Source organism: Nicotiana tabacum, chromosome 3 (assembly GCF_000715075.1).
Source record: "Nicotiana tabacum cultivar K326 chromosome 3, ASM71507v2, whole genome shotgun sequence".
NCBI classification, from domain to species: domain Eukaryota; kingdom Viridiplantae; phylum Streptophyta; class Magnoliopsida; order Solanales; family Solanaceae; genus Nicotiana; species Nicotiana tabacum.
The window spans coordinates 44,583,717-44,655,805 of NC_134082.1; the positions used below are offsets into that span (position 1 = coordinate 44,583,717).

General features: G+C 37.0%; 2 protein-coding genes across 6 annotated transcripts; one reads left to right on the forward strand and one right to left on the reverse strand.

Annotated features, from left to right (window-relative positions):
* Positions 1 to 14,577: 14,577 nt before the first annotated feature.
* On the forward strand, positions 14,578 to 38,034 carry LOC107788286 (vacuolar protein sorting-associated protein 54, chloroplastic). Of its 4 annotated transcripts, none has more exons than XR_012707494.1 (20): positions 14,578 to 15,697; positions 21,792 to 21,854; positions 22,166 to 22,245; positions 22,729 to 22,846; positions 23,284 to 23,358; positions 24,286 to 24,442; positions 24,666 to 24,754; positions 25,800 to 26,056; positions 29,142 to 29,313; positions 29,404 to 29,487; positions 29,568 to 29,837; positions 29,912 to 29,997; positions 30,431 to 30,584; positions 32,435 to 32,516; positions 33,773 to 33,852; positions 34,489 to 34,650; positions 35,886 to 35,953; positions 36,519 to 36,599; positions 36,784 to 37,023; positions 37,701 to 38,034. XR_012707494.1 is itself a non-coding variant. In XM_075249377.1 (19 exons), the coding sequence occupies exons 1-19, from the start codon at positions 14,936 to 14,938 to the stop codon at positions 36,914 to 36,916; spliced, it is 2,973 nt and encodes a 990-aa protein (XP_075105478.1). In that variant the 5' UTR covers positions 14,578 to 14,935; the 3' UTR covers positions 36,917 to 37,270. The 4 variants fall into 4 exon arrangements, 1 of the variants encoding a protein (XP_075105478.1); XR_012707495.1 differs by having other exon boundaries at positions 14,620 to 15,697; positions 35,890 to 35,953; XM_075249377.1 differs by lacking the exon at positions 37,701 to 38,034 and having other exon boundaries at positions 36,784 to 37,270.
* A 4,922-nt stretch (positions 38,035 to 42,956) lies between these two features.
* LOC107799147 (subtilisin-like protease SBT2.2) lies at positions 42,957 to 53,759 on the reverse strand. 2 transcript variants are annotated; one of them, XM_075249378.1, is made up of 10 exons: positions 53,267 to 53,759; positions 52,125 to 52,278; positions 51,597 to 51,994; positions 50,590 to 50,685; positions 49,711 to 49,787; positions 49,021 to 49,299; positions 46,772 to 47,091; positions 46,357 to 46,627; positions 45,945 to 46,226; positions 42,957 to 43,614 (listed from the first exon to the last, which is right to left on the reverse strand). In XM_075249378.1, exons 1-10 carry the CDS (start codon positions 53,491 to 53,493, stop codon positions 43,193 to 43,195), a joined length of 2,526 nt encoding a protein of 841 aa, XP_075105479.1. In that variant the 5' UTR covers positions 53,494 to 53,759; the 3' UTR covers positions 42,957 to 43,192. The 2 variants fall into 2 exon arrangements, with proteins under 2 accessions (XP_075105479.1, XP_075105480.1); XM_075249379.1 differs by having other exon boundaries at positions 49,021 to 49,303; positions 49,715 to 49,787; positions 53,267 to 53,745.
* Between the last annotated feature and the right edge of the window lie 18,330 nt (positions 53,760 to 72,089).

Consider the following 72,089-nt stretch of genomic DNA (forward strand, 5'->3'; position numbering starts at 1 on the left):
TGCAGTCATTTGTTGATTGCTTCACTGGATATCATCAGATCTGGATGGACGAAGAAGATAAACGTCGTGGGGGATGTACTGCTACAAGATGATGCCATTCGGGTTAAAGAATGTAGGGGCCACCTACATGAGGGTCATGACTACTATCTTCCATGATATGATACACAAGGAGATTGAGGTGTATGTAGATGATGTCATCATAAAGTCCAAGAAAGCCACTGACCACATGGAAGATTTGAGGAAGTTCTTCAACATACTGAGAAGATACAACCTGAAACTGAATCCCGCAAAATGTGCATTTGGGGTTCCTGCCGGAAAACTACTTGGGTTCATTGTGAGTCACCGCGGGATAGAACTGGATCCATCTAAGGTCAAAGCTATTCAAGAACTACTACCGCCAAAGAACAAGAAGGACGTAATGAGCTTCCTGGGAAGACTTAACTACATCAACTGGTTCATAGCATAATCTACGGTCATCTGTGAGCCGATCTTTAAGATGTTAAAGAAGGACACCGCTACCACATAGACTGTTGATTGCCAAAAAGTTTTTGACAGAATCAAGGAGTACCTATCAACACCACCAGTCTTAGTTCCGCCTGAGCCAGGTAGACCTCTACTACTCTACCTTGCAATATTGGATGGAGCGTTCGATTGTGTTCTGGGGCAGCATGATGAAATAGGGAGGAAGGAGCAGGCCATCTATTACCTCAGTAAGAAGTTCACCCCATAAGAGGCTCGGTATTCTCTGTTAGGGCGCACTTGTTGTGCTTTGACTTGGGTAGCTCAAAAGTTGAGGCACTACTTCTGTGCATATACTACATATCTCATATCAAGAATGGATCCCATGAAGTATATCTTTCAGAAGCTCATGCCCACTAGAAAGCTAGCCAAGTGGCAAATCCTGTTGAGTGAATTTGATATTGTCTACGTTACTCAAAAGGCAATCAAGGGACAGGCACTAGCAGATCACCTTGCTGAAAATCCCGTAGACAGAGAATACGAACCCCTGAAAATGTATTTTTCTGACAAAGAGATATCATTCATAGGAGAAGACATTGCATAATTATATGACGGTTAGAGAATGTTTTTCGATGGAGCAGCAAATTTCAAAGGAGCTGGCATAGGAGCAGTCCTAGTATCAGAAACCGGTCAACATTATCCGGTATCTGTCAAGCTCAGGTTCCCATGCACTAACAACATGATCGAGTACGAAGCTTGCATCTTAGGGCTCAAGATGGCCATTGACATGAACATCCAAGAGTTTCTAATAATTGGGGATTCAGACTTGTTTATACATCAGATCCGAGAAGAATGTGCGACCAAGAACTCCAAGATACTCCCTTATCTGCATCATGTACAGGAGTTGAGAAAGAGGTTCACAAAGACAGAATTCCAGCATGTTCCCAGGGTCCAGAATGAATTTGCTGATGCACTGGCTACCCTATCATCCATGATACGGCATCCAGACAAGAATTTCATTGATCCCATTTCGGTAAAGATCCATAATCAGCCAGCTTACTATGCTCATATCGAAGAAGAAGCAGACGGAAAGCCTTAGTTTTATGATATCAAGGAATACTTGGCAAAAGGAGAATACCCAGAGCTCGCAAACGCTATTCAGAAGTGCATGCTTCGGAGGTTATCCAACAATTTCTTTCACAACGGAGGAATCCTATACAGGAGGACTCCTGATTTGGGATTATTAAGGTGTGTCGACACAAAGGAAGCATCCAGGATATTAGAGGAAATGCAGGTACCTGTGGTCCACATATGAATGGCTTTGTTTTAGCAAACAAAATACTCCGAGCTGGTTACTTTTGGATGACTATGGAAACAGACTGCATCTAGTATGTCCAAAAGTGCCACTGCTGCCAGATACATGCAGACATGATAAAAGTACCTCCAAATGAGCTTAATGCAACAAGCTCGTTGTGGTCGTTCGCCGCCTCGGGAATGGATGTTATCGGACCAATCGAACCTACCGCATCAAACGGGCACAGGTTTATCCTAGTAGCAATTAATTATTTCACCAAACGGGTTGAAGCAGCATCTTACAGAGCAGTGACAAAGAAAGTCGTGGCAGATTTCGTCCGCGACCGTATCGTTTGCCGGTTCAGGATCCCGGAGTCAATTGTCATTGATAATGGTTCCAACCTCAACAGTGACCTGATAAAAGCCATGTGTGAAACCTTCAAGATCAAACACAAGAATTATATAGCCTACAGACCTAAGATAAACGGAGCCATAGAAGCCGCCAATAAGAATATCAAGAAGATATTGAGGAAAATGATAGAGAAGCATAAACAGTGGCACGAGAAGTTATCATTTGCTTTATTGGGGTACCGCACCACAATCTGCACATCAACTGGGGCAATCCCCTATATGCTGGTTTACGGTACAGAGGTAGTCATTCCCGTCGAGGTGGAAATTTCTTCCGTGATGATTATACAGGAAGCAGAGCTCGATGACGCAAAATGGGTGAAAAGTCGTTACGAGCAGCTAGCTCTTATAGACAGAAAGAAAATGAATGCAGTTTGCCACGATCAGCTCTATCAGAACAGAATGTCCAGAGCCTTCAACAAAAAAGTCAAGCCGAGACAGTTCACACCGGGGCAGCTGATGTTAAAGAAAATCTTTCCACATCAAGATGAAGCCAAAGGGAAATTCTCTCCCAACTGGCAGGGTTCGTACATAGTTCATCGGGTTCTAACAAGAGGAGCCCTCATACTTGTAGAAATGGACGGATAAGTCTAGCCAAAGTCGATCAATTCAAATACAGTCAAGCGATACTATGTGTAACCTTTATGTTTTCTTTTATGATGTAATTTGAACTACGCCTGACCTGATTCCCGTTTAAGAGGGGATACGTAGGCAGCCCTATGGGTTCAGTCACAATTCAATAAAATTTCCATTTCCCCCGTTATTGGAAACTGGGGCAGAATTTTGAGGAGGACCCTCAAAATTCCGAAGTCGATTCCAGCCATTTATCATTAACAGCCATCAGGAGCAGCAGCCCAGTAAACTGGGGCAGAATTTTGAGGGTGTCCTCCTCAAAATTCCGGAGCAAGCAAAGTTGCAATGTCTTGAACCACGTCGCAGTCGCCGGTTCATCTAAAGAAAATTATTCTTAATTATGCAATTATGTTATGCTTTTAGATCACGCATGTTTATTACTAAAATTGCCTTGTTTAGCAACGCTACCCCAGTGATACGTACAATATCACCAGATCAAAGCCGAGCAGGTTAAGCAAGGCCAGTGGGGATACGAACTAACTTTTTCCCCTTTACAAACTCACGATTTTTCTTTGGATGCAGGCACTTGAGTTGCAAAATCATCAAATATACTATACGCTCACTCACAAAGTTCAGGAATACAACTCTCCGAGCCGCTGCACATGCTCGCAACTGCTATCCACACAACAGTGTCCCTAGTAGGCACAATATCCCCAACAATCACGATACCCGCAATCCACTATCAGCTAAGAAAACTCTATTGCCATTTGCCATTTTTACTTCCTGCATAAGGCTACCATTCTGCCTTCCGAGGTTAAGCTCTACCTCCATCTGCATTCTCTACATTGCATAAGGCTACTATTCTGCCTTTCGAGGTTAAGCTCTACCTCCATCTGCATTCTTTGCATTGCGTAAGGCTACCATTCTACCCTCCGAAGTTAAGCTCTACCTCCATATGCATTCTCTGCATTGCATAAGGCTACCATTCTGCCTTCCGAGGTTAAGATCTACCTCCATCTGCATTCTCTGTATTGCATAAGGCTACCATTCTGCCTTTCGAGGTTAAGCTCTACCTCCATCTGCATTCTCTGCATTGCATAAGGCTACCATTCTGCCTTCCGAGACTAAGCTTTGTCTCCATTTGCATTCTCTACATTGCATAGGACTACCATTCTACCTTCCGAGGCTAAGCTCTACCTCTATCTTGCATGGCTGAAAGATCGTCACTTCATTTACGTCTTGCATGGCTGAAAGATCGACACTTTATTTACATTTTGCATCGGCTGAAAGATCGCCACTTTATTTACATCTTGCATCGGCTAAAAGATTGCCACTTTATTTACATCTTGCATGGCTGAAAGATCGCCACTTCATTTACATCTTGCATGGCTGAAAGATCTCCACTTCATTTACATCTTGCATCGGCTGAAAGATCGCCACTTCATTTACATCTTGCATGGCTGAAAGATCGCCACTTCATTTACATCTTGCATGGCTGAAAGATCGCCACTTCATTTACATCTTGCATCGGTTGAAAGATCGCCACTTTATTTACATTTTGCATTGGCTGAAAGATCGCCACTTCATTTACATCTTGCATGGGCTGAAAGATCGCCAAATCATCTGAAGGCGTCATTGTTCGGAGACACCATTTTCATAGCCCGAGAACGCCATGCCATGGCCTGAGGACCCCTTTTATCTTTTGCATATCATTATTCAAATGCGTCATAATTCGGAGGCATCATTCTCATAGCCCGAGAGCACCATTTCATGGCCTGCAAATACTTATTATACGCTTCATGTCCCAAGACGTCATGGTCTGAGGATGTCATCCTAACCGTCCAAAGACAACATTTCATGGTCTGACGGGAACTTGCATCATGTTTAAATTTCCGCACAACATATGGTTCATTTGCAGGTAAACCGATAAGCAACGACCATCTCAGCAGGAGCAATCCCGCTCTAGTTCCCCCAGCCCTATTAGACTTTAACCATCCATCCTAACCCAAATATCGCGTCCGTCTTAGAAAATCTCCATCGGCATATTCCACTGACGGATCCTGGACTACATATGGCCTGATTCCTGTAAGACCAGGGATACGTAGGTAGCTTAGGAACCAGAGCTCAGTCAAATTCTTCAAACCATTCCGTTCGGTCAAAATTGCCCATCATATCTTTACACGATAACTCTTTCATCCTTTCCGGATAAAGAGGGGCAGCTGTTGATACCCAATTTTTTCCTGTATATTTTTATATGCAAAATACTTTCAAAATAGCAGGTATATGCATATATAAGTATGTCCCAAGGTTTTACTATTTTTCTCTTAATTTTTATAGATTCTTAAATCTATTTATTGCCCTATTTTATCAAGAAAAACCCAATAATTATCCCAAAATTATTATTTTAGGTGATTCACTTATTGGATTATTATATTTATATTAAAATATAGTTGGCATAATTTTTCATATTTTTACAAATTTGTTTAGTATTTGTAAAGCTAAATTGCGTATAATTGCGATATTAGCCTATTTTAAGATTTAATTGTTTTCATAATTATAAAATTGACTCCAGTATTTTTTATTTGATAATTACGTATTATTAATCATTTTAGTACCTTTAATTTATTTCCAGAAATTATTTTACTATTTTTTATAAAATAAATAAGGGAAAATGTCTATTTAAATGTTAGCCCCGTTTATTTCAATTTTAGCCTTATTTGAACCTCCAATTGAACCCAATTATCTTGACCCAATCCCTGTTTGAACCGATCCAAACCCAACCCTATTAAACCGCCCCACCTACTCAATTAATCCAGGCCGTTGATCAAAATGATCAACGGCCACCAAATACTCTTTCCTATTTAATCCCGACCTACCCCCTAACCCTAACCATTTCACAACCCCAGCCGCCTCTGAAACCTGCACTCTCTCAAACTCTCTTGAGTTTTCTCAGAACCCTAGCCGCCTCTCACCGCTTCCACCCTGAAATCCACCGGAATACATTGCTTCTAGGGCTATGGGAGTCTTATACCTACCTCATGTTGCTCTTACACACTTGATCTCTAAAGATTCAAGGCCTGGCCTCGAAGGTTTGCACCCAGACCTCTGCCGATTCAAGGTTCTAGAGTCATCGTCGGCCTTGCTCCGGTGTACCATGGTGTTTTGAGCCTGGTTCTGACCTCTCTGACTCAGATTGATGACCTTTTCAAAGCCTTTCTCATTTCTAGGGTTTTTCTAAAACCCTAACCCTTTAAGGTTTTCTCCGATCTCTTTAGATCTGTTGTGTATTTGTGCTCTCTTTGAGTTTTCAAACGATCTCCCTATCTTTTCTTTCGAAAATTACTTTTCAAAGTCTTTCTTTTACGATTTAAGGTTTTCTAAAAATGCTTAAGTGTTTATCTGACTTTCTTTTCCTTTTCTTTTGTGTGTATTTTCCTCTACTGTGTTCTATGTTTTCTTTCAATCATGTATGTTCTTCTACTGTGCTTTCTATGTTCTGTTCTTGTATGTTCTTCTACTGTGTTTTCTATACTATGCTCGGGTATGCTTTTCTACTACCTCCTGCTATTTTCTTCTACTATGTTCTAATATGTTTCGCCTACTGTATTCTTCTGACGTGTTCTTAAGTGCTCTTACTATTTTTCTTGTATTTAACTTTGTTTAAGTTTCTTTTAAAAGGATCTTCTTAAGCATGCTCTCTTCTACTGTTCTTATCAGTCTTTTCTCATCATGTTTCGAATTAGTTTCTTTACTCTATTTCCCTTGAACCCCTCTACTGTATTTACAAGCTATTCATGAGTTCTGTTGCTGGAAGAAGCATGTTAGAAGTTTCAGTTCTTTTCTGAAACCTCTAAACATGTTTCGATCTGACTACTTGCCTCCTCATCTCTGTACTTGATTCAAGGTGGAAACCCTAGAATTTTGGGGTTATGCCGAGGTTTGATTGAACTAGGGTTTTATTTTAGAACCCTTAACTCTTTCATACTAACTTTGAGTCTCTAAACTGAGTTTGGACATCTTTGTTTTCATACAATGCTGAACTTTTTGCTAAACCCTTCTACACTGGATTTTTTCTACTGATTTACATGACATTCTTCTTTCATGCTCACATGCTCCTTATATATGATGAATTTTCCTCTAAATGGTTTTCAAATTTGCAATTAGTGCAAACTTCCTTCTGAATATGGCTTGATTGATTTCTTTCCATTGTTTGTTGATTCTCCCTGTTACTCGGCCTAAGTTAAAACCATTCTTCATCTTTTCTGACTCGGTTCATTCATGCAAAATCTTAGACTCTTTTGATTTACTATTTGTTAATTGATTTGCTTACCTTATTTGCACAAACCGTGTATTTCAAAACCTTGTCCTTAAATAACTTTTTATGTATTTGCCCCTGATTGCATGTTGTGCACAAAGTGCTTACTCAATTTCTTTCCATAAATGGTTTTCACCCGTTTGAATCTGAATCCCTTAATTAAGGGAAGCCTTATGTAATTGATTGACAATCAGTTCCTTAACTGTTTTTCTTGCCTTATTTCTGCCTGATTTTTACACTATAAAAGGCACAACCCTCTTCACATGCTACAACATCATAATCCTTCTGAACTCACACTCTCTCATAATAATATTCTCCTATTGACTGCGTTGTGGGCTATTTTACAAGACTTACTGCTTTCCCTGAAAACTGGTATGTCCTGATTTAATTCTTAGCACCACAACAATCTGTAATCACTGCTTTTGTATCTATGTCCGTATGATATTTCTGTATATCTCAGCACTTAAATTAGCATGCTGATTTCCTTATATGTGTTTTGTTATGAACCCCCATTCCTCTATCACCCCTATGTGTTTTGAGTGGTGACTTAAGGCATGGCAATGCAAGTTGTTGTCCATGAATTAAGTTTGAACCACTGGGGTCTTGACCTCTAAGCAAACAGGCCAGAGGGTGTGCCCGCAACTCCCATTGCTGGGTATGCCCTTCAGCCCGCTTTTCTGTTGCCTCTTGCAACTTCCCATTCCCCTATACCCTTATGTATAATGATGTGAGCTGCTTCCCTTTTCCCTTTTCCCCTTTTAGAATCCTACTTCTGCACTTGCACTCTCTCTTAGTCCCTAAGTTCTGCCCCCCTCTTGTGAGCCTTGCCTTGGGACCTCGAGCTCCCTCTGAACTTGGACACCTGAGGGTTGGCCCTTCCACACTGCACTATGGCTCAATCCGTGATACATTTGGGTGTAAGCACTGCCCGGAGTTCATATTAGACTCTTAGGGAACTCTGACACACCCCAAATAGGAGAAAGGCTTTGAAATATGATCTCTTGGAGTTGATTTACTTCATACTTTAGACAGGAAGTCTGAATCATGCTCTCCTTAGTTGTAATTTTTAATTTCTGATATATTTTTCCTTTACTTTACTTTTTCTAGGTTGTAATAATTTTGTAATAAAACTTTTGGGGGAGGTAAGTAAAGAGGGAGGGTAACTATGTATGCAAAAGGGGTAGATAACCTGCATATAGGAGTTATGAATTTCTGCATTCTCATATAGACACCATATCTATAGGAATCTTGCATTCGCGTCTAGATACCATGTCTATAAGAATTTCTGCATAGATACCATGTTTGTAGGAATCTTGCATTCTCATATAGCTACCATGCCTATAGTTTATTTTTGAACTTCTGCATAGCATATAGATATCCTGCCTATAGGAATTTCTAAATTTCTGCACATCATGTAGATACCCTGCCTATAGGTTCTTTCTGAATCTTGCATATGCATTCCGCATCAGGCAAACATGTTCATAGGTCTTAAATAATCAACTACAATTAGATATCATGTTCATAGGCTTTAAACAAAATTCAGCATCTAGATGTCATGCCTATAAGGTTTCTGCATTTTTTACTACGTTTATAAGAGTGTCCAAAATCGACAACACATAGAAAGCATGCCTATAGGAGCCTTAATCGAATTTGAATCGTTTCACTCGCTTATAGGTCTAAAACCAGTAACAATGACGCATGCTCTTTTGTTAAAACTTGCCTTTCTTTAATAACAGACGATTTTCTCAAATTAGTATGTATTCATGTTTATTTCATTGTTTTTGGAATCAGTAGATATCATGCCTATAGAGGTCTTCGTCTAACACTTAGGCAAGCCATAGGGTGAAAGTTTATAAATTGAATCAGACTTTTTATCAGCTACAACCAGCAGACAGGCCTGATTCGGGCTTCTTATCTGAACTATGTAATAAATTAATCTGCCTCTACCGTTTAAGTTTTAATCAGACCCTAAACAATACATGCAAGTCATGCTACATTATGTGCTTTCTTTGGTTTAAAAGAGGTATGTTTGAGCCCTTTTATTTGTTTATATGCTTTCCCAAACTTGTTATGTGTTTTTTTTTTGTCGCCTTAGTATTTTACCTTTTGAAACCACAAATAATCCCAATACCTCCTCCCTCTAGGATTAGTAGTCCCAAGTGCCTCCGGGACTGATAGGATTGGGGCGGGTAATAACATGCAATAAGTAAATGAGACCATTCTGCGCTTTAATACCTTAACGGGGTGGAAAAGGGTAGACATAGATATGATGACCACGCGATAACATCACGTGTAGCCCCTCACTGAGGAGTGATTACCGGATGTTGTGTGGGGTGATCCATATTATTAATAAACCTAGGACCCCCCTTCCCTTTGTTTTCTTTGTTTCTTTTAAATCTTTTTAAACCATATCTTTTACGAAAATCAACTCTTTTTAGTTCCTTTTTCTTACTTTTGTTTATTTGTAACCATTACATGAAAATCCCTTCTTATTTGAAGCCTTTATTTGCCTATGTGTTATTTGCACTTAAGTCACAACTATAGCTTGGCCGGGAACCACACTAGTGGATCCTGAGGGGTGCCTAACACCTTCCCCTTGGGATAATTTCAAGCCCTTACCCAATCTCTGGTTACTCAAAACAAACCCCTCCTAGTGTCCTAATGCACTTTAATCATTAGGTGGCGTCTCTTCAATTCAAAACCCAATTCTCGAAAGGGAATGAGTTGTTTCCCAAATGTCACAAACATGATTTTTGCGAGAAAAAAAGGGGCGCGATAGGCCCGTCTTTTGAGTTAACTTTTTGACTTTTGGTTTTAAGCTTAGCATTTTCTTATGGGATAAATTCATTTAGCCCCTGTTGATTGTATAGAATTGTTTATGGCTAGATTCGGCGCATCCAGAGTTCGATTTGAGGGGCAAAGGCATCGCGAAGTAGGATTTTGGCTTGGTCGAGATAAGTAACGATTGTAAATCTAGACCTGAGGGTATGAAACCCCAGAATTTCGTACTGTTTTTATAAATGAGGTGACACACATGCTAGGTGACAGGCGTATGAGCATGCACCGATAGGGATTATGACTTGGTCCGTCCTGTGACAACTGTAGAGTTGCATATTTTGATAAACCCTATTTGAAATCTCTGTGTTTAGAAATAATTTTGTTAACTTGGGCTAAATGCCATGTTTGGGGCCTTGTGTCGTACTGTTTGAACCCTCAAGGGTATTTTACTACAATCCTCTCGTTGTTTTGATTTGAAAGTATATCTTCAGTCATGATTTTTACTTGTTTATTGTTTGATTCAGTTTAATTACTCTACTTTTAAATATATGAAAACTATTTGGGCTGAGTTCCCTGATTTTTCACTGAAATGCCCGAGTGACTGTGAGGTTGATGACTGAGAAAGGCCAAGGGCCTGATGGTAAGGATTATATATTTATGGATCGGGGTGCACACCGCAGCTATATATATATATATATATATATATATATATATATATATATATATATATATATATATATATATCTCATAATAATAACTGTCTGCACACCCCCAGTGAGCGCAGTCGACTATATATATTTACTAATCGGGCTGCACGCCGCAACAATTATTATTATGAGATATCTATTGAGTGGTACCTATTGAGTGTGAGCGCTGATTGATGAAAGTTGAGTCATGAGTGACTGAGATGCTTGCCCGAAGGGCTAAATATATGAGTGATACTTTGCCCGAGGGACTTCTTTAATGAAATTATGGTTTTCACTCTTTTTTCATACCGAGCCTTTATTGAAAAATGCTAAAAAAAAATTAAATAACTTTCATCGAAATTGGAGTTTTTATGAGATGTTCGGAAATTGAATTACTGATTTGACTTTGTTATTTTCATTGAGATTCTATGTTATGAAATGTATATGATTTTAAATGCTCGGCACTACACTCATCCTTTATTTATAATGGTTACTTACTGAGTTGGCGTACTTACCTTACTCCCTGCACCTTGTGTGCGGATCCAGGTGCCAGAGCATCCGAGTGAGAGATGTTCCTTATCTTCAGAGCATTCCGGAGTTAGCAAGGTAGTTGTTCAACGTCCGCCGCCTTGCTTTTCTCCTTCTATCTTTTAGTATTTGTATCTATCAGACTCATCTTGTATTGAGTAGACAGTATCCGATTGTATTTTAGTAGCTCATAACTAGTGATACCGGGATCGACCAGTGGTTTATGTTTTGCAAAATTGTTCCGCTTGTTTTGAAATGTCTAAACAAAAGATTTATGATAATATATGATTAGTAAATGAAATAAGGAAAAGACATGTTTATGTTATAAATGTCGAATCGGCTTGCCTAGTACTGCGATAGGCACCATTACAGCCGGGGTGATTTAGGGTCGTGACAAAAAAAACCTTTGTTACATAAATTAGGAATCATAGTGAAGAAGAAAAGCACCATAGCTAGAAGTAACTTTCAGTTATTAACTGCTTTGTACATGACATGTAGAGAAGTATACTAATAATAATCAATAAACATTTGGACTGAAATATGTTTGCTTAAAATTCTTTCCTTTCCCATTTCATATTTTTAATATTTCAAATAAGGACTTACATTAGGTAAAAACTTTTATCATCTTTATCGATAGTGAGGAAGAGGCGTGGACCTGGGTCGGACAGTGATGGTGAGAAAGAGGAGTGGATCTGGGTCGGGTCGGGTCGGTTTTTAATTAGAAAATGGGATGGGTTTTTATATTGAATCAGGTCTTGCCACATGGATTTTTAAAAGTTCAAAAGAAGTATTTAAAGGGTGGGTGAAAAATATGGTCCAAAAGTATGATGGTAAGGATAATTATACTTAATTTCATTAAGATGTTATCATCCATATTCATTATTAACTGTTGCCTACTATTATCAACTATCACCATATCGCCACCATCATCCTCAATCATAGTCATCGCCATTATCTACTACACCACCCATCATCCTCACCACTCTTACCACCATCATTCTCAACCACAACCAACACTCATTCACCTTAACTAACCACCCGATCACCGTCAACAACCATAGTCGACACTGCTCATCATTATAAACTACCACCACCTTCCTCAATCGCAACTACCACCACCACTTGCCATTATTAACTATCACCATCCACCACCACTATCCTCAATCACACCATCACTACTAATCACCACTAGCTACTATCCTGAACCACCACTATTGACCAAAATTACCACCAACCACTGTCTCTAGTCGGCATTCACAAGCACCATTGTTAGCCATTACTATCAACAAATACCATATTTTAAAAAAAATTATATATTTTATTGATAGAATATTAGATTAATTAGTATTTCATTTGAATTTTATGTTTATTAATTTCATATAAAAATAATTTTATACATTCAGATGTTAAAAATCAAACATTCTTAATCATTTAGTATTCAGATCTTAATACACATTTTAATATTCAGATGTGTATTCAGATTTCAGACGTCTTACTCTTAAAAAAACAAATGAGGCCTTGAAGTTTCTGTTGTAGATCTTAATCATACATGCCTATTCAGACCCATTAAGTGATTGTATAGTAAAAAAAAATAAACACACTTAAAGATTAAGATATGAATAAATAAGATTTGGACTTCAAAAATAAATGCGCTTAATATATGAGATTTGAATGATTAAGATTTAGACCTCCGTTAAGTGCAAATAAATGAGACCTAATTTCATTAAGATGTGGATGTTGAGTACAAGGTGAATATTAGCTAAGCTTCCTCTATCATCCATATTCATTATTAGTTGTCGCCTACCTTTATCAACTACCACTATGCCAACACCACTACCACCATCCCCACCGTTCTCACCATCATCATTCTCAACCACAACCAACACTTATTCACCTTAACTACCACAACTAACTACTCCATCACCATCAACAACCATAAACGACACTGCCCATCATTATAAACTATCACTACCCACCACCACCTTCCTCAATCACAACTACCACCACCACATGCCATTATTATCTATCACCATTCACCGCCACTATCATCAATCATAATCGCCACCAATACTAATCACCACTAGCTATACCTTGAATCACCACATTAATCAAAACTACCAACAACCACTGCCTCTAGTCGGCATTCACAAGCACCACTGTTAGCCATAACCACTAGCAAGTGCCATATTTAAAAAAAAATATATTTTATTAATAGAATATTAGATTAATTAATATTTCATTTGAATTTTATGTTTATTATTTTTATATAAAGATAATTTTATATATTCAGATGTTAAAAATCAAACAGTCTTAATCATTTAGTATTAAGATCTTAATACACATCTTAATATTCAATTGTATATTCAGATTCATATGTCTGAGTCTTAATACATATCTTGATATTCAGATGTGTATTTAGATTCATACGTCTTAATTTTAAATAAAACAAATGAGGTGGGCCTTATTTGTTTGTACTTAATGGAGATCTAAATCTTAATCATTCAGATCTCTGATATTAAGTGCGTTTGTTTTTAAGGTCCAAATCATTACCGTTTAGATCTTAATCATTAAGTATGTTTGTTTTTATACTTTAGAACCACTTAATGAGTCTGGATAGATATGTATGATTAAGATCTATAACAAAGCCTTAATTTTATTAAGATGCTATCATCCCCATTCATTACATGTTGCCGCCACCGCCTACCATTATCAACTACTACCACCGCCACCGCCACTGCCACCGCCATCTTCAATCATAGCCGCCGCCACTACCACCATCCACCACCCCCACCACCATCATCCTTAACAATAACTACATACCCACCCACCTTAACTACCACAACCAACTACCCCATCACCATCAATCACCATAGCTAGCATTGTCCACCATTATAAACTTCCGCCACCTATCATCACCTTCCTCAATCACAACCACAAACACCACCCACCATTATTAACTATCACCATCCACCACCATCCTCAATCATAATCGCTATCGCTACCAATCACCACTAGCTACTACCTAGAACAACCATCATTAGATTAATTAGTATTTTATTTAAACTTTATATTTATTAATTTTTAAATAAATATAAATTTCATATATTCAGATGTTAAAAAACAAACGGTCTTAATCATTTAGTATTCAAACCTTAATACACAGCTTAATATTTAGATGTGTATTCAGATTCAGATGTCTTAATCTTAATACACATCTTCACATTCAGATATGTATTCAGATTCAGACGTCTTAATCTTAAGAAAACAAATGAGACCTAAGTCTTTGTTATAGATCTTAATCATACATGCCTATTCAGACCTATTAAGTGGTTGTAAAGTAAAAAAAACACTTAAAAGATTAAGATCTCAATAAGTAAGATTCAGACTTTAGAAAATACACTTAATATTTGAGATCAGAATGATTTAGACATTCATTAAATGCAAACCAATGAGACCTAACAAATTAAATCAAAGGGTAACTACAGCTTATTTTTCATAGTAGAGGAATAAATATGACTTTCCGTAAAATCAATCCGTGTGTCAAAACCATCTATAGTAAAGTTATTTTCTTACTTGTAGTCTTGTATTTGCAATGCAACTCTTCCTTGTTACAATGGAATAGAGTCTTGAACTGGCGGGTCCAAAATCAAACCAGCCAGGTCCCGTTTGCCACCAACGTTTTCCCAAATACATCACTCCTCCTTACCCGCCTACTGGGTGGCGCTCTCCTTCTCACTCCTCCTTTCCTATGCAGAGCGCAGATCCACCTCACCATTCAGCTCCCTCTCTCCATTCGTTTGATCCAAAACCGGTAACGACAATTCTTCATAATCCACACTGCTTATCAGAATTTCAGATCTGCTCACATTCTTGAATTAGATCACATACAAAAAAAATGGATTTAAGGCCTTCCCCATCATCGGGAAGGTACGAAAGTAGTAGCAGTACCAAAAAACCATATTTATCCAAATCAGTATCCGATGCCAATAGCCACAACCAAAGTTTAGCATCCATTCTTAACAATCCACACGCCGGTAAATCAGATGGATGGTGGTGGCCCACTTCCTCATCCCTTCCCGTCGTTCCTGAATTCGCACCACTAAACCCACTTCCTAAACCCGGATCTGATTTAACCCGAACCGATTTCACCCCTTACATTGCCTCCTTTTCCGACCCTTTTACCCGTTTTCACGATATCCAAACCCACACTAAATCCACCCTCCTCCTGGACGATCAAAATGGCGAAAATGCTCTCGTAGCGTGCCTTCGCGAAGTGCCCTCTTTGTACTTCAAGGAAGATTTCCAGTTAGAGGATGGCGCCACGTTTAAATCCGTGACGGCCGAGAATTTGGTTGTGCAAGAGAAGTTGTCGCAGTATTTGGATGTAGTGGAATTGCACTTGGTCAGGGAGATTTCGTTGCGTTCGAGCTCATTTTTTGAGGCGCAGGGGCAACTGGAGGATCTGAATTCAAAGATCGTTGAAGGGTGTAAGAGAATCAGGGAATTGAAAGAGACAATAAGGCTGCTGGATACTAATTTGGTGGGGCCTGCTAGAAAGTTGCAGGAGTTGAATTTAAAGAGGAGTGATTTGGTTGCTCTTCAGAACAAGCTCAACCTCATTATATACGTTAATCAAGCTTTATCAACTCTCAATTTGGTATGTTTGATTTCAAAGAACATTTATATCCGTTTCCTAATTCTGCGAACAATCTGCGTTTGTGCTTACGTCTAAGTACTATTATTGATAATGGCACTAATTGGAAGAATGATAGTAGAGAAACGTTTATTTATGATCTTCTTTGGTAGAGGAAAGAAGTTGCACTTATGTATCTCCTCGTTTATAACACAAGCCACGGTTTGTTGAAGGTTTTGGAGGACACCCTCTTTTGTGATGCTGCTGGAATAATGTTAGTGAAATGTACTCTCTAGTTGACAGTATTAATAGCATTAATATTTATGAGAAAAAACATGAATATATTAGGATTCAAAATTTCTTATTAGGTGTAGCTTGAGGATACATTATAAGATTATGATAATAAGACTCTTAGCTTTTAGGAATCTTGGGATTTTTTGTTAACTTGAATCTGAGTGGTTTATTTGGTATGCTGTGGTAGTTAAACTTGAGGTTAGATATAAAAGAGTGAGTAGAGGTCTTCTGTGGAAGAGTTACCGTAAAAAAGGTTAATAAAAGAAAATTTCCTACAAATACAATCTTGCACTTAGAAATTGACCCGATGATGCACTAAAGTAAAGTGACCAAAGATACGTAGAACTTTGTTGGTGTCTTGAAAACATTGACTTCAGTAATAGAAAAGCTTTTGGAGCTTTTGGTGGAGATGCTAAACAATTCTCCCTCAGTTTCAATTTATATGACGTAGTTTGACTCGGCACGAAGTTTAAGAAAAAAGAAGACTTTTGAAACCTCTAGTCTTAAACATGCCATAATATTACTATAAGATGTTTGAAACTTATGGTTTTAAGCATTTATAACATTTGTGTAGCTATATAAGCTTCTCATTAATGGTAAATGGAAAGTTTAAAGTTGAATTATTTTCATATATAAAGATGTCATTCTTTTGGAATAGATTAATATGGAAAATGTGTCACATAAACTGGAGCGGAGGGAGTATACGATTATAATTTTTTTGATATCGGATAAATCCCCTAGTGACTTTTAGCCCGAGTCCAATTGGCGTAACGGCTCAAAATTTCAAGGAGTATATACTCGCCACTCTACCCTCCTCCCAACTCAAAAACCAACTTTGTTCACAGTAGTCCTCGAATTCGTGAGTGCACCTAATCCACATATTCACGTGCTGCATCTTTATTATTGAACCAAAGCCCGGGGGAGGGGGAGGGGGGGCAAGGGACCCTGGATTATAACTAGGGGACTAAATTGTAACTCGATTCTTACTTTGGGGTGGAGGTCTTCCATGGAAGAGAGGTAAAAATGAAAAGTCTCAGGTATCCCTATATTGCTTGTACCAAAAGTTAGGGACGCAAGAGGGAAATCAAAAGTGTATAGCAGAATGATTGAGAGAGAAGATGGGTAAAGACTTAAATCAGGTCAAGTGTAAGACTACCACTAACAAGTCTTTCATAGGAGTTAGAGAGATCAGAGACAGACAAAAATGCTATTATTGAGCTTTAATCATGAAGAAAACATACCAATATCTTTGTACATATGCACAAGAGAGAAATTTCAGCTATATTCTTAAAATTAGGTTTACAGGAGTAAAGAAATCATGAAAATATAAGGTTTAGAAAAGCATGCGTCCAAATAGTATTCCCTATAGAGGTCTGGAAGTGCCTTAAGGCTTAGAGAAATTGGAGTAATACGTCTTACAGAAGCTATTCGTTGATAAATGAAGGAGAGGAAAGATACCAAATGAGTGTCAAAGAGTACCTTGATTTCGATATATATGAGCAAAGGATATAAGTAGAGTTGTACAAGCTATATGTGTAGAAGATTGTCTTTCCTAGAAAACCATATCTTTTTGTAAGGTTATTCTACCTTTTAGTATACTTCTTGTATACGAGCACGTTTTGCTCTTCTTTTAATGAAATTTGTTACTTTATCAGAAGAAAATAGAGTTGTACCAACGATAGACACTAATTGTATGATTCATAGAAGAAACTTTGAAAAGAGTAATAGAGCACAGACTATAAGGGTGAAAGAATTAGTTTTATGCATCATACATCTACAAATAGAGACTATATTTTTCCTAAGAAGATTGATGAAAATGTAGAGAGACAGAATGATCTAGACAAGATATTCCTTGACGTAGATAAAGCATAAGATAAAATTGCATAAGACAAAATTTCAATAAAAGTCCTCTGGTTAGTGTTGGAGAAGACATGTATACCCAAATATACAAATTCCACAAGAATACGTGCAAACTAACCATTACAAGTATGAGAATCATGGTACGATATGCAAGGGAGTTTCCAATAACTGCGGATCTACACTAGGGGTCGTACTTGTTTATCTTAGTATAATGAGCTAACTTATAGTATAAATGATGATGTTAATGATGTATGCTATTTGAAGATGTATTCTGTTAATTGATGAAATTATCGAGGGAGTCAACCAAAAGCTTGATGAGAAGCAATTTAGTGAGGGTTTCAGTAGAAGTAAAACAAAATATATGCACGACAAGTATAACTATAATAAGAATGAAGATGAGATGAGATTGGACGGGATTACAGTATCTAAATACAAATAACTCAAATATGAGCTCATTGTTTTAGGGAATGGTATGATGGGTGAATTTGTAACGCAAAAAATTAGAAAAAAGTGACTGAAATAGAGAAGTTCTATAGGAGTTATATGCAATAGCAATATATTTACCAAAGTGAAAGACAAGTTATATAGAACGGTGGTACGATCAGCAATGTTATATGGTAATAAATATTGGGTATTCAAGCTAATATATCCTCAAGTTGACGAATGTCAAAAATGCATGACGGTCATTTAAGATTAGACAAGATCTAAAATGACCATATCAATATTAATAGTACACAGGATAAAATAAGAGATACTTTGGTCATGTCCAAGTTAGACTTTCAAATGCAGCGGTCCATAAGTTTGACATTGTTATGATTGAAGAAATGTGTTCAATGGGTTAGACATAAAATTACATGGATATAGGTCGTCTATCTTTAATATCCGTGCAAACTTAGAATATAATAGATGAAAAGATCTATATAGGTGATACCAACTAGTTGGGATTAGAACTTGATCATGTTTGATAAACTTACATTAGATCTAGTGATTGTTAGAATATTTTTTAGTTTGTTTAGAGATAGTGTACATTGGGAGAAATTTAGAGAACCTCTAGTCTTATTACACTATCTTATTGGGTATTGGACTGGAACAAGTCCAAATGGAGCGAAATGAATATTTGAGGATTCTTATATCAAACACAACTAGCTCGGAATGAGGCGTAATTATAGTATGCAATTTGACCTAGTTGAGATATAGAATGGTTATTGAACTCTAATAGTCAAAAGTAAGAAATGATATGGTACCCTTATGTTATTGACTTTTAAAAAAAAACAAAAGACGCTCTTATATTATTTCACTTGAAGAGTGTAACAACTTTACCTTTTTATTTCTTTTCCTTGATTAAGTGAAAAGTTGTATTGGTGTGATGGGGAGATATCCTGCAATCCTACAAGTATGAATGGTCCTCTACAAATAAGATCAGACTATCAAACTTACCCTCAGGCCATTGGTCTAGTGGTAAAAGCGTAGCTATTGATGTGTGATTAGACGTATGTGACGATATTAAATCATGCGGTAGACTAAAGCCTGATATTTAAGTGGAGAAGACTCGAGGGCGGGCCTAATCCGCATATCACGTGCTACGCTTTTACCAAAAAAAGAGGGGTGAGCCCATTACCCACCGAGTTTTGAACTGTGTGCCACTAGCTCTTAGGGATTTCAGAATTATAAAGAAGGTCTTCGGTCTAGTGGTAAAAGTGTTGCACGTGATATGTGGGTTAGGCGTGCCACGAGTTTGAAGTTTGAACCCTACCTTAGACAAAACCTTGGTGTTTAAATAGAGAAGAGTAGAGGAGTGAGCCCAATACTCGCCGAGTTTCGAACCCTATGCCACTAGCTCTCGGAGATTTCTCGATTATAAAAAAAGAGATCCGACTGTCAAAGTCACTAAAATTTAAACTCCAAAACTTAACAAAAAATAAGAAAGTTCCACTTATGGCACACAAACATCTTCAACTTCCTCGAATGCTCTTTTGTTTCTTTCTTTATGTGTTGTCCAAAAGAGCACCCAAGTGACTGAAGTGCACCGAAATGATTGGAAGTGTATGGCGTCGCTAAAGAATGTGATGACCATTTAATGTAGTTGATCATGAAAGTTTCGACGTTTAAAGAGCGGGTGCGGGATTAATGTACTACTTCCTACGTTCCATTTTTGTATGATACTCTTAGGGGTCGTTTGGTAGGATGCACTAGATAAGCTAATGCATGCATTGACTTTGTGTATTAATAATACATTGTTTGGTAGACATTTTGAGCATATGCATTAGTTATACATCCTATTTGGTATTATCCTATGCATAACTAATGCATAGAAAACAATGGTATTAGCAATGCAATGGATTTTAATGCATGCATTAGCTTAGTTAAAGACAAAATTGTCCTTCAAAATTTATGCTTGATTAAAATATGCTAGTTAGTAGATTAATGCAAGTTCAAAATAATCCAAATAGTGAGAAATAGAATTATATCCCTAATAAATAAATAAATACTTAGCATATTTCCTTTTTTATAAATAAATATTTAATTTTATTTTACAATATAGGTAGACAAATAAAATAATTTTTTTTAAACTTTTTCATATAAAAACATTTCTCAACATATGTTTCTTTTAAAAAATTAGAGTGTGGACTAGTTTTGAGGGCATTTTTGTAAACAAACAATTCTTTTAGAAATTCTGCAATACTTTAATACATCAAACCAAACAATGGATAAGAAATATGTCAGCATAACTAATACCAGCATAACTAATGCAAGCATAACTAATACCAGCATTACTAATACACCCTATTCAGCATTATTCTTATGCACCCTACCAAACGACCCCTTAGTGTTATGGTTCGTTCCAAAAGATTGGCAACTTTTTATATTTGAAAACTCTTTAGTTTTAACTTTCCCATTTTTCTCGTAATGACAAAATAGGAACAATATGATATGTTAAACACCACAAGTTTTTAAAAGTGCTTTTGGTATGTTAGAAATACCTAGTTTATGAGTCTAAGTTTTTCCTGAAACGCAGTGTCCTGTCACACTGTCATAAGGAATAAAATGAGAGAGCACACGTTTATCCTGCGTAAAGAAAAGATATCACATGAAAGATATCTTTGTAATTGTTCCCTCTTTTCACTTTTTGGTTAGGGCAATTTGCAGAGGTAAGAAAGAACGTGAGAAGGAAAAATGAAATACGGTAGTACAGTAATACTAACCATTCAGCCATAGATGCTTAGCGGGGATCCTCGTACATATACTCAGAGCATTACTTTTAGGTACATCTTATCAGAAGAATGAGAAACCATGGTCTGAGAAAGGGAGAAGGATGTTCACTGGGATATGGAAACATTCAGTTATTCAAAAGATTATATTGTATTCAAATTGGAAAAAAACTGGTTGTCACCTTTTGTTTCTCGAGTGGTCAACTGAGGAGGTTCTGCTTGTGAACTAAATGTCTGTGTTTTGGGTCTTGAATAATAAGTAAAAAGAACTCAGGAGACTTGAAGGAAGAGGAGGTCTTGGAGCAGGGGAATTATCTTATTATGGAACTGAAGAAGAGGGTTTTTTTTCTAAGCCAACTGAACATTCACTAAGGGTATTCCATTTGGATGGCGTAATGCGAGGTTGAAAATTTTCTCTTCATTTCTCGCCCTATATCATTCTGTTCTACAATATTTTCCCTTCTCTTTTCATGCTTGCATGGTCAAACAGTCATCAATCTTTACATGTCACTGTTTGACAGCCTTTTGAATTTCGCTTGAGTAGTTTTAATGGCTTTCAGCATGAGAAAGTCTGGGATGCTACTCCATTTGTCTATTGACAGCATGCCAGAATGATTACTACTTAGTATTCTTCCATTTTGATTTGCCTTTTCATTAAGCAGAGTCAGTTTTTCATCTGTGTTCAGACTTTATCCTTCATCTATTGAAAAACAATATTTTACTGCATGTATTAGTCTAACCGCTATTTTATACAGCTTGTTGCATCTGCAGATTGTGCTGGAGCTTTAGATGTCACAGATGATTTGCAACATTTATTGGTACGTTACAGCTCATGTAATTTTGTGTTCATTTCCATTCCTAGCCTTTCCTGTTTTTTGACTATCGCACTAGTTTCTTCTCGGATTTTGTTGCAGCTGCAACCTCTTCTCTATCACTATCTTATTCTACAATTCGATGTAGAAATACGTCAAACTTTTTGAATTTCAGTTGGGTTATATAATGCTTGAGTTTTATTCTTGGCTTAAAATGCTAAATTAAACTAAAAGTTCTTTGTTGTTGTGGATTTTGGACATTGCAAATGTTTATGATGGAAAATGTTCTATTTGTCAAATGATTTACTGCTTGATAGGATGGAGATGAACTGGCTGGTCTACATTGCTTTCGACACCTTCGTGATGAATTGGCCACTTCAATTGATTCTATCAACAGGTTAGTCTATTCGAGTTAGCTTTTTATTCTGTTTCTTGGATTTGCTGACTTCATTTTATTAAGGTAGTCTAATTTTATATGTTGGATAAACAAAAGTTTAAAGCAAAGTCTGTATATGCCACAGTAAAATTTTGGTGAGTTTATCTTCTGCATATATTCTTATTGAGGTTCTTGTGCTGCCAAGGTACCAACAATTAAACTAAGTTTAGGGCACAGCCACCTATTGCATAATATATTTGCCTAGCTATTTCTACTCTTAATTGCAATTTGTGCCTACTTCGTTTCTAATTTCCCCAAGCACTTCTTTTTGGCGAAGTATCTATTATGCTAGTATGCCCTTGAAGAAACCTTTTAGCATACTATGCCTTATAGAAAAGGTACGTTTTAGCATATTTTGGTATTGTTATTTACCAGATCCCATCTTGTAGCATTCTTTCAGTTTGCATACTTTGTTATTGTTACTTACCAGATCCAATATTGTAGCATTCTTTCAGCAGAATTTATGCGTATAACTATACAAGAAGCTGGCAACATGGATGTGGCAATTACATCAAAATTTAAAGCGCGGGCAACCATTGCCATTAATGGAGAAGGCCATGAAGTAAGCATGATTTGTTATTTTGTACTTTGATGTTATTGTTGCAGATTGTTTTCATTCTGTTTTAGACGGGAAAAGTCCCACTTTTGGAAAAAGATCCAGTACCCAATAGTTTACATAAAGAACAGCTCTTGATTCTCTATGAAACTGTAGCTGGAAGATGAAGAAATCCTACTCAGCAACTGTTCAAAACTTGCTCCATGCTTGATTCTAGATGTAGTTTATGCATCTGCTGCTGCCCAATTTTCCAATTTTTTGTGCGTGTGTTGGGGGGAGGGGGGGGGGGGTTACATCGGTCCTTTTTGTATCATCCTGCATTCAATATATTTGTCAATGAGATAGTTGTGGTATGAATGCTTACTGTTGCAGTGTACTATGTGGCTGTGCCTTTAGGTAACTTGGCAACAGGTCATACTAAATTGATGTTGATAATATTGCAGGCTAAATTGGATGAAGAAGAAACCTCAAATTTCCGAGACCGGCTTCTTCCATTTGTTATTGGATTACTAAGAACTGTGAGTTTTCTCTATGGTTAATCTGTGACATCATTGCTTATACAAGTTGTCAAGTTCTGGGTGGATCACGATTTCCTTGAAGTGGTGACTTCATGATCTAGGTCACAACTCAATCTCTTCGAACTACGCAAACACACCACTTCTCAGAAATGCACTACTCTTCTCTCTCTCAGAATCTGGGTGAGGAATAAGTTTTTAATGAAGCAAAAATGTGTACATAATAAAACTATAAATCTGGATCAGGTCATGCTGAAAAGAGTGAAACTGTTAAAACGGCATGTTAAGTGAAGTAGCGGGATATATAGGTCACAAGGTAAAATGTAGGATTTGGATGTCAAGGAGCTCTGAAAGTATAGAATATTAGAAAAAAGAACAGTTTCTGGACAGATGGTGATCAATATTTGAATCTGTCCCAAACACTTCAATTTTTTTTTGTTGTTAAAAGAAAACTAATTTAAAAGGAACTTACAACAGTGATAAAAATGCTAGACTAAAAGATTTGGGGTTTGTGGGGGGGGGGGGGATTTTTGGCTTACATATTTATCAGTTCGACGAGTGCATGTGAAGCGTAACTTTGTTTAGTTACCAAAATTAGAAGTAAGTTGGCATAAGAGTGAAGGCCGAAGACTGGTAACTCGGAAGAAATAGTGAATAGAGGTTATGTATCCCGTCGTCCTCTTTCGTCCAAATTTGTTCCATAGCTTTCTCCCCGCCTGCGTGTGTATGTGATTATTGATTGTTAACTCGACTCATTAACACGCGAGCCGTCACGTTGCATTATATGCGAACTAGAAGATGATATAATCTGGTCCCCTTTAATGGGTATAATTTTTGGATCTATTTTCATGAATGTTTTTTGAGCATCTGGAGTTACACAAAGTGATTTTTGTTCTAAAGCATTTCTCATATTTGACTCTTTAATTTCAGGCAAAGCTCCCTGCTGTGTTGAGAATATACCGTGACACTCTTACAGCTGATATGAAAACTGCCATTAAGACATCAGTTGAAGAGCTGCTTCGTGTTCTGTGTGCCCAACCTTTGGATTCAGATTTTGTTGCAGGCGAGCGAGTGGTTGATACAGATGGTAAGTTAACAATTTAATGTATCACGGCTGCTTGACTTTGATGAGAAGAGCTTTGGTAGAAAAGTAAATTGTCAATAGGCAAAAGGGTTTATTTTCCTTTTCTTTTAATTTGAAACCAAAGGGTGCTCTCAGAGGTGGGAAGGGCTGATTCATTTTGGTCTACACAGGGAGGGGGAAGGGAGGTTGATACCTGGTTTCTGATTTCATGTATCTGCTGACTTAGGTGGAAGCTCGTCTCTTGCCAGTAGATTAAGAAGCCTGCCACCAGAAAGTTTTGTTCAACTTTTGAAGGCTATTTTCATGATAGTGCAGGTAATGTGTACTTGGTCATACTGTGAAACAAACCTTGCAATCAAACAAATAAAGTTCATTATCATGCAATATCATGCAATATCTGTTCCCACAAGGATTCTATTGCAATGTTAATGCCACTGCTAAGATCCCATGATCTTTTAAATCAATGCTTGTGTTATTAATTAATTCTACGTGATGATAACTGATAAGTACCTGAGATCCTTCATCAGGTTCAGTTGGACTCTTTAATTGTTAATTGATTTGGGGCCGATGGCTGCGTACACTGATTAGACCTAGATAAGTTGATTTCTCCATGAGAAATCAGTTTTCTGTTTTATAGCTCCGCTGCATGCCTTATTGCGTCTAGGCTTTTTTATGATGTTTTAATGTTTGTTGCAATTTCATTTGTTTAAAAATAGTTCTTTTAAAGCTTCCTTTCTTGGGGCACAAAATTGATCCCATTTAAGGTGTGTAGTTATCTTGAATTCTGGAAATGAAACAAAAATCTTTTACACCAATGGGAACAACTAATGCCATTTATAGTAAAGTGGAGAAGGGTAGAGGGCGGGCCCATTATTGCTGAATTTCGAACGGCCGTGTGCCAGTGGTGCTCGGGGATTTCTTGGTTATAAAAAAATATATTATAGGTAGAAGTCATTTTTGACTATGACTCACTTCATCAGCAATCCATCTGACTGTTGAATACTCGTTTTGTCATCCACCAATGGTCCACTACCACCTCACACCTCACCTGGCACTACCTCTTCACTGCGGCCATAGCTGCCACCATTTACTAGAGTTTGAAGTAAACTAAAGACCTAATTGATTAAGATGGTTGTTCGCGTAAAGCATTTCATTTCAAAGAATTTTCTCTTAAAAATGTTATACGCTCGACCTAAGGACCCTAACTTTGCAGTGGACTTTGTTGTTGGTGTTTAAGTTGGTAATTTTACCCTTTGAATTAGTCTGGGTAATTGCTTCTTGCAGAAATCCTTGCCGTGTTCTTTTTTCAAATTTAATTTTGGTATGATGTAACTTGATATTTTTCTTTTAGTGAATGCAGGCCCACTTAGCCCAGGCTTCTGAAGTTAAGAAAACAATTGAGTGGATTATCTGCCATCTTGATGATCATTATGCTGCTGACTCAGTTGCTGCTGCAATTGCACTTGGGGCAGCAGCTGCAGAAACTGCTAGTGAAGCTGATGGTCAGATCACCACCTTTTCACAGTTTTCTCCCTCAAGCAACTTTTCCAGGGGTTTTTCAATCCACGAGAAGGGCAATGATGTGACAACTATGTCACATTTATCGAGAAATTTCAGGTTTACAAACATTAATTTGCTGTTATTCTTAGACGTTTGTTCTGTTATGTTGTCTTTATTATCAAAACTTTTATTGAGGGAAAATTAATTTCTCGTCATTATTTATTTGTTGAAAATATTTCCATCAAACTGCGGGATGCATGTTTATTTGTTTGATAGATAATTGCTCATCTGGTCATTCTTCCATTGAAAGTTTTCGAAATTGGTTCTCATAATATCCAAGTAGCACATTAACTCTCATTTAATATTATGTGTTTTTTGGTCTCTCTACCAATTTTTTTTTTTTTTTTTTTTTTTTGCAAAAAGTTACGATAAATTAATGGATTGTTAGCTTCTAAAACCATGTATCATCCTTGTGTTATGCTAGTGCAGGTTATTTTGGTGGTTGCAGAATTTTAAAAATCATAACAGTATAACATGTTCTCTCCAAAAAAAAAAAGGAGTAACAAAAAGAATTTTTTTCCTTAAAGTTGCACTTTGCAGTCACATGCTCCAATTTACACTTATAGGAATTTGTCTGTGGAGGTCAACAACAACACATTTCTATTAATAAAAGGTTTAATGTGTGTAGTCGGACTTCATTTTTTTTGTTGAGAAGGTAACATATCTGTATATTAAATATATAGACTACACAAAAAGCTGTATAGTCACCCATAATTACAAAGAAAGCAGAAAAGCTCCTAATCCTTGGTCTTCTCACAAGGAATCTAAAACGCCAAAAATAGACTCATGATCTTCTAAGTACATTCCTTTACACTAAAAATAGAACAAGATTAGACACTTCATTTTCATCTTCTGAATATGACTGGATTTATCTTCAAAGCATCTTTGATTTCTTTCTTCCCAAATTGTCCACCAGATGCAAGCTGGACAAGCCTCCATCTCTCTTTCTGACTAGAAAGATTACCTTCTCTGTTCCAGCATCTGTTCCAGCATGCTAGAACTTCTGGTTTTCGTTTTGGCATAGCCCACATGATAGCCCTTAAGCTGATGAAAATCCTCCATAACTGTATTGTCAATTACAGTGCAAAAAAGATGATTGATTGTCTCTGCCTCCTCTCTACATAAGTAACATCTTGAACATAAATGGTGACCTCTCTTGATTAGATTATCCTGTGTCAGAACTGCCTCTTGCCAAAAGCCATGTAAAGTAAGCAACTTTGTAAGGAATTTTAACTATCCAAATCAACTTCCATGGCCAGCAACCTGTCTGATTATTTGAAAAGTTTAAATCCTTATAGGCTGATTTAATAGAAAACTCCCAGCCAAGTCAAATAATCTTCAGAAGTACTGATCTCCTTAAATTGTTCCAAAGTGCTATAAAACTTTGTTATCCTGTCAATCTCCCAGTATTTTACGATCTTCTGAAAGGTTGGAACCTTCATTGGCCCATACTTCTCCTATTGTTGCTTCTTGCTTCTGATTCAGAGTGTAAATGTCAGGAAAAATTTGTTTCAGAGAACCTTGGCCTAACTAATTATCCTCCCAAAAAGATATATTCAATCCATTTCTTACTCTGAATTTGGACGATTCATGAGTTTAGGCCATAGGTTCCTAATGGACTTCCATAGACTAACCCCATAAAGTCCATTCACAGATTTTGTTATCCATTTTCCTTTTATACCATACTTCTCCCTGACTACCTCTCTTCACAGTGACATGAAGACCAAGACTAGACTTTTGGCCTGAGAAACCAAGACCACAGTTACCCCCTTCCTATTTGTGTGACACATTTCCCTTTCAGGACATCCCGTTTTTTTTTTGATAAGGTAAATTGTATTAATCAAAAGGGAGAGAACTCCCGTATACAGGAAGTATACCAAAAAGTAGAGAATTTACATCAGAACATGATTCTCTACAAAAGATGCCCAATCTTCTATACAAGTAGGGGCTATATGAGTGCACCAAAAAGCGATCAAAGATAAAAGACTATTCTTAAGATGTGAAAAAGGAGACTCAATCCCCTCAAAAGCTCTCCTATTTCTCTCCCCCCAAACTATCCACATGAGAGCTAACGGATATCCATTATTATTAGCTCTACAAATAATGATTGGCGCATTATTTGTTTGGCGCATTTATACAAATAATGATATCCATCTTTTTCTTTATTAAAAGATTACTCTAGCCATCTCCTACTTATTGCAGAAATTCAAATTCATTTAAACAGATGTAATGTTATTTCAATGGCTAATCAACTGCTACTTCATAATCCTCCCACTCTTACCAGTTTAATTTTACACTTAAGTTGCTTTATTAAACTCCAGTCAAGTGAACCATGTCACATAAGATTGGACGGCGAATGTACCATATTTTTTGCCAGAGTATTGTTTTCATTCTGAAGCATTCTGTGTTGGTGAAGCACTTAACTAATCTGAAAAGCATGTTAACTGGTTGCTGAGATTTTTTCAGCATTTTTCTCTTTCTTGTATTATTTATTCTTTTTTTCCCCCTTAATTAGGGGGCTAGTGTTGGAAATGGGTGTTTCAATATCTGTGCTACTGAAGATTTCTGTTATGTTTGTTTCATAACTAGTAACTAGGGCTTTAAATGAGTGGATTTGTTGCAAAATAAGCTTGAGTTATTTTTTAGCTCTCCGAATTAATCTTGAATGAGAAATTGTACTAGTTTAGTAATCGAGCCAAACTTAGTTCGCCACATGTGATACAATGATTGCGAATGACTTATATGAGTATGCTATATTACATTAAATATTAAATACTCGAGTTTTAAGCTTGAAATTTGCTTTTTGATGTGATTTTTATTTATCTCGAGCTGTGTGCAACTTGTGAACCCAGATTAGGTCAAACTCGATCATAGAATGTTGCTTGATTATTCAACAAGCCAAGCTAGTATATAGTATGCTTGAACTTGATTCAGCTTGATTATAGGCCTTCTAGTAATTCAGCTACTCTCTAAACATGTTTGGTCTCTGTTATTGAAGTCTGCTTTATAATTGAATTGTTAAGCTTGTCACATTAAATTAGGCATTTATTATGTGCTTTAAATTGGCGGCTTACTTTCGGGGACTACTTAAATTACAGATAGATTTGCCAGATACTTATGCAGCTGTTTTTTTCTTTGATAGAGCTGATATACTGAGAGAGAATACAGAAGCTGTATTTGCAGCTTGTGACGCTGCTCATGGAAGATGGGCCAAGATCCTTGGAGTACGTGCTCCTATCCACCCTAAGTTGAGGTTGCAGGAGTTCCTAAACATATATAACATCACTCAGGAATTTATTACTGCCACTGAGAAGGTAAAACTTTATTTTTCTATGAAGTATAAAATTTACTAATTGTAATTTGGTTATTATGTTTATAATTCTCTGTTATTCAAATATGAACAGATTGGTGGAAGGTTGGGGTATAGTATCCGTGGAACCATACAATCACAGGCCAAGGCATTTGTTGATTTTCAACATGATTCTCGAGTTCGTTTCTCTTCCAGCTGAATTTATGTGGTTCCGCTGTCTCTTTCCTGGATTATTAAATGTTTTGTTGTTTAATTCAGATGGCAAAGTTGAAGGCTATACTTGACCAGGAAAACTGGGCTGAGATTGATGTCCCCGATGAGTTTCAGACCATCGTCACATCACTGTTCTGTCCCAAGTCTGGGACCACTGGACATGGTGATGACGATTCTGCTGTCACTGCAACAAGCCAGACTGAAGTGGTCCAAAGCAGCAGTGATCCTTCCATGGTGGATGCTGGAGTTCCAAATATGTCTCATAATACGGAGCAGAGTGATTCTACTTCAACACACCTAGATAGTACAGCACAGGTTAGTCTTTCAAAATTGAGCTGGAGAACTAACTCTAAGGACTGCAGTGCTGATTTTAGACTATTTTAATTCAGAGTAATGACACGAACTCAAGAGACCGCGGAAGATCTAATCCTAGAATGCTTTCCTTTGGGGGTGTTTCATATCACATGGTAAACTGGTCAGTGATTCTCTCTTATTCTGATAAATTCTTCTGTATTTTGAGTTAAAATTGCAGTTTCTTTTTCCAGTTTTCATTTCTTTGTCATAATTTTGTTCGTCTCAAATGCTTCGCTTCTTGTTCCTTGCTTCTTTAATACTTGATGCAGCCTGTACTTAGCTACAATTAATATGAAAATTACTTCCTTCCTCTTATTTTTGACTTAAAATTGCAGTAGGGGTAAGGTCTACGTACACACTACCCTCCTCAGACCCCACTTGTGGGATTACACTGGTTTTTTTATTGTTGTTGTTGTTGCTGTTGTTACTTCCTCTTATTGCTACTGTTTCCTGGTCATTTGGTATAACATCTGATTTATTCTCTGCATGTTTTCATTTTTCTTCTTAAATTAAAGATGGAACCTGCAAAATAACATCGTACTGTTGCTTTTCAGTGGCTTGATTTTGGTGAAGATGTTGTCAGAATATATTGACATGAATAATAGTTTAACCGGCCTATCATCAGAAGTGGTTCACCGTGTTGTTGACATCTTGAAGTTTTTCAATACGAGAACTTGTCAACTTGTCCTTGGAGCTGGAGCCATGCAGGTATACTCTTGCATTCTAAATGTGTGTGGCTCATGGGTCATTCCTTGGATATGCCAGACAATTTCGTGCGCTCCGCAAGCCCATCATCCCTTCCACTTCCAGTCCCATTCTTCAATCATATTTTATAATGTATAGAATAAAATAAACAGAGTGGAACAAGCATAGAGGATTCATATAGCAGGCTCCAACTAGTTTGGGAGTGAGGATAGTTGATGATTTTTTTATTTTTTATTTTTTTAATACACAAAGTAAATGATTCATTACTGTAAACAACAGTACAAAAAGAGTGCTAACTGAAAAAATTTATGTACTAAAGCAGGCTGAGCGTGTAGGGAAATTAAAAAATCTATCAGACTATCTATAGCATATACATCTAGAGTTTGCACCAAAAAGCTAATTGCTGCAAAGATATATATATCTTTTAATCTATGTATAGATTGAGTTATCCCTTCAAAATATCTTCTATTTCTATAATATTTCTTGATTGTCTTTTTTAGTTCTTTACAGTTTGCACCCTTAACGTATGTAATCTTTTCTGATTTACACCTCATCTTTTTAAAAAAAAATTGTTTTACGCCCTAATCTCTGTAGTTCCTTGCAGAACCATAAAAAGTTCCTTTTCTCAATGATTTACAAGGAAAACCGGAAAGTAAAATTAACTAAACAAAAAAAATGACTTAAATTAAAAAAACAAAATCAATATTGAATAACAGACATTCCTTTATGCATATTCTGGAACATTTAGCTCGAGAGGAACAGAAGGTGCTTTGAGGGGAAGGAAGAGAACATTTCGCTGCTGAAGAATAGATGCATCCATAGTTTACAAATTTGGTGTAATGCTGATTTTTCTAATGATCTTGATGTGATGCTGGATTGTCTGGAATCCTGCAGCTTTAGAGGAGAATTCTATCTAGCTTTTGTACTTTGTTTCAGTACCAGCTTGGTGCTGAGTTTATATTAATAATAATATCTTTACTCGTCAAAAAAATATTGAATAACAGACATTTGCTCTTTCCTCTCCATTCAAAGAAACGCACTCCAAAACTATCAGAGTCACTTCTTGTAGGCTCTTCCCTCAAGACACACTCAAGGACTTTTCAGACCTTTCTAGGGAGAGGGAGAGATGGCACTATACTATGATGAATTAGAAACCCAGAAAGACGTAGTGCAAGTCCATTATCGGTGTTGAGTTCATTTCGTCATCAGAATTCATCAATTTGCTCTCAACTTCTACAATTTAATGTTATATACAGATCTCTACTCTCTCCCTCTCCCTAGAAAGGTTATGGCCATACTTTTTTTCATTCTGATGCCAGTTGTAGTAGATGGGTACACCATCAAAGCTCTTTCAGTGCATTGTAACTTGACTCAAATTATTCCTGTTCTCGAGGAGTTCATATCAATCTTCAGCAGCTAGTCCCTGTTTAATGGCCTTCAAAAGATTTCTTCTTGCACTGAAGAAGCGTAGTCTCTTTTGTCATTTAACCACATTGACTATTGACTCTGATTGTTGTTATATCCCACTTAACAGATCTTGGGTTTATGTTAGTGAGCACGTATTTCTGGTCTGGGACTTGTTTCTGGCGGTTGTTAAGTTGTCTAAGGTCTCAATGCCAGTAAATGTATTATATTGATGTTTTGGTTTTTGAAGTATTCTTCTGGAAATCATTATCAAAGTGTAAAAGCTTTCTGCTTTTATAGTTTGCCTGTAACTTGAATTAGAGTTTTTGACCTAATTTGCGTTTCATCTCTACTGAGTGTTTTTTTCACAATTTCTTCTCTTTAAGCATTTTCTCAGTTCTATCTTGTATATGCAATATTGGTGTTGTTAATTTGAGAAAATTTTGCAGGTTTCAGGTTTGAAGTCTATTACTTCTAAGCACTTGGCTTTGACAAGCCAAGTCATCAGTTTCACATACACTATAATTCCTGGTAGGCAATGATGAATAGAACTGTTCACTGATGGAGTTCTTATTTGTTTCTTGCTTGTCTAATTCCTTGTCCACTATTGCATTCATGGTTGATCTTTACTTTAAGATATATCAATGTGGTTGGACCATTAATAATAGCATGCCAAGGTTACCTTTCATTTAATTTGCTACCTGAATTCAGGTTGGAATTTAAAGTGGAACATATGCTGGTTATGTACATTGTTATCTTTCTACCTCTGTCAGTGTATAGTCGAAATTCATGAAAATTTGGTGGTCCATTGCCTATTATACAAAATGTAACGCATTGACATTTTTTTACTTGAGTGTCTGAATGAGTATCCAGAGGAAACCAGCCATTCAGGTTTTCCATAGAGTTAATCTCTCTTCATCTGCGAATTCGTCCTGCGTTGGGTGTTTTTGCATTACACATGATCACCTCTGTCAGTTGGCAACTCTGAAAAAGTTCCATTAAGTCTTAATAGTTGCATGATTCCTTTTTCTTATTGAAAACTCCCGGTTTGCCACAATCATGTCAAATAATTGCTGATATTCTTACTTGAACCTGGTATCTTCAAGTGTAGTGTCTCACCTATCTCATCACACATTTTAGCTTCCTTTCATCTCTCTCTGTCTCATATGCATAGTCATTTTAACCTGAAGCTCCCATGCTCATTTTCTCCTGTTCTTCACCCTTTCGTCATCAGACTATTTAATGCTACTGCTACATCTCTTTTGTTCACCCTTTCTTCGTTAGTCTACTCAGTGCTACATCTGTTTTCTTCACCTCTCTAAATGAGTCTAATACGTGCTACATCTCTTTATAGAAATATACTACTTTCTTTAGGCTATAAATGATTCATTTTCCTGACATTAGAGTTGTCATTTTGTCCTGCTCCCAGAGATAAATTAGTAAGGGAAACCCAAGACACACCTTATCAAAAAAAGGGGACACCCAAGAGGCAAAAGTTTTTCATTTCATGGGCCTTATACTCAGATGAAAGTTTATCTGAAAAAGGAGCAGAGGACCAAGTTTGTCTAACTAAATTTGTTGACTAAGGGCATATGTTGGAAATCATCTTGTGTAATGGCTTTTATCTACTATTAGATGATATGATTCTGGAATTTAAGCTTCAAATGCCCTCAATTGCAAAAAAAAAAAGGCGTAGAAGTATTTTTCACGCTTTAATAACTTTCCAGAGTTTCTTTGATACCTATTATGTAACCCATATTCATTTTGCATATTTTGTATGTTTGAAGAAATCAAGAGGATACTGTTTCTGAAAGTGCCTGAGACACACAAGGGATTGCTAATGCTGGAGGTTGATCGAGTAGCACAGGTAAGGAAGATATTTGCTTATGTTCTTTAGCTACTTATGGAATGAACATTTCTGCTTCTTGGTCAACCTTCAAGGTTTTTTATGATGTATCATTTTCTTTTGTGAAATTTCCTTGGGTATTTTTCATTTTTGTGTTCACTCTGCTAGTGTAATTCAGGTTATCTTTTTCACCTTTTTTGGGGGTTGGGCCGGTGGGGGTGGGGTGGGGTGGGAGTGTAACTTCAAGGCTTTTATTCTTTCTTCTCTTCTTAAGCTTGTACTTTTGCACCTTGTTCGTGCCTGTTACTATATGCTTTTTTAACTCATTAAAGAGAGTGAGTACCCTATTTAATCTTACCATATACAAGTACGAGATCACCAGGAAGTAAATAAAAGAATTAAGGGCATCTTATTAGATGTTACCATTATTTATGCAAGTATGGACCATGTCGAGCTATACCTGACCATACACTATTTTTTGTATTTATTTTTATTTATTTGCTTTACTTGCTTATCAAAATATAAACGCAACTGCTTTTATGTTTTACCGTGCCCTAGTCAAATATTTTTCTATGCTGAGATCATCGTACTTTTAAAGCATCATAATCCAAGATATTGGCTGGAAATCCTTGACTCTAAATCTCTTTCTGTGATTAGGACTACAAAGTTCATCGTGATGAAATACATTCCAAGTTGGTACAGATAATGCGGGAAAGATTGCTGGTACACCTTCGGAGTTTGCCACAAATTGTTGAGAGTTGGAATAGGCAAGAAGATACTGACTCACAGCCAAGTCAGTATGCTCGTTCAATCACAAAGGTAGAAGCTTGTTTGTGATATGTCTTGACTGTTTTTTCACCTCAGTTCTTGCCCTTTTTTAAGTAAAGGTTTTGTGAAATTTCTGCAATTAACAATACATTCTAGCTTATCAACATGACATTTGTGCAAAGGTGATGTGAGAAGAAAAATTGAGTTGAAGAAGAGAAACTATTGAAGTGTGATTACTACCTTCCACGTTGGAATATTGATGAACCAATCTGTGAATCCGAACATTGCCATGTTGACTTGATATATTGATGATTAACGAGTTCACTCACCTCTTGGAATATTTACCTTCTAACTAGATTAGCTAAGATTTTTGACTCATTCTCGAAATAAAATTGATCTGATGTTACAATGATTTTTGGTCGTCTTTCTTGTCCTCCTATCTTCAGTTATCTCTTAGGGGTCGTTTGGTAAGGTGCATAAGAATAATGCTGAATAGGGTGTATTAGTAATGCTGGTATTAGTTATGCTTGCATTAGTTATGCTGGTATTAGTTATGCTGACATATTTCTTATCCATTGTTTGGTTTGATGTATTAAAGCATTGCACAGTTTCTAAAAGAATTGTTTGTTTACAAAAATGCCCTCAAAACTAGTCCAAACCATAACTTTTTAAAAGAAACATATGTTGAGAAATGTTTTTATATGAAAAAGTTTAAAAAAATTATTTTATTTGTCTACCTATATTGTAAAATAAAATTAAATATTTATTTATAAAAAAGGAAATATGCTAAGTATTTATTTATTTACTAGGGATATAATTTTATTTCTCACTATTTGGATTATTTTGAACTTGCATTAATATACTAACTAGCATATTTTAATCAAGCATAAATTTTGAAGGACAATTTTGTCTTTAACTAAGCTAATGCATGCATTAAAACCCATTGCATTGCTAATACCATTGTTTTCTATGCATTAGTTATGCATAGGATAATACCAAATAGGATGTATAACTAATGCTAGCATAACTAATGCATAGGTTCAAAATGTCTACCAAACAATGTATTATTAATACACAAAGTTAATGCATGCATTAGCTTATCCAATGCATCCTACCAAACGACCCCTTAATGTTTCTGCAATCTTGCTAGTGAGTTCACTGTCTTGCATAGTTTCTGCGTTTAGTTCTTACATGCTTGTTACTTCTGTTTTTTGTTGTTTCCTTAGGTTCTCTTTGTTTTATCAGAAGTTTCATTAACTCATTTTACTTTTCTCATTTGTTTGAAGGAAGTCGGCCTTCTTCAACGTGTGTTATCTCGAACTCTGCATGAGGTAGATGTTCAAGCTATTTTCAGGTGAGGATTTGAAAATTTGAGGTTCTCTTCCCTGAAGCGTCCATGAGCTAGAAGAGAAGATTAGACTTTTTCTTTTTCTTTTTGTGGGTTGTTGTGGGGGGGGGGGGGGGGGCTCGGTTTTTCTTGCGCCAGCAGTGATGCCCTTTCTTTTGATTCCCTTAAAAAAGTAATCCGTCCTTACACTTCTGTCGGAAAAAAAGGGGGGAAAAAGAGTAACATCCATGCTTACTTTACAAGAGAGCTATCTAGAAGATTAGCTTCACATAGGCAGTGAATATAACTCTTGTTGATATAAACATCCTCAAGTATGGCTTTCCCTAGCTACTCCCCCAGTTATATTTATTGATTAAACTAATTTATACCCTGGATGCTGGCTTTGAAAACTGGAAGAATTGTTCTCTCTCGTCGTCCCTTGCTTCAAAGAGGACTTTAGGTATTTGTGACCAAATATGTTTATACCAATGATTATCATTACTAATAATGAGTGTGGGATACTAAGCATAAGTACGTCTTGAATTAGTCCTTGCTTGCAGAAGATGGTTACTAAAAGATCTGATACTTGCAGGCAAGTGGTTATCATCTTTCACTCACAAATTTCCGAAGCATTCTCACGATTGGATTTTAGCAGTCAACAAGCTAGACAAAGGTACTGTCTAGTGTCTGTATAATGAGAAATTTTATTCATACGAGACATAATTTAGTGATTAATACTATTTGATATTCTTTGAATGATACAATTTCTAATTTTTACTAACCTTCCCTGGGAGTTCTTATTTATTCCTTTATCTGTTACCTCCTATAACTAATTAACTTGTTTTTTCTTGTAACAGAACGTATCGTGATGTTCAGCATCTTCTTGGATGTATCAGATCGTTGCCTTCTGATAGTAAATCCAATCCCCCTAATTGGGGGCAACTTGATGAGTTTCTGGCACAAAATTTCTGTGCAGAAGCTAGTCAATAGATTCCTTGTAAAGTAGTCTACATCTCAAAAACATTGGATAGGCATGATTGGAGCAATCAAGAGGACACGTGAAGACTATGCATCAATATTGTACAATTAATTTGAAGGTAAATATGGTGTTACTGGGCTCTTATGTGAATAGATAATAAGAGACACTGTAATGAATCGGAGGTCAGGGATAAGCTGTGTGAGAGATAAAAGAGATGGAAAAAGAGTAATAAAGAAAAGCATTTGAGATTACTGTCTTTCACCCGCATTCTTTTATATGTGCGATACTGTTGTACTCACTTTTATACAACGTATCTAAACAAGCAGCATGCTATAATATCCTATATTTGTGCATGGGTTGCATCTCCTACTGCTCCATTGTTGAAGATGCCTTTGTTCATCTAATCAGTTACATTTAACTCATATCGTCGCGATTAAGTGGATGTGTGGTTGTGTTTAGTAATTAACAAGGGGGAGAGTGTCTTGATGAATCGTAGAGAAATGTGAAATATCACAGCGAGATGAGAGCTTGCTTAGAGATGTGGAAAATGTGCCAGAGTTTATAGTAACAAGTATGGAAGAAGTGCACTGCAGAAGGATAGTAACTTTTGTTTCATCTTAATGTCTCATGTGAGTTTCATTGCTAACTGATTCTGAGTAATATCAATCATTGTTTTCTGTAGTCAAATCATTGGATTTTCTCAAATTATGTCATTGACTACTATCGCATTTATGTACAAATTTGTAAAATAGTTATTGTTGGAAAATTCTCTTCATAACTCTGCAATTTCCCCAGATGCGCAGTCTTCTAACTGGATGTCTTATTACCAAATGGAGTTTTGAGGGGAGAAAGAGTCCTTTAACAGCAATTTTGGAGTTGTCATACACAGTAATGATTTGTCAGATGAATGATTTTTTTTTTAATGATTGTATTCTTTTGGCCTGGACTGTAGATTTTTTCTTCTCTTGATTTTGGAGAAAAGAAAGAGACATGAGCTGACAGTGGAAGCTGAATAATTTTCATAGAGTGCAGTTGTAGTGTATACTAGTGAAAATAATTGTATGTATCGGTTCCTTGCTTTATTCAAGCATGTTTTCTCCTGTATCAATATCAAAGATCCTCCTAAGAACTATCCTTGTACTACTATACTAATATTGGCCGTATGATGATGGCATTGTGGATCTCATTTGTTTCTTTAGACAAAGTTGTCACAAATAACCCAAGCAGAATGGTCAAGCCTATTTGAATTTGTTATTGGAAAATGAGGAGGAAGACATGTCTCATAGAGAGGCAATCCTCAAATACGTACTTTGACTTGACTGTCAGAAATAGCTGCATTCCATTGCAGGCTACTATAGAGGCCCATCCTGTATCCCTGACTTGCGAGCTTGAACCTTGCTCAAGGCTAACCCTTCCACACTCAGGGTCAGGAACGGGAAAAGCATAATGAGTAGGACGGTCTTGAGGTCATTCTTTCTTTTAGGAGAGATCCCAACCCCTTCTTTAGCACAGAGTAGGCATTTAGGGAATAAATCATTAACACACGAGTAGTAGATCATATTTGATGAAAGGAAAATAAAATAAAATGGGATCCATAGTGTTTGTATTGTAAGAATAAACTTGAAATGAGGTATAGCAGTTGTTGATTGTATTATAACACTAAAAACAATCTATCCTGGTGTCTTGATAATGTTTGTAATACGATCTCACCCGTGGAAGCGTGGTTTGCTTTGTCAAATATCGAGTTATTAAGCTGGACTGTCTGTTGTTTTGAATTGTTTCATTCACGTAATGAATTGCTATTTGAAAGCACTTTCTATTAGTATTCACTTTATCTTATGTCTGGCGTTAAAATGTGTGGGCCGCCTTCCAACTTTGTCCTAGGAAGTTTTGAATCTGAATTGTGTTGTTGGCTCAAGATCAATTTATTTGTGGAAAGGATCATCTCTTTAAGTTTCCAACAACTCATCTGACACCCACAATTATTCTGACTTACAGCTTCAAACTCATGCTAAATAGTATGAATCCAATAAAGGAGCAAATCATTTGCCCTTATCGTGAGGTGAAATTCAAAAATAGCCAGATTTACAAATGACAAATTAAATATAGCCACTGTTTAAAAAGTAATCGAAATTTAGCTTTCATGTAAAGATAAATCTGAACGAAAACACTATTCAAAATCCGGAAAATATTCAGCATAATATATTGGACTTTCAGTGCTCCAATCTCCACTATATTATGCTGGAACTTTCCGTGTGTTGGAGTTCCAGCATAATATGCTGGAAATTCATACACAGGTGCACCAATCTCCAGTATATTAGGTTGGAACTTTTCGTGTTGCAGCAAAACAACGGCTATTTTTCAATGACTTTGCAAATGTTGGCAATGTTTTAATTACCATTCCGAAAACTAGATAGCCCGTGCTATTTTAACCTTATCCATTAATGAACTCCATTACGATACAAAGGGTTTCTTTTATTCATTCTCCTGGCCCTGTTTATCCTAGTCTTGATTTAGAAACATCAAATCTATGGGTGTTTAACGGGTGGACCGGGCTGGGCTGGGTAGGAAATTTTAGTATCCGTACGGGTTATGGTCCGGGCTAGTTACGGGTTGGGGCCTACCGGGTTTAACGGGTTCGGGTTCATCCGGGTAAAAATTGAACCGTAAGGGTTACGGGTTGATGGGGTCGGGTCGGGCTGGGTTTAGTGTTATTTTTTTGTATTTTATATAATTATTGTAAGTTATATTAATACAAAGTAAAAATATAAAGAATACAAGGAAGATGGGAAAATATTGCACTTATAAATTGCAAGTGCTACATTTATTTCAAAATTTAAACTTACAAATTGAAAGATTTACATTTAACAACAAATAAATTAAACAAAAAAGAGTAAATTCAAAGGTTTTATGTTGCCTTAGTAAGTTCTTCATAATCAATATGAACTGAGTGATCTTCTTCTGGAGTGTTAAATTCGGATGGGTTACCATGTGTTAATATATCTCCAAGTTCCATGTCTTCTGGGATATCAACATCTTCACGTCCTTGATTTCTTCGTTCCGATCTAATCCAATCTCTGAAACATACTAAAACTTCCAAAGCATTGCTTCCCAATAAGTGACGGGTGTCTCCAAGTTGTTGTCTTGCTTGGCTAAATGCACTCTCTGATGCAACAGTTGAAATTGGCACATTCAACACGTCCCGAGCCATAGTGAAAAGAATAGGAAATTGCTTTCCATTCTCATGCCACTATCCCAACGGTGAAAATTCCTTTGTGCGAGGCTCTTTTTACTTCTGCAAGTAGAATTGAAGTTCATCAATGTTCCTGCTACTGGTTTGAGTTTTAGAAAATGTAGAAAAAATATTAAAACTATCAAGGCCTTCTTCATCATCCACAGTAGCAGAAGTGGTACAATGCATAGTGGGATTAACATTGCCTACACTAAGAGCAACATCATCAATTATATTTGCATAATAATTATATAATTGTTGTAAATATTCATTTAGCTTTGTTCATACAAGTATATAAATTTGGGGTTTCAGTTGGTAACAAACTCCATATAAGTATATAAAACATTCATTAATTGGTGACAATCAGACATCTTAATAGAAGGATTTAAAACAACACCAATTACGTAAATCGGAGGAATTGGAAAGAAATATTTTTTGAATTTTGCTTGCATTTTTTCAATAACATCCCTATATTTTTCTTTCTTCTTAAATTCAAAGAGTAGAAAAGAAATTTCAGCTATATGTACTAAAGCCATAGTAACAGTAGGGTAATATGCTCTAGAAAACTCAACAATAGCTGTATAAAATTTATGTAAAAATTTAACAATATCATTAATGACCTCCCAAGTAGTAGTTGTTAACATACGGTTTGGATCAGTACAATGCGCATTAGCAACTTCAGTTATTGGGAATCTATATTTGTAGCAACATTTTAAAAATATATATGTATAATTCCATCTAGTAACAATTTCGTCTGACATGAATCTAGGTTTAAGGTTATACTGGACACACTTATTCTTAAATTCCTTTATTCTAGATTGTCTATTATTTCCTTGAATAACACCAACTGCTCTTCTAACATGAGTAATCTCAGTTGAAAATAAATCAAGGTCACTTTAACAATTAAATTATAAACATGACACGCACACCTAACATGAAAATTTTCATCAAGAGGTGGTTTCAAATGCAATTTTAATATTGAAATTGCGGCATTATCAAAAGACATACACAATACTTTTTGCTTGAGATTATAAAATCAACAACTTCACAAATAATACTACTTATAAATGCAGCAGTATGACTCTGATCTTCATCATATTTAAAAGCGATAATACGTTTTTGCATACAAGTAGTATCATCTATCCAATGACATGTAATTGTCAAATAATCATTTCCATTAACAGCATGGCCAATATCAGAAGTTAGAGAAACTCTACAAGGAAGGTGGCTAAACAAATAACGTATGTATGTTTGATATTGTCCATGAAGTCTAAAGATATCATATCTACAAGTACTTCTAGGGATACCTTTAAATAAAGGATTGTAATCCTTTGAATATACATAATAAGATATGATGAAGAAGCAAAAGAAAAAGGTAGACAACCCAAAACAATCATTTTTGCTAACTCCTCACGATCTTTCATTTTATCATATTTCACAAGACCTCCAGTAGTAGGGTTTAAAGTTGATTGATTTCCATCTCCATCAGATCCCCATTCTATAGGATGCTCAATTCTCATATGTCTACTAAGTGTCTCAGTCCCCCTAATTGTCCTCCAGTCTTATGTTTAAAAGTATCATTATAAAGTTTGCATTTAACTCTATCACTATTCGGTATGTCTTCAAAAAATTTCCAAACCTTACTTCTTTTCTACGATTACTAGTCGGGGCCATTTCTTTAAGTGGTATCTCATCTTCCATTTCTAATTCATTATCTTCTATACCAAAATCATCCTGGAATTGTTCATAATCTATATTATTATCAGGTAATATTTCAGGAATATTTGAAGAGATATTTAAATTACTACCAGATGCTAAAGCTGAAGTACTACATCTTTTTTTATTTCCCCGATTAGTAACCTTGTTACAAACTCTTTTTGCAGCATTAAGCATATTGTAAAAATTTAACTGCTAGCAACAAATAAATATGCAAATAAAATAGTAAATAAGAGAAAGAGCTGGAGGGAGTGCACCGAATTCGGCAATAAATTGAGAACTTGATGATTTCACAACTCCAATGTTACCACGAAGAAACGACAATCGTTCCAATTTTGAAGTTCAATTGTTCAAACTTCAAATAATAAATACTACGATAAATTAAATTCCAAAAAATAAAATAGCCAAATAATTGATTGCACTTTAATAGGTGAAGAATGAAGATTGAAGAATGAGAGAATATGAGAATTGAGATTGAGAATTGAGAGATGAGTGAAGAAATGAGGAAGGGGGGAGGAGTATTTATAGTTGTTCAAAGGGGGGTTAATTTATAAAAAAAAATAAAAAAAATTGGGTTATTTGTGCAATTCAGCCGTTGAGCAAATGCCAACGATCAGAAATCTGGGTCCAGTTTTTCTTTTAAAAAAAATTACCGTTAAAGTGGTTTTGGCCGGGCCGGTTAACCGATTGAAGAACACTATTCATTGACCGGGATTGACCGGTCCGGGTAACCGATAGTTCAAAGGTAAACGACGCAAACCGCCCTACACCCTTAACCCAGCCCCCTTCTACCGGTCCGGGCCGGTTCCGGTTTTAACCGGTCTGGGCCGGTCCGGAACCGGGCTGAGTTCAGCTTGAGCATTGAACTTGTTCTTTTCAAGTAGAAAAAGATAAGCGTGAAATACTTTTTCCTTGTTTCTCCCTTCTAGCACAAAAATTACATAATGGGAGAGTGTGTGTTCAAGAGTGACCATGAAATGAAGGATGACAAAGAGCTAATATGATATGACATAAGACTTTTCACTTGTAGATGAAATTGAGTTCTGGATTCCATGACTAAAGGCAAAAAGGAAACAATAACAGGAACTTGAGTCTCAGGCTTATTTTTACAATTTTTTACTACTACGTTGTTGAGTTGATCATGTCATCGGATATGTTGAACAAACCCTTGCATACAAAATTCTTACTTCAAATTATAAATATATAGGGAGAGATTGTGATTGAGGAACTGAAAATTATCATCACTCAACGGATACCTACCAACCTACCTACATTAGAAACACATTTACAGAGCCTGACAAATCAAATAATTGAATTCCTAACAAAATCAGAGATATCATCAGCTGTTAGTTGAGTGGTATGAGATTTTTACTATGACCGACAAAGGAATGTTTACAACATGACCTTGATTTCCCACTAGTCCAATTCTTCCAAAGCTTGCTGTACTATTATTCATGGTAGCGTTGAAGAACACATTCAAGACCTGCTGCTGTCCACTTGCAACAAAAAATCGCTTTGGGATAACCTTAACAGAAACTCCATAAGGTGCACTCCAACCGACGATATATGTTTCATTGCCAGCTATGTTGGTCATTGCTCTTTGAACTTTTCTTGATTGGTTCAGCTTTGATATTGTGATTGAAGGCATGTTCAGGTCAATTCCATTCATAGTAGAGACCCCACAGCTCTCACCAGTGTAGTTCAGAAGCACAGGAGCTGATCCATTTATGCCACAGAGGAATGCCATGTAGTCGTTATAACCTACAAATCAGATTTCTAAATTCCATGTCTGACAGAAAAAAGATATGCTACAATGACGTATTCTGAACAAAGTCCGCCCTAAAAATAATTAGTCATTGTATTCGGAAACATTTTTAAATGATGAACAAATTTGGGGAGAGTCTATGACCTGGAATCGCAGTTTGATTAGAAAATTCAACTAAATAGACAAATTTATAGTTTGAATTAGAGATGCAAAAACTACCCTAGAAAATTTTAAACTACCTAACCTATCCTCTCAGTGACACTCCTTGCCAATAGATAGCGAGATTCCAGAAAATTTTAAACTACAGTAAATACCTCTATAGCGATTCTTAGCACTCTACACTTGTAGAAAGATCAACCTCTCATATTTTGAAGAACGAGTTTAAACTAGAAAACATTCTTATTATTGCACAAATGATGTTGATACAAGACCCAATTCTAAACTTCACAGACTAAGAAGGCTTCCTTATATAGAGGTTGGAAGAGAACAAGGATACCATAATTGAGTTTCCTTGTGGAAACACAAGGCATAGACATAAAGACAATTATTGAGAACAATAATATAGGTTAAGGACAAACATTGACAACTGGCATTTACTTACTGATAGCACACTCGACTAAGATCTAAGTGGAGAATAAGAAAACCCTAATTAATACATTTGATTGGTTGACGCGTCTTGTCTGATGGACTGTAAGGTTGATTGCACAGTTAAAGGTCCTTCGATCCACCAATCTACAAGTCTTCTTTTGAGCAATGACTTGCTCCGTTGTCTTTTACAAGTAGTGCGCCTGAACCACTTGTTTCTTTTATCTTGCCGTGTGAGCGAAAATTCTTTTTGATAAGAATAGGAAAAAGCTGATTTTTCTGATCTACCTTTCCTTGGTGGAGTATAGATTTGAATCCACTTATGTATATTATATGTATCAATCTCATTTAGATCTTGAGAATCCTAGAAAAACAGATTATTTAATTCCTTTAGTGCTTCATCATGCACGTTTAATTTTTTGAAACTGGTAAATAGTAGTGCTTCATCGTGCACGGTCCCAATATGGACGATTAGAGGTCTACTTCCAGCTAGCAAAATCTCCTGCGTTTGGCCAGATTTCCTTGGGGATTGTGTTCTTGGAAATGTATCTTCTGAGCTTATTAAAAAACAAGCGACACAGACGCACTAAATGAAAAAGACGAAGGAGCATGCCTCCGTTCAAAAAAAGACATGGTCTAGGTTGGTGGATCAAAGAGAGATTGTCAAGTCCACAATCAACCCCATCTGTCGCTCCATCAGACGAGGACATTATTAAGGTTGAGTAGATTTCTTAAGGTTATTTTGTTCTCTTCAAGTGTGTGTTGTCAATAAGTGAATGTCAATCGCCAATGTTTTTCCTTTATTATTGGTTTCAATAATTTTCCTTGTGTCTTGCGTCTATCTATATGTCTATCTCTCGTGTCCCATAAATATATCAATTATCGTATCTAGAAGGATTGTTCCCACCACTATATAAGATAGAGTTCTTAGTTTGAGACTCCTAATCAAGTTCTTTATCAAATATCCTTTGTGCAATAAAAAAAATCTCCCGTTAGAACTCTCTTAGTTCTTTCTTCAAACATGAGATAATGATACCTAATACGAGTGTAATGTGTTAAGATTAACATTAGACGTACTTACTTCAGTTCATAGTTTTGTCTGATAATTAGGCCAGGCAAATTGTTGTAGGGATGTCCTTCGGAGCTACACTAAGCAAACCTTGTTTGGAAAACTTGCATCTATAATTCAAACATAATTCGTCTACTCAATTCTCATCATTCTGCAATTCTAGGACTACACTCACCCCTGAGATTACGAGATCTGTCATTTAGAAATGCCAATGACCAATAGTTTCTCCTCAACATCGTGTTAGGATTTGTCCTGAATTTCTAATCTATTAGGACTCTCTTTCTTAAAGGAATGGAAAAAGACTCCTAAAAGGATTAAATTTCCTTAATATGTCTTATCCTTTTCTTGGAAGACAAGTTTTGCATATCTATAAATTAAGGATCTCTACTTCTCACAAGAGTACAACAAAAAATATCAACAATGTAGTCATTAAAGAGTTTTGTTTAGGGGGAGATTTTTCTCTCGATAGTTTTCTTCTTTTATATTAGTTTTATCATATGTAGATCAATTGACCAAACCATTATAAACTATTATGCTTAGTTTAGTATATTTTTCTTTTGTCGTCTAATTTATCGTCCACCAAGCTTTGTATTGTTAGTTTCCGCATGCACCATGTTATTTTGATCCCAACACATCGTGGGCTAAGAGATCAAGAAGCAAAGAGTAGCTTACTTGTATCAAGAATAAGGCCTGGATCCAGTGCTGCAGTAGCATTCACGAATCCACTTCCCATGTCAAAAGGTGTTGCAGGAGACTGGTTTGAATCTGGGTTAGCATATGCACGCTGGGCTAATATTGGGCCCCCATATTTATTACGGAGAGAGGCTGTTGTAGAAAGGGCAGATCCAATTGCAGCAGGACTAAAGGTGGGGAATCTTTGCTTAATCAAGGCTGCTAAACCAGCAATATGGGGCGCAGCCATGCTTGTACCGGACATCATTGCAAAGCTTTCACCTAACTTATAGGAAGTACTTGAGTCAGCAAATAAACAAATTTTAATGGTATTTATATTGCTATATGAGTACCCCCACACTTTTAGAGGTAGTTCACGAGAGCATTGTTTAGTTCTTTTGATAAGGACTACCTTGAAATTCAATCGATTCAGCACCATGGGAACTCCAAGCAGCCCATACAGAATTTCCTGGAGCAACTAGGTTGGGTTTCAATATGTCTGCATCATCCACAGAACTGTCTTCTGGATCTGGTCCCCTTGCAGAATAGTACATAACCTTCGGAGCAGATAAGCTGAAATTAGCTTTTATTCCCCCTGAAATGCGGGCTACTGCCCCAAACTTAACAATTTTCTTTGTAGTTTCATCTTCCTCCAGTGAAGAATTGTAGTACTGAAGTAAAATCTGCCAAATTAGTAAAGACCACCAAATTAAAATCGAAGATGAAAACTTTTGTGCAACAACACTCACAGAACAAGTAAACATGTAACCAAAACAATCTGTCCAAGTTGATCTGCTCCCTAAAAGCATTTACACATCCAAACTCACCTTAGAATCATCTTGGGAAGGAATTATAATTCCAGGCAATCTCATTGGAACCGGATTAAGTTGAAAACTGATAACAAAAGGATCCATGGAAAATACAACTCCAGCTGCACTAAGGTTCTCAGCAGTTTCCGAGGCCTGTTTAATGGTGGAAAGCCCAAGCACAAACCGGATGGAGTAGCTACAAAGTAAGAGATTCCCTTGAACGAGAGTTTGATTAAACTTACTGGCATCTTGGCATTCACTGACATACATATCTTTAGCAGCTGTATCATTCAAAGCATGAATTGCAGAAACCAGCGTGTACATGCCATCGGTTCCAGCTGTATACAAAAACAAAAGATTCTGAGAGAGCAACATTAAAAGGAACTACATGGAACTCCTTTAAAGGTTGTAAAGAAGTTTAGTTGGTCAAGGATACAATACAGCACCACAACTATCAACTAAAGTTCTGTTTTCATTGTGTCCAAAGAGAGTAAATCTGGGAAAATAAGGTTGCAGCATTTCAGTCATTGTATCGACTTGAAAACTAACCAACTTATGCTCAAGGATACAATACAGCACCACAACTATCAACTAAAGTTCTGTTTTCATTGTGTCCAAAGAGAGTAAATCTGGGAAAATAAGGTTGCAGCATTTCAGTCATTGTATCGACTTGAAAACTAACCAACTTATGCTCAAAGATCCCTTCCTCCCCCCCTTCCCCACCCCCAAACCCCCCAAAAAAAGCTTTTATAATTGAAAAAATGTTAGTGCACCAACGCCAAATTTACCACAAAGTACATGCCTAATTAGGTATACATTTTTTATGGACATGTCAGGGAAAATCTCCAGCATCTAGCTTAGGCAAACACTTTTTGGGGGATATCTGAAAAAGAACCTACATTATTGGAGAAGACTAACAGCACGGAATTTACATCATTGAAAATTATCAACAAGAATATCTCCAAGAGAAAAGGTTCTAGGCTGCTTGTGTACTTTCCTTAACAATTCAAGAGCATCCGCTTCCTCAAATTTAAAGGCAATCCTGTGATATCATATCACATTCTCCACTGATTTTGATAAGGAAATATTTATTGAGATTATACATGATAAGAGATTATATTTCACTTGTCCGAAAAAGATAGCTCTACTTTTCTTTTTAGGCAGTCCTAAAAAATAGTAACTACTTCCCGTAGATGAAAGATAGTTCACCTTTTACTTTCTCTCTGTTCTTGCAGACCTAAAGTAATTAAATAACCATGCAGTTCCTCTCTAACAGTTAAAACTTTTGGAGGCGGTTCACGCAATTTATTGTGGCATTGGAGCATTTTTAGGAAATAATAATAAACATGTCTCGTATCTCTAACAATTCAACTTTTATCCGAGGCAGTTCACGTAATGTAAAATCAGTAGCAATGTCAGGGAGAAGATATCTTATTAAATTATGTAAAATACATCATCTAGCTTGAAATGTTTGAGAGGGGACACTTATGTGTGCTTATTTTAGGTTTGTCATATTATACACAAGTCTAATTATTTTTCTTGGGCTAAGTACATAATAAAGGGTGGCAATGAGGCTTGAATTCAAAAGTTCTGCATGCTTTTATACCATGTGAGAGATAAGAAAAAATATTAGAAGAAAGCATGAAAAACTTATGACTGACTGCTAACGACACACTTTACAATGTATACAGTAATTTATCTAATGTCTCACACTACTTGTACATGCTTAAATAAGTCTAAGTCAAACTATTTAGTCAAAGGTAATAGACCATGTCACCTTTAATATTACTCATTCTTTCCCAACTCACTCGGGATTGCAATCGAGAGAGAGGAACAATTGACCTAGAGTCGCATTAACTATCTTAGAAGTTCCAACAGGAAATTACTTAATTTAGTGTAACAACAACAACATACCCAGTATTATCCCACACCGTAGGGTCTAGGGAGGGTAGTGTGTACGCAAACCTTACCCCTACCTTGTGAGAATAGAGAGGTTGTTTCGAAATTACTTAATTTAGTGCAGAGCAGAATAATTGGGTTGTCCACAACCACTATAGTCAAGTGGTTGGTTATGGTACCTGATATTTGGTGCCACTTCCCTTAAAAGAATTACATAATTTTAACTCTACTCTTTAACTTCTTTTACAATTAAATTAGAACTAATTAAATGAGGGAGGGATTACAATAATGAGATACTTGTGGAAAGAATCAATCCGTTCATATGCTCAAAATAGAATTAAATTTATCAATCACCAAGGAAGACTTACGCGCAAGTCCAACTCCAGATATGGTGATGTTGTTGCCCAGCACTATAGAGTTACTGTAAACCCTGTCATGGGTTGAAGCACCGACAGTGAAGATCCATGGGCTGAAGGAAGCAACAGTCTTAGGTGATGGTCCAGTATTGCCAGCTGCTTGTACTACAAAAATGCCTGCTTTTACTGCTGACAGCAATGCCATGTCTATCGGATTAAAGAAAGTCGCCAAACCAGGAGGACGCCTATTTGGAGTGATAGATAAACTGATTATGTCCACGCCATCCTGGGCTGCCTATAATGGTAAACAGAAAGTATATTCGCTTCAAGTCTGTAACATATGTATATATATATATATATATATATATATATATATATATATATATATATATATATATATATATGAGGACAAATGAATATGCCCTCCATCCATAAAAACTTGACCTGCTTTCCATTCTATTCTGTCCCAAAAATTAGACCTATTTCGGCAGATACATTTTTCACCTTCCAACAATTCAAATATAAAATAGCACTACTATTTTATGTTACTGAAACTTTATGTGACATTTTCCCAAGATATGCTAACAAAATCTGCAGTATATCTGTTTCCTTTCCTCTCTGTATCCAAAAGTCAAAACCAGCACATCCTTCTCTTTTTATTTTTCTATAAATGTTTTCCACTATCTAGCTAAAAATGAAGACTTGCCTGGTCTATGGCAGCAACGACATCTGCAGCAAAGCCACCGAAACTCTTGTATAATGCCTTGTAAACTGCAATGCTAGAAATATGGCATGTAATCAATATCTGCTCCAATAATAATTTGTATCACGAGATATATAAGGAAATTAACTCCTCGTCTAAAACTCTGAATTGAAAAGAAAGCACTGGAGGCCTTGAGTTATGAGCACTTCAGTTTTTTTTTTTTTGTGATGAAGTAAGTGGTATTATAAATGGAATCAAGTAGATGCATAATAGCAAAAGTACAGAAGTGAGTTTGTTATCTCTGCTAGAATGAGGCCTATGCTAAGGATAAAGAGCTAATAAAGTCCAAAAGTTTGACATGAGAATCTACAGGGGACAAACTATCCCAGCTTTGGAAAGTTAAGAAGATAGATCAGTAATAGTAGATTTCTAGTCAATTTCCCCAAGTGCTCACAACTCAAGCACTTCCTAGTACTCAAGGATCCCCCTCCCCTAAACAATGGATTCAGATTTCTCTAACTTCGCTAATTTTTACTTTTCAGACAACATGTGCTAATTGTAATGTTTGGTGAACTGCTGAAAAGGTGATCGGAATCATTTTGGTACAAATGAACCATTTGCTAAAGTTAAATTGTCAAATGCTCTTGCATTGGAGCATATTTGCATGCAAAATTTAGGCCCACAAAATACACACAACAAAGAGCTTATAGAAGATATGGAAAAGAATTACAACATAAGTTGATTGCAACACTGCGATTCCCTAAATTATTAGTGATGATAGCTACATTTTTGGAATCTCTTCTGCATGACGAGCATCACCTCTCAGGTTGATATCGGTAATCAAATATGAAGAGAAAAATTAACTTCAGATTTCTTACTGTGAATGAGGAGCCATTCCACTAGCATTTCCAAAGTTATGTCCAGCTACAATAACGGGGATCCCATGGTTCCCTGCCGCAATAGAAGCTGTATGCCTGTTCAATTAAGAAAATCAAGCCACTTGGTGGTAGATACTATTTTCAGTAACTTAAAACAACGACCCAGTTAAATCCCACTATTGGGGTCTGGGGAGGGTAGTGTGTAAGCAGACCTTACCCCTACCCCAAAGGGGTAGAGAGGCTGTTTCCGAAAGACTGACAACTGAATGTTCAAGACATAAAAATTGATGATGTCAAGAAGGTTTGAATCAAGCAAGGTCCTGTCTTTTCTTTATTTTTCTTACTGTTGCTTTTTCTTTTCTGTGTTTTATGGAACCTTGAAAATCAAGTTGTGGTTGTTCAATTACCAATTATTTGTTGGACAGAGTGAATTTGATATCATATCAGCAAGGTTTCAAATCAGGTAACTGTCATCAAATTAGACATTGGCATCTTCTGCGTCTGTTGAATTGTATTCTTTCTGGATTTATTGATGGAAAGGTGGTCCATTTAACATTTGAAATAAATGAAGCCTCAGCAATTGGATTTCCATAAAAGATATTGGATATAGCATCTCCCCAGTCCAGACTGCACCACATCTTAGAATATCATGCTCAACTGTTGATAGTTTCATGAATGATGCATTATGGCCAACAAAATAAGAACTTTACATATCTTAAAGAGGCTTCAGAGATGCCTTGATCAAAAAGTGCTAATCTGGGGTAGGCCTATTAAGTTTCGTTCTTTTATTTTCATCGACAAAGTAGGGCTGTGATGAAGTTAAACGGAGAAACATGGTTAGTTGAGGATTCATATAGCCGACCCCAACTTGTTTGGGACCGAGGTATAGTTGTTGTTGTTTATAAAGTAGGCCTAAAGTTTCATATCATTATCATGTATGAATTTTGACGATTAAGATACTTACAAAAAGCTACAGTGAAAATGGCCATATGGTAGAGAACACTTACGTTCCGTGACCATCACCATCAAAAGGAGAAGCATAGTCCTTAGTTGCATTAAATATCCCCCTGGTTATAGCAGATGCTGCAAAATGACGGGCACCGACAAGCTTCCTGTTGCAAGATCCGGATGGAAAATCTTGAGTGACCTCACAAATGCCAGAAAAGTGCTCGGGAACAGGATATGTTTGCTCATGTGAATTATCGGAAAAGCTGGGGTGTGTAGGATCAATTCCAGTGTCAATGAAACCAATCACAACGCCTTCCCCCGCAGTTCGATATCCACCTTCTTGAGCCCATGCCCCACGAGGTAGACCTAGGAACTCTGGTGTATGTGTAGTAGCAGTTCTGACGGAGAAATCCAAAACAATATTTGACACTTCTCTCCTCCTTGCAAGCTTGAAAGCCTTCAAATTGAACAAATACATGTTCACATAAGATATAACCATGATCAAAAGTCACAAAATCCTGTGTAATGAATTAACTATGTATGACGTGTTAAAGATAATTCTAATTTCAACATAACTGCCAACATACCTGCAGAGGTGTTACAAGCACAGCAAATCCATTGATCAAGTAGTGGTAGCTGCAAACTTTTAGATACTTTTCTCCTCTTAATGCCCTCCTCAATAAAGAATCATGCATTTGAGAAACGTAGGAACCATTCATTCGATCTATATGCGAAACATTGCTGATTCAGAAAGAACAAAAAACACTCAGTAATATGACTGAAGAAGTGAACTTCTCAATTTCACATAAGAAGAAAGAAGGCAAGGAATTATTAAGTTAGAATTTAGCCATGAAGAAGTGTAAAATTTACCCCAAAAAATCAGTTAAGCTTCATTCCGTAAGAATTCTAACATAATAATTCACTGCATTCTAATTCTCAATCAGTCAAAACTCAAAACACTAAAAAAACGGAAACTTTCAGATAAATTGCCTTTTTAACTTACAAAATCCTGCATACACACTACCTTCACTAGGTAGGGTTAAGGTTTGCGTACACAGTACTCTCCACAGAGCCAACTTGTGGGAGTATACTGGGTTTATTGTTGTTGTGTAACTGGGTTTGTTGTTGTTGTAACTTACAAAATCAAGAACTTCAAACACTTTAATAATTACAAATGCTACAAAACAAATCGAATGTTGAAGCCAGTAAAAGGCTTTAATTACACATGCCCAAAAGTTGCAACTAAAAACACCCCCTTTTCATTGAACAAAATAGCTGAAATTGAACAACCAAAAAGCGGGGTAAGCACAAAAAAGGCCACTCGTTAGAAGCAACCCAGTTATTGTTATACTTTGTTGTTGTTGTTGTTGTTAGAAGCAACATAGAAATAAAGAGTACATTTATGGGTGTAACAACAATAACTGCTACACTTTAATACCAAAAAAGTTGGGGTCAGCTATATGAATCTTCAATATTCTTACCTCTCCATTTGAAACCATCTAATTCACAACATTCAATAAGAGTTTAATTATACACACTGACGATATAAAAAATATTTATCTAATTAGTTCACCTAAAAGGTAATTGCAAGTAACTCTATTTAATAGAGTCGATTGATAACCTATAATAAATGGTAAGTATTCATGCTATAACAAATTAAATTAGACTGATAGTGTAAAAAGTTAGTTACACGGTCAGTGTAATACAGTTAAAAAAAAGAAATAAATACCTTGGTATGTCCAGTCTGGTAACTCTACCATTTGTGGAGTGGTGTTGATTCTTCACCCTCAGTTCTCCATAAAAATGAGAAATAGGAGGTTTTTTCAGAGTCACAATATACACTGACGCAGTAGCTGAATCAGCATTCTCTTGAGACCAGCCACAACCCACAAAATTCACCAAAAATAACACCCCCATTAAGAAACTGAACCAAATAGACCTCTCCATTTTGAGCATAACCGGAGCTCCAAGAAGGAGGGTGAAACTGGACAAAAGTCCTCACCAAAAACAACTACTCATTTGCTTGTTCAAGAAACCAGAAGAAGAAGTAAACAAGAGTACAAGAATTGTGTTAGCTAAGTAAAGGGTACAAAGCAAGCTCAAAAATGAGCATTTATGGACTTCTTTATAGAGAGAGAGAGAGAGAGATGTATTTAATGAGCTAAAGAAAAGAAGAGAAGCTGTGCAACTTTCTTGGGCAGTGTGCATATGAACGTCTTGTGTATTCGTTAAAAAATAGTAAATTTTTCGCATATTATGGTCCCTTATGTTTTAGGGGTGGGTTTTAAACGATCCATTATAAATATACTCTGTGCGTTTTTGGTCCTTAAATTGAGAAAAAGTGGTCAATTTTGGTCTCTAAATATTTAAGAAACTCTCATTATTAGATTTAATGAGACCTATAAAAAATTAAGATTTAACATGAACTCAGATTTGAAGCTGCACTTTTGGAAGTTTTTGCTACTTTTGTCAAAATCTAGAAATTGGTACACTTTTATTAAATACAGTTTCTGCTGTTTAATCTATTTTTGATGTTTGGTACAGTTTTAAGTATTACGGTTCCTAAGATTTGATAAGACCTCCTTGATCTTTCAAGTTAAATTTTGTTTTACAGACTTCATGTCAAATTTAAGAGCCAAAATTTATTAGATACTTGATGGACACTAAAATTTAACAAACTTAAGAAACTAAAATTACTGAGAAATATATTTAAAAGACCATTTTAAATGTACCCCAAACTTAAGAGGTCAACTTTGTCATTTTCTCAACAATATTACGTAAGGAAAAATCGTATTTTCTTTCCAATTGTTTTTGTCATTTTGCTGCTGTCGGATTTATTACTCACATGTCTTCACTTGTTATAACGGTTATATTTATCAATAATTTTCTATACCGTTTCTTATGCTGAACAACACTATCTTATAAAATGAAACTTGGGATTCTGAAATTAAAAGAAAATTAATTATTTTTTGGCCTTCCTAAGTAGTATTTTTTAATAATATATTCAATTTTCTCATTGTTACTGTAAATATGCTGGCACTTCGAGAAAAGACAGATCTATGTTTGACCAAAAGGCGCTGCAGAACTTTGTCGCCAAGAATGTTATTATTGGATACTGAGTTTAAGAAGAAAAAAAAAATCTGAAGCTTGGGACTGATGAACAATATTTTGATGAGCGAATTGTGTGCTTTAAATAGAAATTTATTCGCATATATGTTTCACTCAACATAATTAGATAATTGGACTAATCAAATCAGACACAAGATCTTTTTTTGGACATAATATCCTTCATGGAATTAAACAAAGGATTCATCCACCAAACTAATTATAATTGGAAAATAATGACTGAGAAGTTGATTATATACTCTTCCAAGTTAGAAATTACTCAAAAAAGGAGAAATTTTCCCAAATCACATGACAGATCAAATCAAAAGAAATGTGTTATCTTACACTTAACTCAAGTTTGGCCATAGATTTTGGTTTTATTTTTTTATTTTTTTTAAAAACATTGTTTGTTTATGAATAATTATAGGGGTATCAAATTACTGAGTCATACCATGAAAGTATGAGAAAGGGTGGTTGAAGCGAGGGTGAGGATGACAGTGTCTGTATCCGACAACCAGTTCGGGTTCATGCCGGGTCGTTCTACCAGAAGCTATACACCTTGTTAGGAGGTTGGTGGAACTGTACAGAGAGAGAAAGAAGGATCTGCACGTGGTGTTTATTGACCTAGAGAAAGCGTATGACAAGGTTCCAAAAGAAGTTCTCTAGATATGCTTGGAGGCAAAAGGTGTATCGATTCCCTATGTTATGTCGATTAGGGACATGTATGATGGGGCTAAAACTCGGGTTAGAACAGTAGGAGGCGACTCTGAGCATTTTCCGGTTGAAATGGGGTTACACCAAGGCTCTACACTCAGTCCGTTCTTATTCGCCCTGGTGATGGATGCGTTAACAAACCATATTCAAGGGGAGGTGCCATGGTGCATGCTATTCGTCGATGACATAGTTCTGGTTGATGAGTCACGGGCCGGTGTTAACAATAGGCTAGAAGTTTGGAGACATGCTCTTGTGTCTAAGGGTTTCAAGCTGAGCAGAACGAAGACGGAATACCTGGAGTGTAAGTTCAGTATTGAGCCGGGGGAAGTGGGCGTGAATGTGAGGCTGGAATCACAGGTTATCCCAAGTAAAGGCAGTTTCAAGTACCTTGGGTCGGTTATCCACGAGGGAGGGGAGATCGACGAGGATGTCACACACCGTATTGGGGTAGGATGGATGAAGTGGAGGTTAGCATCCGGAGTCTTGTGTGACAAAAGAGTTCCAACGATACTCAAAGGCAAGTTCTATAAAGCGGTGGTTAGACCGGCCATGATGTATGGGGCTGGGTGTTGGCCTGTTAAGAACTCATATATCCAAAAGATGAAAGTAGCAGAAATGAGGATGTTGAGGCGGATGTGCGGGCACACTAGGATGGATAAGATTAGGAATAATGATATTCGGGAGAAGGTGCACGTGGCTCCAATTGATGACAAGATGTGGGAAGCGAGACTCAGATGGTTCGGTCATGTACAGAGGAGAAACCCAAATGCTCCAGTAAGAAGGTGTGAGCAGCTAGTTGTGGAGGGCACGAGAAGAGGTAGAGGGCGGCCTAAGAAGTATTGGGGAGAGGTGATCAGGCAAGATATGACGAGACTTCAGATTTCCGAGGACATGACACTTGATAGAGATTTGTGGAGGTCGAGTATTACGGTTGTAGGCTAGGAGGTAGTTGAGTCTTGCCTTACTTTGTACCTTTGTGAGCCTAGTCTGATAGGTTTTTGTCTAAGATAGCTAAAGGCAATATCATGTCTTACTATTTTCTCTTTTCGGTGCAGGACTTATTTACTAGCCATCGTTTTTGCTTTGCATTTTTCTTCTGCTTTTTATGTTCCTATTTTCCCTATGATCTCTGTAGTGAAACTAATATTGTCTCCTTTTGTCTTTTTATTTCTCTTTAGCCGAGAGTCTTTTAGAAACAATCTCTCTACTCTTTAGGGGTAGGGGTAAGGTCTGCATACACACTACCCTCCCCAGACCCCACTATACTGGGTTATTGTTGTTGTTGTTTGTTTATGAAATATGATCGTGTTTTGGAGGGAAAAAATTCAAAAATTTCAAGTTCCCAAAAACTGATATAAGGCAGTTTTTGGATGAAATTTTTTCTTCCACTCACAAAAATTTAACTTTTTTTCAAATAAAATGCATGTCCAACCACAAGTTTAACTTTTAAATTTTTCTTTTTTAACACAGCTTCAAAAACTCATTTTTCAAGTTTCAATTAAATCTATATCCAAACACTAGCTTAAATTGTTGCTAAATTTAATTCTCTCACCCCCTCAATAAGAAATAATTAATTGACATTTTCCAAGATAACTAAAATAACTAAGTACAAAGAAAGAAGAAAACTATAAGGGAGCGTGGAAGGGGCAAAAACACTTGGTATTTATTCCAAATAAAAATATAGAAATACATAATATTTGTCTTTTAATACTTAATCATAGTTGATTAATATATATTTTTATCTCATTAAATTATTTAATTATAGTAAGTTAGTATAATAGGGCGTAAACATCAAATACAAATAATAGGTCATGAACTGCATGGCCTTTTTTGAGGTTACTATTAAATCCTGTCCTCAGTTAGTCCAGTGTGTTAATTTCGCCTTTAGGAGTAGTTGGACCAAATTCTCTTTTTCAGACAAATTTAGCTCAGTGGATTAACGGAACCAGAAATTAAACAGCGGTGTTTTTATTTATTTATTTGGTAATAAACAGTGGCCTCAAAAACAGCAATATGCGCAAACGCCTCAGGTTTGGTATAGTGGGTCAAATCATAAGATGATTTGGACTTTTAGACTTTGACTTTTAGTAGTAGACCCATTTGGTTCCTAACGTTACAATGGTTTTATTTTGATGAATTTTGAGAAACCACCGTCGTTTAATGGCTATTATATATATAATTACTTCTTATAGTTACTATTCCGTTATTACGGTAATGTATTCGTTATATTCGTGCTGCTATATTCATGAATACAGCAGCAAAAGACGCCTAAAAATCAGGGCAGCCCAGCTGCACGCGCATGTATTCACATGTATTCGCACCATGTATTCATAAATACAACAACAAAAAGCGCCTAAAAACATGACAGTCCAGCTGTACACGCAAGTATTCACATGTATTCGTACTGTTATATTCATGAATACAACAGTAAAAAGCGCCTAAAATCAAGGCAGTCAAGTTGTACGCACATGTATTCGCGCCATGTATTTATGAATACAGTAACGACAATCACCTTAAAAATAGGCATGTCCAGCTGTCTAAGATAGAGGTAAAACATAAATACCATATTTCATGCCTCAATGATAGTATATACTATAAGTGGTCGTTCGATAAGAGGGATTAGGTGCGATAAGAGGTAGGATTAAATTTATACTTTGTTTGGTTGGAGGTATAAATTAATCCCAGGATAAATTTATAACTCCAACAAAACAGGGTCTAAATTTAATCCCACCTATTATCCCATCTTATCCCATCAAATGTGGTATTATTTTATACCATATCTCAAGTGGTATTTTCGTCCGGACGAGTAATCCCGGTACTATTTTGTCTGCATACTAATCAACCCGTAAATACTTATTTTGCTATAAATAAAAAATATAGCTATAAAAAATAATATTTTAAAATAATTTTGGTTTATAATAAGTAGGGTGTATACCTTTGCTATAGGAGGTAAAAAATTTCTTTTATTTTCTAGTAGTCCTAAAATAGATTGTGACACAAAAATAGTTCATCTATAATATATACTAGGTCTAATAGCTTGTTTGGCCAAGCTTTCTTTTGATCAAAAATAAAAATTTTCCTCAAAGTTAAGGTATTTAACCAAGCTTTTAAAAGAAAAAAGTGCTTTTAAGTTGAATCAGAAACAATTTTTGCGAAGTGAAAAAAAAAAGTTTCTTCCCAAAAGAACTTTTTGAAAAATACTTTTGAGAAAAAAATACACTTAGAAACTGTCCGAAGTTAAACCAAGATTAATTAGTATTCCTAAGTTGTCTAGAAATAGGCCTGTTAGTTTATTTAATTTATGTCTAATTAGCATTTGCAGTCAAAATCATGTAGGAATATATTTTCTAAATTCTAGTCAAATTTGGTTTGTAGCATTATAAATAGGGGTTCTACTATATTTTCTATGGCAGAGACTATGAGAAATCTACGTAGAGAGATTTAAGAGTTTATATGTGAATAAAAAAGCTTCTTAGCTACCTCGTTCTCTCTCTAATTTGATAAATTTCTTCTATATAGTCTTTGTTGAATTTTTTTACTTGTGCCTAAATTATTCTTTGGGGTATTTCAAGCCCTTCAGAAAATACTTTTTAAAAGGTTGGTCAAATACTAATTTCTGTTCAAAAGTATTTTCCAAATTAATTAACCAAACAGAACTGATTCTCATCCAAAATATTTTTTTTTGGAAAATACGTTTTAAAATAAGCGGATTCAGAGGTTTGGCCAAACAAGGAAAGTCATAGGATTCTTGCCTTTTCATTTGGAAACTTTGTTTCTAAAAAGGTGGTAATTTTGAGCCTTCATGCTTTGGTGGGTCATGATGCTAAATCATGATTTCCAATACTAATTCGGCTAAAAACTAGCTTGATTGTGACAAGTGATTTTTCAAAAGCCAAATATACTCGTTATGCCGCTGGTGATAAAGCTAAGGGGAACCTAATTCCCTAATCATATCAAATGCCTTTTTGTCTGTTTTGGAATCATGCACTCCAGCATCCATAATACATATTTCATCAAGTTTAACTGTGATGGATCTAACTAAAACATCGAAGACAAAACGAAAATAAAGATGTCTACTTCTAATGTACACGTGTATTTTGCATAATTTTTTTTCTTTTGCATTTATCAATCAAAATAGTAGAATATTAGATAGCCAAAAATGGTCAAATTGTAATTATTTTGCATTAGCTAGTGATAAATAGGTTAAAACAATTATTACAAATATATCAAAATAATGGAGATAAATGTAATATCACAAATCACAATGGAGGCTAGTGTAAATGAAGACAAACCTGAACGGAGATTTCTAAAATGACGCATTAAAAATTCATGTATAGTCAAACCTCTCTATAACAGTCTAGTTTGTTTCGGATATTTTTGGATGTTATAGCGAGGTATTGTTATAGAGAACATATATTATAACATAACATAAAAATTGGTTCCAAAGAGCTTGACTTTTATAGTGAAGTGTTGTTATAGAGGGATGATGTTATAGAGAGGTCTGACTGTATTGTGTATTCGGATTTCGGATGCTAGTTTTGACAATACTTATTTTCAGGAAGGTTAGCTCAACCAAAAAAAATCTTAAGGGGAGCTTCTGAACACGAAATAAGTTTGGAATTGCAAATTAGAAAACTAACATAAAGAATTGTACTTTGACAACTTTTAACTTAGCTCCTACTTAAAACTTAACCAAAACTCTACTTGTTATAGGTTAAAAACCCAACTGGTATAGAGTTTAGCTAAAGACAGTTTGTTTCTTTGATCATCATACTCAGCTAACACAGTTTTCATCAGTTCATCAACTTGACGGAGTTTAACATCCCGAACATGGACAATGTATAAAAAAAAAAAAAATCAAATCACCAGAAATAACTATAGATAACTATTCGTAAAAAGTGATATTAGTAATATGAAAAATAGAACGAATTATCTAGTACACAAATTTAAAATATTATGATTTTGTAAAAATTCTATATATAACGAGTGTAAAAAGGTTAAGTCCACTTTGACGGACTTATGGACGTTGGATTTATAGTGTTTTATTGGGTAGAGTCAAATGGTTATGGTTATTCCTCTGTACCTCTAAAATTGAATTCCGATACTCTTCCTATATATATAAGTAATCCAAACGTCCACTAAATTTTAGCAGCCTAATTAAATCATATATTCTGTGCCAAAAATAAAATAAATAAATAAATAAATAAAACAACATGAATCGATGGATGCTTTAATTTGATATCTTCTTGCTTGTCTTTGGCATTGTATCCTGTCTCATCCTAATTGTCACCATATATTGTCAGCAGATGTTGTTCTTCCAACAATGCTAAACTGCTCCGAGGTAGTTTTTGGATTGCCTTGCGATACATTGGAATTCTTGTAACCCTGTCTTGTCTTGTGGCATTCATATTGATAATCTCAAGGTTGTATAATCTTTCATCCACTGTGGTATATAAGATTGGTCGCTTGATGATTGTGTATACTCTTTGTCCAAGTATTTTGTGACTTTAGGATTTTGCTCTTCTGGTTGGAGACGTTTTTTTCTTCTTTCTAAATCGAGTTTCATATAGCTTCACACTTAAATTATGTGCTTAGTAGTAACTCTAATCTCTATGACGCAAGTAGTGGAGCACTCATGATCTTATATGTGGTTTAATTCAATACGAATAACTAACAATAATATATACATGAATTAAAGACAAAATAAACAATTAAACGAATTGCAATACGATGACCAAGTCTGATCTTAGATTGAACAGTGGAATTCGTCCTCGATGGGATCCTCGGTGCAAGCTCGGTCATTAGTAAAGAAAAGAACAAACAAGTAATGTCTTGAACAATAGCTAGAAGACAAAAGTAAATTTTTTTATCGATTTGAATTACGTGTTACAATATGTCAGACTAAAGAAAAACTTCCCCTTTATATAGTAGAAGAATTTCAGTCCTAGTGTAAGTCTAAAAAAGGTAAAAATCTTCTTTTTGCGGTAATAGTTGATCCATAATCGATACTGAACGCGATTCGCGCCATAATATCCGGTTGAGGGCGAATATTACGGCCCCCTATCCGTCATGCATAACCATTCACCGCGTCTCCCGAGGTCTAGAAGTTATACTCGGTCTAGGGTGCGTCGCTTTACCTTGTCCGATGTCGGATATATCGTTCATTCTTCCTGGGTCTCAATATGAGGGCTTTCTAGCCTCGATTATAACTACGTCGATTTGTGCTTTTCCTTCATTCTCTCATCGGAGAATCGGAAAAGACATTGCCCCCAATTTTACCCGTACATAGATAGTCCCCTTGTTTTTCGGAGAGTAGATTTATCGAGACGATGGGAAGCGATAAATGAACCCTGGTTCCTTCCTTCGTACGTTATAACCGAGTTGACGGTTTGAAACATCCCATCAGTCGCGTCGTTCTGACTTCGGACAAGTGTCAGCCGCTGGTTGACTGTCCTCGAATGTGAAATGCCACACATTGATTATTCTTCCTCTATAAAAACTCCAACCCCTTTTTCACTTGCTGATTCCAGAGCTCTTTGATTTACACTTGAATTCTCCACTTAATTCTAACCTCTTCAAATCTTCATACATTGCTCAGATGTTCATATCTTCATATTCAAATCTTCATACTTCCTCTTTAAGTCTTCAAACCAGAGCTTCATACCTTCATCCCCATCTTCAAATCTTCATACTTCCTCTTTAAGTCTTCAAACCAAAGCTTCATACCTTCATCCCCATCTTCAAATCTTTATCCTCATCTTCAAACCTTCATATTTTTCTTCAAACCTTCATATTTTCTAGAACCCGATGGCAAAAACTTTCAAATTTGTGCCTCAGCAAACTACCCCTTCATCTTCCAACTCGACCATAGATGCCGATGTGGCCATTCCCTAGGTGGCCTAGGAGCCTCTCTTGAAGAGTTTCGTCCCCGAGGGTTGCTCCATTGAGAACGACTTCAAAGTCGAGAAGGCCTCCAGTCAACATGATCGAGGCGAGAGGGCATGGAGGTACATTTACTCTGTTCCGAGGACATAATCCCCACAGTTCAGATAGACTGTAACTGGGAGGGCAAAGAGGTGGTCGTCCCTGGGCTCGGCAAAGACATCACCACTCACATGGAGGTGTACCTAAGTGTTTACACTTACCCCTGCACGCTCGCCCCGGTGGACCCTATAATCCTCGACTTTTGCAAAAAGGACAGATTCACCCATCCTTTTGGAGGATCGTAATCCTCATCCATCACTTCGTAAACAACACCGAAGCACCTCAGTTCACCCTCAACCATATGCTTCGTCTCTACAATCCCCGAATCTTCCAATAGGGGTTGATCAAGCTCGTTCACCGAGCAAGTAAAGCTCCATTTTTGAGCTTTGATGAAGACCGCGATCGAGGTTGGCAGGGGAGGTTCGTTTGGGTGAAAATCGAAGATCTCGTTCCCCCCGAATTTCTACCGTTCCCTGAAAAGTGGAACCCATCCCGTAAGTCTTTTCCTTCTTGAATACTTGGCACTCTCTTTATTATTTTCCTATTTGCTTGTGTTTACCATTGTGCAGCGGTTGCCCAGGTTCCTAATGCAACCCCCCACTTCAATGAGTGGATTGAGGGTATTTGCAAACAAATGTCTTACTTAGAGCGCAAATGGCGCAAGCTCTTGAAGGGCAAGTGGGAGGCTTGTTCCTATGGTGAGATTTTCTCCCGAATAATTGTACTCACACACTTTCTATTTTTGCTAGGTCTTCTTCTTTCGCATAGGTTTGCCCAAGACCACCGAGCTTAGGCCGTTGGATAAGGATGAAGACCTGTCCTCGCTCGCCCAACCCTCCTCTTCGGGACAGCCTGGTTGCCGCAAAGGAGGAGAAAAATAAGAAAAGGAAATCCTCGGGCTCTCTGGATGTCGAGGTGAAGAAGAGGGTGGTTATTCGGGTCCGAAAAATTAATCAAAAGAGCACCAAAGCTAGGGTACCAGACCCTGATTCCTTCTTCTAGCTCAGGGATTACCCCAAGGATGACAACATTGAGTTCATTGCTCACGAGTCGACCATCGACGAGGGGAAGCAGGAGGCAACCAGAAAAGTTGGCCAAGAGGTCGATCCTTCTCTAGCTCGGGAACCAGATGGAGAGACGGAGGCCACGGCCTCCCGAGAAGCTGCTCCTGCCCCGAAGGAGGTACCTGGTGTCATCGACCGAGGAGACGTCGTCCCACATAGAGTCCATGCTCAAAGAGGCTCAAACCGATAAAGAGAAATCAAATGAGACAGCATTGGACCCAGATGATGCCCTCAACATGTTATTCGACGGCATGGACATGAGCGCATTGGAGGACTACTCCGGGCTTGGTCACCTAGAGGTCCCAAAAAAGGACGTGACATCGGGGGCGGGCAAGCCGAGCTCGAGCCCGAAGCTTGTGAGGTAGTTCCTTTCCCCGAGTATGGGTCCTGATCATAAGTGGACAGTTGTTTTTTCTATCCCAGTGGACACCCTGGCTCTGTCCGCTCCAGTGGGTATGTCCAGCTACCTTCGTTTCCTAGTGGCTGAGGAGGACCAGGTGAAGATGAATGAAGTAGGCACATCGAGCCTCTTTAACGAGGCACAACAAGCACTGAACCGGCTAAGACGTCTACCCTTTGTATCCTTTGTGGATTTTGCTTAGCTTTAGCAAGTTCTGATAACCTCATTATTTTTTAGGCTTTGGTGTTCATCATGAAAGCTTCCTTTGGTCTCGCTAGGAAATCAACTAGCTCGAGTTCGAGCACAAAGAGCACGTCCAGAAGAAGGACATGTACATGGCTCTCTGTGAACAACAAGACGGGGCTTATAAGGATCTCCTAACTCTCTGGGCCAAGTTGGAAAAGGCACAAAAGGAGGCCTCGTCTATGAAACGGGAGCATGCCGATCTGGTTGAGAAGGTAAGGATCGTTGAGGCTAAAAATAAGAAGCTATTCGTGATGACTAACAACGCAACTTCGCAGGTCCAAGAGAAGAGAGACTTGATTTATCAGCTTTGGGCTGAGATGGATGAGGTCAAGGCCAAGACCGAGGTGTTGAGGGGCAGGATGGACCTGCTATCTTCGGAAAAAGAGGTTACAAAAGAGAAGCTGACATCGGTCAAAGGAGCGTTTGACACTTGTAACAATGCTTAACTTGTTTTTAGTTGTTTTTATGTTCTTCTGGCTTCTTTCTTTCTCGACCACATAACTACACAAAAATATCATGTTTCACTCTTTTCTTTTCTGTTTTTTGGTTAAAAGAGAGATTTTATATAATTAAGGATAAAGCATATAGGGGGCGAGGGGCTCATTGGGCACCCCCGATACAGAGCTGTTACAATGTGACGACCCGACCGGTCATCTTAAGAATTAACGTCCTGATCTCCCATTAACTGCTTTTCCCGTATTTATTTCTGCTATTTTAATTTGCCGGGATGTTCAGTTTTGAGTTTCGGAGAGTTTTGGGACACTTAGTCTCTAAATGAGAGTTTAAGTGTTGGAAATTTGACCGTAGTCAGAACAGTGTGAAGACGGCCTCGGAATAGAATTCTGATGGTTCCGTTAGCTCTGTTGGGTGATTTTGGGCTTAGAGGCATGTTCGGATTGTGTTTTGGAGGTTCGTAGCTAATTTAGGCTTAAAATACCGAAAGTCAAATTTTGAAGTTTCCGGTTCGATAGTGAGATTTTGGTCCGAGGATCGGAATGGAATCCCGGAAGTTGGAGTAGCTCCGTAGTGTTGAATGTGACGTATGTGCAAAATTTCAGGTCATTCGCACGAGGTTTGATAGACTTTTTAATTGAAAGCGTATTTTTAGTGTTTTGGAGTTCTTAGGCTTGAATCCGTGGGTGATTCGTCGTTTCGAAGTTGTTTTAGGTGTTTTAAGGCTTGGTATAAGTTTGGACAGTGGTATTAGACTTGTTTGTGTTTTTGGTTGAGGTCCCGGGGGCCTCAGGATGATTTCGGAAGGTTGTCGGAAGATTTGGGAGTTCTTGAGCAGCTGAAGCTGCTGATCTTCTATCATAACCGCACCTGCGGTTGGGTCCGCAGAAGCGGCATTTGTCATCGCAAAAGCGGAATTGGGCAGGAGCAGCAGAATCCGCAGATGCGGGAGATTTACCGCAGAAGTGGTACCGCATCTACGAATGAGGAATCGCAGGTGCGGAAACAGACTGGGTTAGTGATTGTCGCAGATGCGACCGTTGGTCCGCAAAAGCGGATTAGCTAGGCAGAAACATATAAATTCTTGCCTTCGCGAATTTTAGCCATTTTTCACTTTTTTTCAAACGGGAAGAAGCCTTGGGGAGCATTTCCTAGAGGGATTTTTAGAGTAGTTCATTGGGGTAAGGTCTTTGGTCCCTAAACTCGTTATTGGAATGATATTTATCATTTTAAGCATGAATAATTAAGGAAAATCAGTGATAAATTAGGGGTTAGGGCTTGACTAATTAGAGACCTTTGAGTGATGATTTGAGGAGCCATTTGAGGTCTGATGTTGGTACTTTTGGTATGACTGAACTCGTGAGAGTGTGAGGATTCTGGAAATATAAATTTTACCCGATTCCGAGACGTGAGCCCAAGGGGCGTTTTGGTCATTTTACCTAATTTCGCGTATTATCTTAGAATTTAATTGTAGAATCAGTTACTTGAAGTGTTATTTACATTATGCAGTTGAATTGAATAGATTTGGGCCATTTGGAGTCGAGTACTCGTGGCAAGAACGTGGTTTCGAGTTGATTTTGAGCCGGTTTGAGGTAAATGACTTGCCTAACCTTGTGTGGGGGACCTTCCCCTTAGGATTTGGTATTATTGTTAATTGAAATACCTTATAAGTAAGGTGATGAGTGCGTACTTGTGCTAATTGTTGAAAATCCGGTTTTCATTAAGTAATTTCTAGTATGTTTTCCTTTCCTATTTATATTACTTGCACTTTAAGCCTGTTGTTAGCTTAGGAAGGCATGTCTAAGTGATTTAATTGCTCAAACCGCTTTACCTGAATTCTGTGCAGCATGCTAGGCTAGAATTACGTGTTTGCCTTAACATGAAATTTGACATTTGTTGAATATTTTCTTGTTACTGCTGTGTATTTACATTTGGGACTACGAATGTGGGATTCTAGTAGATCCCCCTTGTTTGTTTATTTGGGACTACGGATGTGGGATTCCGGTAGATCCCCTTGTACAGGTATATGGAACTACGGGACTGCACCCGGTAGATTCCCCCAGTACTGGGTATTTACATTTGGGACTACGGAACGGGATTCTGGTAGATCCCCGCGCACTATGATTTGGACTACGGGACGGGATCTCGGGAGATCCATTGGATATGTATATTTAGGACTACAGGACGGTATCCTGGGGGTCCCCGACTGTTATTTTGGTGCTGAGCCATATTTCTTCCTATGTTAACCTTGTCTCTATAATAGTTGTTGTTGCCCTTTTTATCTTGTGTTACTTTTACTGATGTACTTATTTATATTGTTCTGTTCTACACTATCGAACTTTATATTTTATTTAACCTCAGTAGGGCCCTGACCTTCCTCGTCACTACCCGACCGAGGTTAGGCTTGGCACTTACTGAGCACCCCTGTAGTGTACTCATGCCCTTTCTGCGCATATTTTTCATGTGCAGATCCAGGTACTTTGACTCAGTCATATCACCCTTGAGGTGAGGCGACTACTCTAGAGACTTCGAGGTATATCTGCCGCGTCCGCAGATCGAAGAGTCCTTTTCCATTCTATCTTGTAGTGATAGCCCTTCTATTTTCTTCTATTGATGTAGACATTCCGAAGTTAGAGCATTTTTGTTATATTTGTAGCTTGTGATTCATGGGTTTCCAGGTTTTAGAAAAAATGTATTGGTTTTTAAGAGTTAATATTATATATGCTGAGCGGCACTTTTAAACACTGTTTTATTACTTTATACCTATTTTAAATTGTTTTCTTCCATAAATTTGGTTTATCTTCCGCATTTTAGACTTACCTAGTCGTAGAGACTAGGTGCCGTTATGATGGTTCACAGAGGGCGAACAGAGGTCATGACATACAAGTAGACATATTACTCGGTTCTACTCCCCTAGTGTGGCTAGTATGCACAAAAATACTAGTTGAACTATAAAGAGATACTATTGCCCGTGGTGGATTTACAGGGGGAAGGATACCTGCTTCAAAAACACAGGCATTTTGTAGAGTCTATTCCGAGATAGTCAGCTTGGTAGTGATGTATGACAAAAGGTGGCGGAGTGGCAAAAATCTCCAAGCTGCCTCCATTTTGTCGTTGTGCTACATATTTGGCTAGGCTGTCTACTACATAATTTTGCTCCCTACATGCGTGCTGGATGACTGGATCATCCATGAGTGAGATCATTAACCTGCAGTCATCAATTATATTAGTATAACTGGGGTGGTCATATTTAAGAATACGAATTACCTCGGATGTGTCCACCTCGATATGAAGAGGGAGAAGTTGGTATTGATGTGCTAGTTTTAATCCTTCCAGTAAAGCATGTAATTCAGTGTCTATTGAGGAAGTAGCATGTAATTGTTTGTAAAAACCCAATTGCCAGTTCCCCAAGCAATTCCTAAATATTCCGCCTAGGTAGTAGTGGCCCCACAGTTAAGGAGCGAAGTGTGGTATTTGCTCAGATCCAGGGGTCTTACCAAAATTTTATGTATAGCTCAGTGACAATTCTCCACTTGTATCCCAGTTGGCAGGTGGACCAACCTATCTGGATGTTTCTCTAGATAAAAGATCCATGTGCTTGATTCGGGGAATTGTATTTAGAAAGAAGGAGTTTGGCCCAAAATTGGCCAGGATTATAGAGGGATTGCCATGCAAGGCTTGCAAGGAGAGCCTTATTCTTAGTTTGTAATCGTTGTATGCCAAGTCCTCCTTCGGATTTTGGGAGAGTGACCTTGTCCCATTTTAGGATGAAGTTTCCTTTTTTAGTTGGTTTTACCCCATAAGAAATTGCGCTGGTACCTATTTAACTGGGCGCAAATATTTCGAGGTAGGGAGATATATTGCATGATGTGATATGAAGCGCGTTGAGTGTGGATCGAATGAGAGTTGTTAGTCCCTCCATGGTGAGGTGACTAGATTTCCACCCGGCCGATCGTGCTTTGAAGTTGTCCAAAAGGAATTGGTAATCAGTTTTAGCGGGTCTTCGTGTAAATATGTCTTGTTATCGGAATTGGTAATAGTTATCACGTGCTTATTATGTCTTGTTATTTTGTTAAGGTTATTGTGCTTCTTGGTTTCTCCGTGATTCTCTTGTTGCTATGTAAATCATACTCTTGGTGGTGGAATTTCCTTGTGATTGGATTATTGGATTGTTGTTGATTCCTTTGTCGGGATGTATTGTTTCTATTGTTTGGGTGAGGATACCAAGAGATCCTCGAGATACCAAGAAATCCCCAGCACATATATTGAGGATACCAAGAGATACTCGGGATACCAAGAGATCCCCAACAAATATATTGAGGATACCAAGAGATCCCCAACACATATATTGAGGATACCAAGAGATCCTCGGGATACCAGGAGATCCCCAGCACATATATTGAAGATACCAAGAGATCCTCGGGATACCAAGAGATCCCTAGCTCAGATACTGAGGATACTGAGAGATCCCTGAGTATCTATGTTTGGGACTACATGACGGGATCCCGGGAGATCCCTTATCGATTTTCTGTGAGTGTAAACGCACGAAGGGTGATGTCGTGCACTTTCTGTTTGCTGTGTTTATTTGTTGTTATCAATTCAAGTGTTTTAACGGTTTAGATTTCCTTACTGCTGTGATTCTTTGTGTTGGAACCCATAGTGTTGTCAATACCTTGCCCTATATATATACATATATATGTATATATATATTTCAATACCTCAAATTTCAATAATTTCTAGATTTTTGATTCAATTAGTTTCTCAATTAAATTTCTTTAAATCTTCTGAGGTTGTATTCTAATTGAAAAATGGTACTTTTTTTATTCAAATGATTTCTAAAAATAACTTCATCTTTTCTTGCCGAGTTCCTAATTGGTTTAGAAGTTATACTTCACTTCATGTTATGTAAATGAGGCTCCTTGAACATTCTTAATTGTATTGGGTTATGGACCTCAGGAACAGAGTAATATGAGAACGTTGTTGTGCAAATGTGAGACAGAAATATGTGGGCACAAGGTGGCGGGTATGCCAAAGGTTTGGTAATTGAGGTTATGATATGATACATCGAGTTTGAGATTGCTGGAATTTGTGCATCAGAAATGATATGATTTATTGAGCTGACATCACCTTCCTTATTGAGTACCTTTTTACTTGTCAGTGTTCCAGCTGTGTTGGTGTTAACTTCCTTGATTATCTTTCGTTTTTATCCGTGTTTTCTTTTAGCTTTTCTTCTGATTGTAGTTGTTCTCTTCCTGCTATTGATATTACCTTATTATCATTATATTGATAGTATATTATCATGTCCTGTTCTATTTATTTGAAAAGTTGGTTTCCGGACTGTTCCTCGTCACTACTCCACCTAGGTTAGTCTTGATACTTACTAGGCACCGCTGTGGTGTGCTCATACTTTACTTTTGTACATTTTTGTGTACAGATATAGGTATTTGATCGATAGTAGCTGTGCGAGTCATTGCGGTGGAGACTCAAGGTAAACTTGCTGTAGCATTCGCAGGTCTCAGAGTCACCTTCAATTGTACTTATTTCCATATGTTCCTTTTGCTTCAAAAAGGTGATGCATTTATTTTGTATAACTACTCTTAGAAAGGCTTATGACTTGTACTACCGGTTTTGGGAATTGTAATTTGTTCAGAGTAATTTAATTTAAAGTTAGTAAATATCAATGTTATTTTAGTTAATGTTAGGCTTACCTAGTTTAGAGACTAGGTGCCATCACGACTCCTTCGGAGGAATTTTTGGGTTGTGACACTTACTTATTTTTACTATACTTCATACATCATACTATCGTGGTCATATGGTACCTTGTATGGTACTAGTCCATAATTATCGGGTATTAACGCTCGACCCGTATTTTATCCCAAATCGGCAACCTTCAACGAAACTCGTTTTCTTTAATTCGTGTACCCTTTATCCTTTATGACACTTATTTATTACTTGTTATAAATAGCGTAAATATGTTAACCTCAAGATAATCTCATCTCCGAGTCTACGTCAATTAACTGAAGACGAAACTTTTGACGTACGAAAATGCGAGATGTAACATTTCCATTGCCCTTTCTTGACCAAATGCTGGATAGACTTGCTGGGTGTGCCTTCTACTATTTCTTGGATGGGTACTCAGGTTACAACCAAATCTTGATTGCTCCGGAAGACCAGGAGAAAACCACCTTCACATGTCCGTATGGCACCTTTGCATTGCCATTTGGTTTATGTAATGCACTGGCTACCTTCAAGCGGTGTATGGTGGCTATATTTACCGACATGGTGAAAGACTTCTTGGAAGTGTTCATGGATGGTTTCAGTATTGTGGGTGACTCCTTTGATGTGTGTTTTAAGAATCTTGACAAAGTGCTAGCCCGGTTTGAAGAGACAAATCTTGTGCTTAACTGGGAAAAATGCCACTCTATGGTTGAGGAGGGCATTTTCCTCGGCCATAAGATCTCAAAGAACGGAATAGAGATGGACATGGCAAAAATTGAAGTGATTTCGAAGCTTCCTCCTCCTACTTCGGTGTCACGACCCAAAAAATCCCTCCGAAGGAGTCGTGATGACACATAGTCTCTAAACTAGGTAAGCCTAACATAAACTGAAATAACATTGATGCTTACTAACCTTAAATTAACCAACTCTGACTAATTCAAAATTCCCAAAACCAGTGGTACAAGTCACAAGCCTATCTAAGAGTAATTACACAAAATAATACATCACTACCCCGAAACAAGGAGAAAATGGAAATAAATACAAATGAAGGTGACTCCGAGACCTGCGAACGCTGTAGGAGGTTTACCTTGAGTCTACCGCGACGACCCGCACAGCTACTATCAATCCACCTGGATCTATACGCAAAAATGTATAGAAGTGTAGTATGAGCACACCACGGCGGTGCCCAGTAAGTATCAAGACTAACCTCGGTGGAGTAGTGACGAGGAATAGTTAGGACACCTACTGGTCAAATAAAATGAATAGGATATGGTAATAAACATCAAGATAAAGATAGCGAAGTAATATCAACTGCGGAGAGAAATCCAAGTACAAACAATATAAACAATAAAGGGAGAACACGGATAGTAACGAACGGAAACCAAGTAAATCAGATAACCCAAGTAATTCAACACTGACATAACAGAGACGGAGACAAGTAAGAACGTATCTAATTAAAGAAAACAACGTCAACTCAATCAATCACATCATGTTTAATACACCATCCCGATCATTTCAATCCTCGATTTCTCATATCATAATCTCAACTTTCGAACTTTCAGCACATATGGCACCTTGTGCCCGCATATTTTTCATCTCACTCTTAACAACAAAATCCACTTGATATACAATACAAAATGTCCTTACAAATGCACTTAATATGTTCAAGAAGTCCTATTTACATGATATAAATTAAATTACAATTTCTAAATAAATTTGGAAAAATCGGCGAGAAAAGATGAAGTTGTTTTTAGAAATCATTCGAATAAGAAAGTACCCCTTTCAATTTAAAATAAAACATAGGAAGAATTATTACCTTTAACAGGGGAGTTAATAACTTAAAACTTAGTAGAACTTCCTTTTTAAGA

Excerpts from the sequence above, each read along its gene's own strand:
- LOC107788286 (XM_075249377.1), top strand. The coding sequence starts at position 14,936 with ATGGATTTAAGGCCTTCCCCATCATCGGGAAGGTACGAAAGTAGTAGC. Across the intron at positions 22,847-23,283 it reads TTAATGGAGAAGGCCATGAA|GCTAAATTGGATGAAGAAGA; the intron begins GTAAGCATGATT and ends ATAATATTGCAG. Across the intron at positions 24,443-24,665 it reads GCGAGTGGTTGATACAGATG|GTGGAAGCTCGTCTCTTGCC; the intron begins GTAAGTTAACAA and ends CTGCTGACTTAG.
- LOC107799147 (XM_075249378.1), bottom strand. The coding sequence starts at position 53,493 with ATGCTCAAAATGGAGAGGTCTATTTGGTTCAGTTTCTTAATGGGGGTG. Across the intron at positions 49,300-49,710 it reads TGCTGCCATAGACCAGGCAA|CCCAGGATGGCGTGGACATA; the intron begins GTCTTCATTTTT and ends CATTATAGGCAG. Across the intron at positions 46,227-46,356 it reads TGAATCGATTGAATTTCAAG|GTGAAAGCTTTGCAATGATG; the intron begins GTAGTCCTTATC and ends CCTATAAGTTAG.